This window comes from Rattus norvegicus, chromosome Y, assembly GCF_021556685.1.
Source record: "Rattus norvegicus strain SHRSP/BbbUtx chromosome Y, alternate assembly SHRSP_T2T, whole genome shotgun sequence".
Classification (NCBI taxonomy): domain Eukaryota; kingdom Metazoa; phylum Chordata; class Mammalia; order Rodentia; family Muridae; genus Rattus; species Rattus norvegicus.
The window spans coordinates 41,905,242-41,977,330 of NC_141555.1; the positions used below are offsets into that span (position 1 = coordinate 41,905,242).

The 72,089-nt window shown below is 38.1% G+C and overlaps 1 protein-coding gene across 5 annotated transcripts; it reads left to right on the top strand.

The window, feature by feature from the left end:
• Positions 1 to 13,938: 13,938 nt before the first annotated feature.
• LOC147998021 (uncharacterized) lies at positions 13,939 to 47,694 on the top strand. 5 transcript variants are annotated; one of them, XM_087601312.1, is made up of 4 exons: positions 13,939 to 14,121; positions 28,859 to 28,973; positions 41,305 to 41,419; positions 46,345 to 47,694. In XM_087601312.1, the coding sequence occupies exons 1-3, from the start codon at positions 13,988 to 13,990 to the stop codon at positions 41,392 to 41,394; spliced, it is 339 nt and encodes a 112-aa protein (XP_087457438.1). In that variant the 5' UTR covers positions 13,939 to 13,987; the 3' UTR covers positions 41,395 to 41,419; positions 46,345 to 47,694. The 5 variants fall into 5 exon arrangements, 4 of the variants coding, with proteins under 4 accessions (XP_087457438.1, XP_087457439.1, XP_087457441.1 ...); XM_087601313.1 differs by lacking the exon at positions 46,345 to 47,694 and adding an exon at positions 44,046 to 44,410; XM_087601315.1 differs by lacking the exon at positions 41,305 to 41,419.
• The last annotated feature ends 24,395 nt before the right edge of the window (positions 47,695 to 72,089 follow it).

The following is a 72,089-nucleotide window of genomic DNA, read 5'->3' on the forward strand; positions in this document are numbered from 1 at the left end:
ACAGAAAGTTCCTTGGTCTTCTACATGAGAGTGACACCCTCACATAGCCCTCTGATCTACTTGATAAACAGAAAATTTAGATGGGCAATGAAAAGTATGGTGACCAAAAACCAAGTTAGGGAGAAAGAAGACTGTTTTCCACAATGTTGCAGGCTTTGGGGATAGGTAGACATTACATAACCGTCTTTTTATTCATAGCAGGAATAGTCAAAATTATTAATAAAGGCAGAAATTTTAACGACATATTTATTCTGGCTAATTTACATTCCCATATTTCATCTCTGAAACATCATATAACCTCTTTCAGGTTCTTCTTGAAATTCTTTGAAGAAGTCAAACTGGTATGTGTTTATCTGTTCACATTCATAAAGCATGGCTGATGCTCTAGTTATGGACAGATGGCACAACCGTCAAAAGACAAACTGACTTTCTTGCCAAAAAAATAAATCTTCACCTTCATGGAGGCAGTTATGTTCTTAGGTGCAGAAGTTTAAAATCCCATGAGAATGCTTCCTACAGCTACCATTTCCTGTATATTGTAATATCCTAGGAAATGGCTTTTCTCTTTGCATTTTGTTTAAAGTGTTAAGATCTACAAGAAAGTTTTGACTGTGTGTACTATTTGGAGATGTTGTCTTTCTTCTTTCCTATAGATGGATTCTGGGTTGTAGATTCTCATGCATTTTCTCATCCATCTCTCACAGTAAGGGCTGAAAATGAGATGAGTCTTCATCAGGAATAAAGGAAAGAAGACAGGTAAGATAATTGATGACTCCCTGATGTGTTTATCCCCTCTGAGTCTGACATGACTGTTGTCATCAACCTGTATATCTAAATTTAACTTTGAAACATAGTACACTCACACGAGTTTAAGCCTTTGTACTTTTCATTGTGTAAATACTTCCAATAAAGGGAGCTTTAAAATTTATGGTTGTGTGATGTGTGTAACTCATTTAATAGATCCTCTTGTATAACATAAAAGAATATGTAAATGTTTTTCCTTCATGTTGAAAGTAATAAAACAGTGTCTCTTCTAAAAATATATGTAGTAATTTTGACATCTATGAAATTAAATATGTTTATATCTTGCCTAAACATCCACCAGAATTACTTATGAAATACTTCCTATACTTACTCAGTGTTTTTTCCTAAATATTGACTTTAAAATGGATTTAGCAGAATAGATATTGAGGAGGATGGAGGGAGGGAGGAAACTGAATGGGAGGGGAGGGAGGGACGGGAGTAGACTTTGGAAGAATTAGGTATAGGGAAAGCAGGGAAAAGAGAATGGAAATCACAAGTGTGGGGTGAGCATCTCTAGGAAGTTACAGAGACCTGGGAAAGGCAAGGCTCCAGGGTGTCTATTGGGTGACTCTAGCAATGGTGATACAGATCCTTAATTGGCCACTTCTGTAGCCAGGCATGACTTCCAGTGATGTGACAAGGACAAAAATTAATCCACAAAACATTCAATCTAAAATGAATACAGCAGACATGGAAGGAATGTCCAATGAATGGTTAGCACAGATTGAGACTTAACCCATGGGTAAGCACCAAACTTTGACACTAGTAAATATACAGCATCATGCTTGCAGACATAATCTAGCATAACTGTTCTCTCAGTGACTCCACCCAACAGCTGAGAGAAACAAGTGTAAATATTCACCACCAAACATTAGCGGGAGCTTGGAGAGTCTTTTGAGAAAAAAAAAAAAACTGGTGAAGAATTGAGGCCCAGATGATATGAGGGACTCCACAGGAAGACCAATAGTGTCAACTCAAGGGGACTCTCGGGATCTGCCAAAGATTGAACAACCAATCAGAGAGTGAACATGGACTGAACCTGAGCCCCCAGGACATAGGTAGCAAATGTGTCCCTTTGTCTTTTTACAGGTGCCCCCAGCAATGTGTGTTGACATCCCATGAAGATGGAGCACCGATTTTGGGATATAAAGTGAGTAAATATAGAAATGAATTTTAAAGAAGCACATATCCCATCTATAGGTAACATGTTTTGGGAATACCCCAATTCTATTTTTTCGGTACCCGCATGAAGACAAAGCCTGTGGAGTGCCTATATCCTTAGAAGTCATTCTTTACTAACATTTTGATCTGCATGGTCCTTACTACATGTAAGTAGACTCAGAACAATGAGTCCGAGGATAATATAATTATTGTCTTTCTGTTTAGGTGATTCATGCCTAAAACATTACTGTAGTTTTAGTGTCATGGTAATTTTTTTTAAATGTAATTTTTTTTGTTTCATTATACTCATAAAGACTCAAGATTCTAATTTCATGTTATTTTATTTTTTTCTTGAATAGCAACCTGAATCTAATTATTGGACACTAGCTGACTTTTATATTTTTATTCTGTCACTTGTAAACCCACTTCAATTACTGTATAATGTGTGCATGCATACGTGTGTGTGTTCATGCGTGTGTGTGTGTGCATCTGTGTGTGTGCATGAGTGTGAGTGTTTGTGAGTGTGTGTGCTTATCTGAAACTATAATATTGATGTTGAGAATCACCTGGCTGAAATTCTTTTCCCCCACCCTTTAGAAATCAAAAAGTGGAGGAAAGACTACTCCTGTTCCAAAATCATAGACCCTGGGTGAATAGAACTGAAATATGGAATGTCCAAATGATACACAAAGCAGAGATTAACAATTTACTATCCTGTTAACTACTTAGCAGTTCCAGTCCAATGCAATTATTTTCATGTACTGAGGAATATGGAATTGTAGCATAACGAACTCTGATCAATTACAAACAATTTTTGGAAGAATTCCAAATAGCTAAGAATGGGTACAATGTATTTTCAAAAACCCTGAGACATTAGCGTGGTTTTAACTCTACCCAGATCAAAACGTTTAAGTACTGGACTGATCTACTAAAGTAATTTAGTAGCAAGCATACTTTACAATTGTTTGCAATTAAACATGGTGTTGAATAAAGAGAACACGCTAAAACAACGTTATGTTTCTTAAATTTCAAGACAGAAAGAAAGAGCACAGTGTTTTTCTTTGCTTTCTTTCACAGATTTTGCACTTTATTGAAAGAGCACTTTGGGATCCTTATTTGCATATTTATTATCAGAATTTTCTTTGGACCCAGAGTTCTTCTCAGTGCTGCCTTCATTTCTTGGTTCTTAAGTTATAGATGATGGGGTTCAGCAGGGTTCTCACTGTGGTATGGAAGATGACCAAGAATTTATCAACTCCTTGTGGGTGATTAGATTTGGGCTTCAAGTAGTTTTCTCCCAACCCTACAATGCAACCTATTCCCCGTGAAACAATGGCCAAATGGACACATACCTCACGACTCATTTGGGTTACAAAGTGAAGTGGGGCCATACAGTGGCCAAAAGCCATGACTGTCAATAGGCAGCACTCAGTTATACCAAAAAGTGTGAAGAAAAACATCTGTGTGTCACAACCCTCCTGAGAGATTCCTCATATCTAACTTACGAGGCTCTCCATATCTTGGGTATGACAGAGCCAGTATAACCAATTTCCTGGATATATAAGTTCACCAGAACGAAGTACATGGGGGTATGTACAGATGCACTAGTGTAGATAGCAAAGGCTATGAGAGAAGAATGAGGGTGAAGAGGAGGAAGCATTCTCCGGGAACCTCAAAGTTCTTGGCAATTGCAAAGCATTTGACAGACAAACCCTTTTCCTGCCACAAAGAGCAATTTACAGAATTGACACTCATCTCCTGGAAGACAGAGCAGTAAGCCATTAGAAGGATTCTTGCAGAAGAGAGATATTGATTTTTTAACACTTTTAGACACTCAGTTACATCAGAGTCAAAGTCTTTCTCTGAGGTCACAAAAATCAAAGCTTAGAAGTGATTTATTCTCACAGATTTTCATATCTAATACTTTTTCTCTTAACACCAGGGAATTTTCCAAAGTGTGCTAAGCATTGAGCTAAGTGTCCAAATATTTACAAAGATGGTGCAAACTTGTAGTCCTGGCACTAATGAAGCTCAGGCAGAAGATTAACCATGGGTCTGAGTTTAGTTTCACATGCTGCATAAGCAATCATTCAAATTAAGGGAAAGAAAACCTTGACTATATCTCAATTTTTTACTCATTCTTATCATTAACTAGTTATCAATGTTATGCAGAAAAACAGATCATCCCAGTAATTTCTATGCGTTTGTGTTGCCACAGGTATAGTCACTCCAACCAACCTGTCTGTGTGTTTTGCCCCGATTATTCTCTGATTCCTATTATGAATATTCAAACCCACACAATAAAGTTATCGTTTTTCAAGACTCATTATTTTTGAAGATTAAGTAAAATCAAATAATCATTTGATTAATAAACAAATACTGGTTTTAATACATAGAATTAAAGGCAAGGCACATCTCAATGTCTGCATCATAATGAGGTCATCAGAGAAGCTTTTTAAGATGTGTAAATGAGCTATGAAAGTGAAGAAAGATCAACCAAACAACACCAAACCCCTTCATTCCACAACCTTCAATATGACAGCTGGTATTTCTAACATAATAGTTCCTGTCTCTTTATAGAACATGTTCTCTTAGCAGTTTATCACTGCATAGGCATAAATTTTCTGTTTTTTTTTAATATTGTTCATGATATTCTCTAAATCGGACTATTGATTTAAATAAATAAAAAGGAATAAAAGACATATTGTCTTCAAATGTAGTCCACGCTAACCTGAAATTCCTAATTTCTCTCCCGCAGTATCATGAATGTGAGTATTCTAAGAGCAAGACATGGTGCCTGGTTTGATAATAATTCCTTCCTATTCTTTCATCTCAACATCTTAGAATTCCACCAAACTACATGTATTTCTATACATATAGTATCTATACATTTCATTCCTCTTTGCTCACTTTTGCATATGGCATCTGCTGTGTGCATGCTTGGTTCCTGACATAGAAAACTGTTCAGTTCCAGCACAAACTTGTCTGTTTTCAGATATCATCCTTCTCTTCTGTGTATAGTTGCACTCTGTTTTTCACAATGTAACTGATAATGTAGCTGTTAGCACTGTGGTGGTGACTACTTTTCATCTTGTTCACAATGTTGCCTTATATGGAGACTGAGTATGGCTGCAAAGTTCTTATCATTATGTTTACCATCCTTACCAATCTCTGAGCTCTGGTGTAATGAGAAGCTCCAGTGTTTAGCTTACTTTGGTTCCTTGGGGATTCTGCCTGTCCCTTCCCATTATATCTTCTGAAGTTCACTCTCATGTCCCTCAAAATAATGTGGCAAAGTCATTTTTCTCCCAGTCTGATAACTTTTCCCTTCAAATGAGATGTCCTTTCCTGTTTTGTGGAGTGTATATGTCTTTGTTGAAGTTTGGGTTTTCTTGCAAAAAGATAAACCACTTTTTCTTGACAAGAATAGGGTAGGAGGGCTTGGGAATTTAGCTCAGTTGTAGAGCACTTGCCTAGCAAGGGCTAGGCCCTGGGTTCGATCCCCAGCTCCGAAAAAAAAAAGAAAAGAAAAAAAAAAGAGTAGAGTAGGTGATATCACCAGCCTCTTAGGCTCTCTCTCTATTCGCTTGATATAATGAAATGTCAGAGGTATGTGAGTAGGTCAGCACATGGTTGATCCACAAATCAAATGTTGGTTTCAGTATTTCCAAATTGTAAATAAATAAACATGTTACCTATGTTCATAAATACCCTTTAAGACACACACCTACATACACACACACACACACACACTTGTATGCCACATACACATGTGTGCCTATATATTCATGCAGAGAGAGAGACACAGAGAAACACAATAGAAAAAGAGCACTTAGATTTGTACATGAATGAAAATGTTAGTATATACAACAATGAAAAATAACAGTATTTGTTTACATCCTGCTTCATCATTTGGTCACTTATAAACACGGCTAAGAAAAAAATGTAATACCCATGAGTTTGCTTCTGTGTGAATAAGTTAATTTCCCAAATCACTTAAGTTGATTGGGTGTGGAATGCTTGTCTGCTACATGGTGCATGAGCATGTGTGAAAGTCTAACCACAAAATACTTTACTCCAGGACAATTTGGTCAAGGAAGAAATAAAGAAAGAAATTAAAGACTTCTTAGAACTTAATGAAAATGAAGATAAAACATTCCCAAACATATGTGACACAATGAAAGCAGAGATAAGAGAAAAACTTATATCTCTGAGTGTTTGCGAAAAGAAACAGGAGAGAGTATATGTCAGGATGTTGATAGCACATGTAAAAGCTCTAGAATAAAAAGAAATAAGTAAACCCAAGAGTGGTGGAAAGAAGGAAAATATCAAACTCAGAGCTGATTTCAACAAAGTAGAAATGAAAAGGACAATACAAAGAATCAACAAAACCAGGAGCTTTTTCTTTGGGAAAAACAATAAGATAGATAAACCCCTAGCAATACTAACCAGAAGTCAAAGAGACTGTACCCAAATTAACAAAATCAGAAATGAAAAAGGAGACATAACAACAGAATCTGAAAATAATAAAAAAAAATAATCAGATTCTACTATAAAATCCTATATTCAACAAAACTGCAAAATCTGGAGGATATGAATAATTTCGTAGACAGATACCAGGAAGCAAGGTTAAATCAGGAAGAAATAAACTGTCTAAACAACCCTATAACTCCTAAAGAAATAAAAACAGATATTAAAATTTCCCAACCAAACTGAGCCCAGGTCGAGATGGGTTTATTGCAGAATTCTATCAGACCTTCTTAGAAGACCTCATACTAAAATTATGGAAACTATTCCACAAAATTGAAACAACTGGTGCACTACCACATTCCTTATATGAATCCACAATTACTCTTATACCTAAAAAAAACAAAGACTAAGAACATAAAGAGAAATTCAGAAAAAATTCCCGTATGAATATTGATGAAAAAATACTCAATAAAATTCTTGCAAACCGAATCTAAGAACACATCTAAAAATTACTACATAATGATCAAGTAGACTTGAACACAGGCATGAACCAGGAGCCTTCCTCTCCTCAATTGATAAAATGGCTGAGAATGAAAAAAATGAAATCACAAACTGCACAATAGTCCCAAATAATATAAAATATCTTGGTGTAAGTTTAACCAAGCAAGTGAATGATCTGTATGACAAGAAGTTCAAGTATCTGAAGAAAGAAATTGAGGAAGATCTCAGATGATGGAAGGATTGTTCAATAAGAAAATTCATAATCCATCATGTAAACAAACTCAAAGATAAGGAGCACAAGGTCATTTCATTAGATGGTGAGAAAGCATTTGACAAACTACAACAACCCGTGTGGATAAAAGTCCTGGAAATATCATGAATTGAAGGCTCATCTCAAAACATAATGTAAGAAATATACAGCAAACATGTAGCTAACATCAAACTAAATGGAAAGAAACTTGAAGCAATCCCACTAAAATCAGGGACTAGACAAGGCTGGCCAACTCTCTCCCTACTTATTCAAAACAGGACTCCATGTCATAGCCAGAGAAACCAGACAGCAAAAGGGGGTCAAAGTGATACAAATTGGAAGGTAAGATACCAAAATATCTCTATTGGCAGATGATATGATAGTATATACTTAAGTGACCCCAAAAGTTCCACCAGAATCTTCTTAACCTGATAAATAACTTCAGCAAAGTGTCAGGGTATAAAATTAACTCAAACATACCAGGAGCCTTCCTCTCCTCAATTGATAAAATGGCTGAGAATGAAAAAAATGAAATCACAAACTGCACAATAGTCCCAAATAATATAAAATATCTTGGTGTAAGTTTAACCAAGCAAGTGAATGATCTGTATGACAAGAAGTTCAAGTATCTGAAGAAAGAAATTGAGGAAGATCTCAGATGATAGAAGGATATTCCATGCTCATGGATTGACAGGATTAATATAGTAAAGATGACCATTTTCCCAAAAGCAATCTACACATTCAATGCAATATCCATCAAAATTCCTACTGACTTCTTTAATAAAGATAGAAATAGCAATTTGCAAATTCATTTGGAATAAGAAAAAGCCAGGATAGCTAAAACTATCCTCAACAATAAAAGAACTTCTGGGGGAATCATTGCCCCTTAACTCAAGCAGTATTACAGAGCAATAGTGATAAAAACTGCATGGTATTGGTACAGAGATAGGTGGATAGACCAGTGGAATAGAATTGAAGACCCAGAAATGAACCCACACACCTATCATTTGATATTTGGCAAAGGAGATAAAACCATCCAAAGGATGAAACATAGCATTTTCCAAAAATAGTGCTGATTCAACTGGAAGTCGGCATGTAGAAGAATGCAAACTATACCGTTTTTATGACCATGTACTAAGGTAAAGTGCAAGTGAATCAAGGACCTACATATCAAACCAGATACCCTGAAACAAATAGAAGAAAAGTTCAGAAAGAGTCTTGAACACATGGACACTGTAGAAAATTTCCTGAAAAAAACACCAATGACTTATCCTTTAAGAACAAGAATTGACAAATAGGTCCTCATAAAACAGCAAAGTTCCTTAAGGCAAAAGAAACCATCATTTGGAAAAAACTGTAACCAACAGATTGGGAAAAGATTTTTACCAATCCTATATCTGATAGTAGGTAATATCCAAAATTTACAAAGAACTTAAGAAGTTAGACTCTCGAAAGCAAAAATACCCTATTAAAAATGGGGTACAGTGTTACAAAACATTCTCAGCTGAAGGTTATCAAATGGGCAAACAACACCTAAATAAATGTCCAACATCCTTAGTCATCAGGGATATTGAAATCAAAACAAACCTGAAATCCACCTCACCCCAGTCAGAATGGCTAAGATATAAATCTCAGGTCACAGCAGATGCTGACGAGGATGTGGAAAGAAAGGAATACTCCTCCATTGTTGGTGGGATTGTATACTTGTACAACCCTTCATAAAATCAGACTGAAGATTCCTCAGAAAATTGGACAATCCATGAGCCGAGGACCCAGCTATACCTCTCTTGGGCATATACCTAAAAGATGGTCCAACATACAACTGAGAAATATATTTGCCTTTGTTCATAGCAGCCTTATTTAAAATAGTTAGAAGCTGGAAAGAACCCAGATGCCCTTCAACAGAGGAATGGATACAGAAATGTGGTACATCTACAAAATGGAATATTACTCAGCTTTAAAAACAATGACTTCATGAAATTCTAGCCATATAGAAGGAACTAGAAAATATCATTCTGTGTGAGGTTACTCAATCAAAGCAAAACACACTGGATGTGCATTCATCGATAAGCAGATATTAGCCAAAAAGCTTGAATTACCCATTATGCCATACACAGACCACCTGAAGCTCAAGAAGGATGACCAAAATGCAGATGCTTCATTCTTTCTTTAAAAGGGGAACCAAAATACCGATGGGAGGGTATAAGGAGGCAAAGTTTATAACAGCGACTGAAGGACCTGCCATTCAGAGCTTGGCTCACATGTAGACCAGACATGTACAGACACCAAAACTAGATAAGATGGATGAAGCTAAGAAGTGCAGGCTGACGATGAGTGGATATTGATCCCTCCTGAGAGACAAAGCCAGAATATGTCAAATACAGAGGCAAATGCAAACAGCAAACCACTGAACCGAGAACCTGAACCCTGTTGGAGGAATTAGAGAAGGGATTGAAAGAGCTGAAGGGATTTGGAACCCCATAATAATAACATTGCCAACCAAACAGAGCTTCCAGGGACGAAACAACAACAGAAAGACTATACATGGATAGACTGATGGTTCCAACTGCATATGTAGCAAAGGATGGCCTTGCTGGGAAAAATGTAATGAGAAACTCTTGTTTCTATGAAGGTTGGACCCCAAGTGTAGGGGAATGTGGAGAGGTGTGGGGAGGCCATGGGTGGAGATGTGAACTCCCTTACAGAAGAGTAGGGGGAAGGGTTAAGGGGCTTATGGCCTGAAAACCTGGACAGGGAATAACATTCGAAATGTAAACAGGAAATCTCCAACAATTAGAGAGAGAGAGAGAGAGAGAGAGAGAGACAGAGACAGAGACAGAGACAGAGACAGAGACAGACAGAGACAGAGAGAGAGAACAAGAAGAAGGAGAGGGAGGAGGAGGAGGAGGAGGAGGAAGAGGAGGAGGAGGTGAAACAGAAAGAGAACTAAAAGTCCATTCTTCTCCATTCCCTCTCTTCATCAGCTGTTGTTGAGGCAGTTGTGTTAGTGAGTTGTTATAAGTGTAATTTCTGCTGTTAATTTGAGACACCATCTCATAGTAAATTTTAGTCTCTTACAACCTTCTTGCCTCCTCTTCTGTAATGTTCCTCTGCCTTGAATCAAGTGACATTTTGTAGAAACAGCCATTGAGACTAGGCTTGGAATTTCTATCCTGCATTTTGAATGGCTGGGTGATTTACTGTGATGTTTGTTACACAGACTGTAATTAATTCTGTATATAAGGCACATGGCTTTGATTGTTGTTAGGTATGATACTGGCTTAAGTAAGTAAGGGACTGTATATACTCCCCCATAGTCACAGCTGCAATAGCCTTATATATGTGGCCAAATTACCAGTACCATCCATGTTCATTGAACAGGACTTAAGCAAAATTATAGAGCTGTTGGCTATCACCAAGCTATTTATGCCATTGCACTGCCCTTATGGTTATTCTGCCATGTTGATCATTGTGTTTTACAGGCATGATGTGAACAATCCCTTGAAAGTGACAAAACTGATGATTGTAATAACAGGTTATACTAGAAATTCAACCTGTGCCTGGCACTTTTTCCTGTAAAAGAATATTGACTTTATGATAGGCAGGAGAATGTAAAAGTTAAATTTAGTCTTAACTAAAAAAAGGAAATTACAATTTTCCTGATATACCATGTTTAATTAATTGAAGCAAAATAAAATCTATTTACTTGATGTTGGGTAAATATCATTTAACAATATAATCCTAACTCCTTTTAAGTGATTAAAAGTTACAGATAGTTGTTAGCTGGGATACTGTGTAAAATTGGCATCAGGATTGTGACAATGAAATATTCTCTGTTTTATGCAAATGCCTAGTAATAATGAACAAAATTATGTATCAAGTTTCATAATTTAGGTAATTAATTGCATGTATTCAATTGTATCTAAGATAATTTAATATTATCTAGGTATCAAATGCATAATAATTATGATTAAATTATTGATTAAATATTAAAATAGCATACTAGCGTTACCAAGTAGACATGAAAAATAAAATATATTAGAATAATCAAAAATATTTATTAAAAGCCAAATGATGAAAACATTGTATATATAAAGAGAGCCTGTAGCTATATGTCACCTTGAAGTGTTAGAGTGTGTTGCAGTGAGAGGGTTGAGCAGATATAATTTCATACCATGAAAAACCAATTACCTAAATTTGATACCTACATATATGTTTGCAAGATTTCTATATTCACTTCATGACCAGAACACATAAAAGCTTACACCAAATATTAAAAATGAGACTAATGAGAACAATAATAATAAGAAAAAGAAAAAAAAACAAAACTCTAGGAACATTTTAAAGAAATAATGTATTGGCCTTAAAATAGGAAAATCAACACATTTTTTTAGTACATTGACTATTCAAAGAAATCTAAAAGGCTTTTACTTCATTCTATATGAAAGCAAAAACACATGAGATGGATTGTGTAAAGAAAGAGAGACCTGCAAACTGTAAAATTAATATAGTCATTGCAGAAGAAAGAAACAAATACTTACCCAAGGTTCGATATGTAAAAATTTGAAAGATTTACTTTGAAAGATAATATTAATATATTTAATCCAACACATCTTACTATGATAAAGGAAAGAAAACTGGAAAAATTAATGCCTCAATGTAGTCTCTGCACCTAGAATGTGGGAAGATATCTCAAATTCAAGATACCCTGAAATACATGAGAAAATGATAAATAGGTTGATTTTATTATGGAATAAGTGCTGTAGCATTAGCGTAGTGGTTAAGAGCACTTACTGCTCTTTAGAGCAAACACGTTCACTTTCCAACATCAATGAAGCCACTTGCAACCAGCTGTAAAAGCAGCTCCAGGGGGTCTGACATCTTCTGGTCTCCCCAGGTGCCTGTGTTCATGTGCACAAATCTATACATAGACATTCACACATAACTGATCATTAAAATAAAAAAAGATTCATGAATGTATTTTCTGCACAAATTATGAATAGTAAGCCTTCTACATATGCAAACACAATTGATGCAAAGTAATAAGAATGGAGAAAATCGCAGATAGTATGAAGAGTAAATTAAGGATTAATGCTTACACAGTTCAGTAATCAAAAACGCTAAACTTCACAATTGAATTACAATGTAGATGTTAGGAAGTAACTTGCATTTGAATTTAAGAGTGAAACTATTTTAAAAATTATTTTATTTATTTACACTCCTGCCATTGTGCCATGTCCCCTCCCACAGTTCCTCATCCCATTCCACCTCTTCCTTCCCTGACTCGAGGAGGATGCTCCCCAGACCCTGCCAGGCACCATAATCCCTGGGGCCTCAAATCACTCAAGGATTAACAAGACGAGGCAGTCCTCTGCTATACATGTGTCAGGGACTCCGATCATCTTATGTGTCCAGCCTGGTTGGTGGCTCAGGGTCTGGGAGATCTCCGCGGTCCGGATTAGTTGCGACTGCTAGTCTTCCTTTAGAAGTTGCCCTCCCCTTCAACTTCTTCAATCCTTCCCCTAATTAAAAAACTGACAGAAGTCAGAGACTGATACCTTTTTAAAATATATGTATCATTTAATTTTGAATGGCATAGTATGGGTTCTCATATAAAATTGATGGCAACATATATTTATTATAGTCTTCTGAGATGGAAATTTGTCAGTATTTATAAAAGTATTACATTACTTAACAGCCTTGACATCACTCCAACAATGTGTTTTGTAATTTATAAAAAAAAAAATAATGTAAATAATCACCATTGAGTACAGTGCCTGAGTCAGTGTCCATGCTGATTTTCTGTAGTGAACTTTAGTTAATGAAAAAAAAATAATCTGAATGGCACAATTAGATGATTATTTAAACAAAGTATGAGTATATTACCATTTTTTAAATGCATGATATTCCATGAAGAAATTTCCCATGGACATGGATTCAAGATATATTGTTAATTGAAAAACAAATGGCAGAATAATGCAGTATGTAATTAAACTTCAAAAACAGAAGATTTATATATATTCTAAAATTTTGTCAATGTTGAGTAAACCTGCTACAAGAGCAGGGGAGGCAGGAGAAAAAACACTGGCAATTCTATGGTAATTTGAGCTACACAATGAAACCCAATTTTTAAAACAAATAGAGCAGACTTGAGAGAATATCTCCCAAACTTTCTTGTTGGTTACATTTAGAAGTTTTAAGAAAGCAAGTTATTCTTTGACAATTCCATACATGCACAACCCATATATGTAAGCCCTCTACCCTCTTAATCTCCTATCCTCCCCACCCAACATGCTCTCTTTGGACTGAACCCTGATAGCACGTGCATATCTTTATATTTTGCTTCATGAACCATGGTTTAATCTGAGCCATTTCAGTGAACATGGGCATGAAGCTATACATTTAACCCAAGTAAGACATCGGTGGCTACATCATTTTCTATTCTCCAGCACTGTTTTTAGTTACTTTGAATAGGCAGGATCTGTAGAGGGCCGCAATAACATGCGCGACCATTAGATGGCGCTGGCTTCCACTGCGCCCCACGTGGAAGGCCAAGTCAGTCAAGATGGCGCCAGCCTTCCCTGCGCCAGCTGGCCCCCCTATCAGGAAGTTAACTATGCGCATGTGCAAGAGTGCCTTCCTGCCAGGTCTTTGCCCATTCCGGGGCGTGCCTGATGAGATCATGAGTAAACAACCAATCAGGCGTTGATGCGTGCCCGAGGGTTAAATAGGCGCGCCTGACTGGCGCGCAGGGCTTCTCCATGAGATAGGAATAAAGTATCACTCATAGCAAGAATTTCTATGTCTCGCGTGCTTCTTGCCGGCGGAAAGTCACGCGCGGGACATTTGGTGCCGAGAAACCCGGGACAAAAACATCGCCGGCGCTACGAGAGGCCTCCGTTTCACGGAAGAAATTCAGAAGCTATGGAATACAGGTAAAAAACTCTGAGAGACCATGGCTAGCCTTGATCTGCTCCAACTCAGTCCCCTGCCGGACGCGGCAGGTGCCGCTGTGGTTGCTCTGGCAACCCTCGGGCTTTTTCTATTGACCTTTGAGTTTCTAGCTACCGCCAAACGGCGTCAGAGGTCGCGTGGGAACTGCCCAGCTGTAACAGCAAAGCGGAGAGCGTTGGGGGCAGGGAGAGACAGTCAGTCAGAAACAGAGGATAGTGAAAAGTTGCAACGAGGAAAGGATCCTGATCGATCTCAAGCACCAGGCCCCCCTGCGGTCTTACCACCGCCAGGGGTGAAAAATTGGGGAAAGAATGCCCCGGGTGAGAAGGGAGGAGGTAAAAGGAACACAGTATTTTGGGAGAAAAACTTTGTCTTAGTGCTTATGAAAGGTGTAATTAAGCTCCCGCGCCGGCTCTGGGGATGCTGCGGCATCCGGGTGCTGACGCGACAGCTTTACAGAGTCATACTGATCAGATTTGATAGAGGCAGACCGCCTGAAAATTTATTCAGGAGAATCAAACAAAAGGACATCTCAGTCCCCGTGCACAGCCTGATAGAGTTAATGTAATTGGGTTGTGAGTAAAAATACTCCGGGCTGTGTTTCACTTCCATACCATTGGCGAATGTCGGTCATACTGTTCAGATATCTCTCAGTTTCTTACAGAATTGGGTTTCAACACGTTGGTGGACTAGTCCAGGAATTGAGACAATCCATCGCCCATATCAGCTCCACTCGATGGATAGTCGCTGTGAACACCATCTGGCTTTTTCCCCTCTTTGTCTATTGTTTGTCTCTGGTGCACCAGGCTGTCCATGTCTGTCAGTTTATGTCTGTGGTTTTTGTTTCTCGTTGCTTAAATGTTTTATGTTTCGTGGTCAAAAGAAAAAAAATGGTAAAAAACTTTATCTGCTGGTCGTGCACACCTTGACTTGGTTTTAACTCGTTTCAAAAAGGAACAAATGAATAAAAAACAGTTTCAATCAGGTTTTTGAAGCCCTGTGCCTAGAGCCAGGTGTCTAGATTAGCTGGAGAAGCTGACCAGAAGCTAAGCGTCTACACGAGCTGATCTTAAAAGCGCCAACAGCTTCTTCATACAAGAGTTGATAGCTGTTTCTCTTAAAAAAAAATCCCTGACTTATTACTTGACTCAACAGGTGACAAGGTGCTTCTCCTAAAATCATAACAAAAGGGTAAAAATGGTGTTTGGTCTAAATATTAAAGATAGGTGTAGCCATTTCAATTTTGTTTCTTATTGGTTTTATATGTATAAATATGCTCTACTTGCCTTGGTTGTGGACTATTGGCTTTCAAGTTATTGGATATGGTTAAAAGGGTATAATATTGGTAACAGAAAGTTGACATAAAGCTAGTAATCTGGATGGAGTCATTTTAGATAGCATGTGACATGGGCCAACCTAGGGAAACAGGTCTAAATTGAGGTAATGTTTTTATGGAATTCTTATGCTAGAAACCAGGCTTCTAAAAGAATTTAGGACATTGTCCCTGGTTGAGGTATTGGAGGCCACACCTTTGTGAGTCCAAATGTAAGAATTGACAGTCAAACTTTGTAACATAATAGATAGACCTGTGGTGCCTTGGAGACTAGATTGTTTGTTGGAGGTTGAGTTTTGCTTTCCAAAGCTGTGGCTTGCCCAGAAGTTATCTGTATTTTAATGCTAATTCCACTGCCCCAAAAACAGCTGCCTAATAAGTTTTACTTTCCAAAGTTGTGGCTTTTGCAGAAGTTATCTGTATTTTAATGTTAATTTCCACTGCCGGGAGAACAGCTGCCTAGTCACGTACTCAGAATTCAGGTGACCTTGTGGCTGTGTTCTGGTGTTACAAAGAGAACTTAAAGATTGTGATTTAGGATTGCCAGTGTTACATTGACTAACTCAAACTTATTTTTAATTAAGGAAAAATCAAACAGGTAGAGATTGTTACAGGATTTATAAGGATTGATGAGGTTTTAGAACTTGTGAGAGCATTACAGCCAGTTTCCTTACTCCAACTGCCATTTCAAGACAGATTTAGAGGATTGATTTTATACAATTTGTTTTCGTCATAACAATTGTGAGTTTTCATTTCGTGAGCTTGCTTATAGTTTCAGAGAGCCCATAAAGTGATATCATTAAGAATGGTTAACAGCCTCATATTAGGTAATTTTGTTGCTTCTTCAGTGTAAGAAGTTAGAACTTAAATCTTTCTATGTATATGGAAATGTTTACTACAAACCTTTGCTCTCAAAATGAGCTTTAATATTTGGGGAGTAGCTGTTACCCTACTCCAGAAAAGAATATTTGAAGCTAATTTTAAGCTTCTAAAGATATGTTAATTGGCTAAGTACCTCACCTTACCAGAGGACTTAGGTCTTTGTTATGCACATTGTAGATAAAGCTTCAGCTGTGTTAGTACAGAGTTGTGGACTAGAGTCATGGAAGTATTTTAAATAGAAACCTGGTAAAACATATCTTATTCCAAACAACAATTAATTGGTTACTACTAAATACTGATATTTGGCCTATCACATATACAAATTTTTCAGACAAAATTGATAATTTTATTCTTTACATGTTTTTGTATTTCCTGTATATTTGTACGTACAACCCATAGGAAATGCGCTTACTGTATTTATAGGTGGTTCATCTAATGAAAAGGCTACATGTATGATTGGATCACTTGTTTATTCTCTTGAGTTTCTGTTGCTTCAGCACAGATTATTAGATTACGTCCTGTAGCCACTGTTTTTAAATCAAGCTTTCTATTCATATACTGATAGCCAATGTGTGGCTTGTGGTTTACAATTGATTTCAATTACTTAATGCTTTATTAGAGACAGGTTTTCTACTTGAAATCAGTGAGTGACGATTTCAATGTGAATTGTCTGACAACTCATTGTCCTTTCAGTGCTCTGGCTCAGACAACTAAACAAAACCATAGACCCTGCTCTTTAAAAATGGTAATAGAGTTGATAACACACCCTCACGAAAAGAGGAAGACTCCATTTGTTTACTTTCAACTCCCAGCCTCACCCTGCCAGCTCAGAGATTTCTAGTAAGACTAAATCTGGACAATATTTACAAGATTTGACATTTCTAATTAATGCTTATGTTTAGGTAAATAAAGTTTGTGAGGTGCTAGAAAAATGGCTTAGTGGTTAAGAGCACTATATACTGTTCCTTTATAGGACATTTAAAAACTCAAACTGGATTTTCTGGGCTCCTTAACAAGGGAGGACAAGATTCCAGACAGATTATAGGCCTTACATAGGAACAATTAGTCAAAAAATCTCATTCTTTATATATTCAATACAATTATGCTAGAGACAATAATTTGGTATACAAGTCAATTTATAAATACAAGTGCTCAGTGTCCTCAACTTAATCCTCGAGGACTTACCTTAATAAATAATATCTTTACTATATCTTTATAAATAAAAGGGGGGAGTTATCCCTGTATGCTAAATAATGCTCCTTTTATTTCAATTTTAAAATATTTCAATTTTAAAAATTTGGATGCCAAAGTTTATGGCACCCTACAACTAGGCATACTTCTGCCTAGGTGAAATAGAGAGATCCACTTATTGACATGTTCCTGTCCAGATATTTTATATGGGGAAGAGGGAATGTTTGTGTTTTTTCTACAGGATGCTACAGGAGTGTGCCAGCTGCCTGAGTGTCTGGTGAGACATGCTGATCCTGGGAGCATGAAGATTCAGCTCTCGTGGTTCGGGTCCCTGGAGTCATTCCTCTGCCCTGAGAGGAAGATAGAAGATTTCCCTTCATCCTTTGTCATCACAGAGACTTTGCCGTTGCTGCAGTCAGTGTTACCGCCACGTGTTCCCGTCCCATTGTGGCCTACGCTCAGACTCTGTACACTGCTGTTTCCTGGAGAAGACTGAACTCTAGCTGTTACCCCTGTCCTTTCATTTCCCTGGTGACTTTTGCTGCCTTAACTGGTAACTGGTGTTGTCATTTTACAGACTATAGCTTCACAGAAAGCTACCTGTGTAAAGCTACAGTGACTGGAGACCTCTGTCCTGGTTATACAGATCTCAGAAATGGTTCCATTGTCTGCTGGTTGTTCCAGAGAAAAATGACTGATCCTGAACTGTCCTGGAAAAGACCTTGACACTTTCGCTGCTATTGTAGCAGCCATTACTGCCGCAGACATTGTGTCTGCAGTGTCTGGAGTTATCCTCCCCCAATCTATTGTTAGACAAGTACAGTGGGTAAACTTTCTGGAGTAGTTACTAACAATTGGAAATTCTAAATTTCATTATAGGAGTGGCTTGACCACGGCCCTTGGTGGCAACAGCTGAGGAGGACCATATGAGGTGCCCACTACTTATCGGGAGTGGCTCTGTCTGATGCAGCCCTATGCTGTGGATCAGTGTTCATACTATGGTTGGTTTACAAACTCAGATCTCAACAGTAACATGACAAGGCCGTTATCACTCAAGCACTTGCAGCCATTTGAACAAAGGGCCTCACCTGGAATTTGGTTATCTTGTTCAGGATTTACTCTGTATTTGAGTTCCCTGCTCCTGCACCCCATGGACCTGTGGGTCCATTGCACTGGGAGGAGAGGGATACTCTCTGTATCTGAGTTCTCTGCTCCTGCACCCCATGGATCTGTGGATCCATTGCACTGGGATTGAGAGAGACTCAGTGATTTCCTTTGATCAGCCCTTGCACATCGCTGAGGTTTCCTCATTGCACGCGATAGGGTGATCATTTCTGCTATAAAATTATAATTATAAGGGTGAGATGTAGAGGGCCGCAATAACATGCGCGACCATTAGATGGCGCTGGCTTCCACTGCGCCCCACGTGGAAGGCCAAGTCAGTCAAGATGGCGCCAGCCTTCCCTGCGCCAGCTGGCCCCCCTATCAGGAAGTTAACTATGCGCATGTGCAAGAGTGCCTTCCTGCCAGGTCTTTGCCCATTCCGGGGCGTGCCTGATGAGATCATGAGTAAACAACCAATCAGGCGTTGATGCGTGCCCGAGGGTTAAATAGGCGCGCCTGACTGGCGCGCAGGGCTTCTCCATGAGATAGGAATAAAGTATCACTCATAGCAAGAATTTCTATGTCTCGCGTGCTTCTTGCCAGCGGAAAGTCACGCGCGGGACAAGGATCAATATTATATAGGGTCTTTTCAGATAGATTGTGACTTCTTGAGTGTCACAACTGCATGATGCTCAGAAGGCAGCACCCCACAGATCTCCTTTCCTATTAATTTGCCCTTGAAAGAAGCCAAGCCCTGAACATCACCTAATTTCTAAACCAGAAGTTATCTCCAATGGGTATTCATTTGAGAATGAAAACTTACATTTCTCCAAGGGAATCTCACTGTGTACACAAACTAATTTTAAGGGTACACTGCGTATAAAGCATTGAGGTAACTAAACATTATCTTTGGAGGATCCTTGTTTCATAATGGGTCAGGACTTTTTCTTCATAATTTCTTCTTCCTTTTGTTATTTGTTTATTTATTAATTGTTACTCTGTATGTTTTGTGTTTATATTTTTCCTGGTTTTATGTTTCCATGGAATCCCTGAGTGTGTGAATGGAAGTCTGGGTCTCTGTATCTGTATCTGATTCTTGTGGCTTTTTTTTTTGTCTCTTTTCCATCTGCTTGTTTTGTTCTACTAAATTCATTAACTTTTATGTTATTTTTATCACATGTTATTATTAAGAATTTTATTTTATTAGATGAATGCTTGTTTACTAGTGAGAGTCAGAAGGATTGTAGATACAGATGGCAGGAGTGGTATAGACAAAGGGGGAGAAATATTGGGATGTGGAACCATAATCCAAAAATATTTCATGAAAAAGTCTAATTTTAAGAAAAGAATTTGAAAAACAAACTTTCTAGGGCGTGTCTGCTCCCTTTTCTCAAAATCCTAACTGGTTTCATATCAAAACTTAATGAAAATGATTTAAACACTTCCCAACACATAGAAAGTGATTTGTTTACAGCCAATATGGAACTGCTACTATGGGAGTGAAGCTTCTGTAGAGTTGCAATAATGCAGTAGGAGAGTCTTTACATGCTTTAAGAGACATTAATCCATTGAAGTTCAGTGGGAGTTTCACATGATGGATGTTACAAGTTTTGAATGGGAAGTTATACATTTTCAATACTTCAGTTTTCATCAAACTCTTCAAGATCAAATTAAAATTTTATGGGATAAAATAATGGAGTAGTTGTGTTCCTTTGAAATTTTCATAATTAGTCCAAATAATACTAAAATACCATTAATAAATCAGAATATATTGTATCCTAAGCCCATATCATCATGACAATTAAGAAAGAGAAGTAGATGTGCATTATTGGATAAAAGATGTTTCTGGAGAGGCACTATAATATTTCTGGGACAATTTAATTTTGTTGGTAGATGGGTTAAATCAAAGTCTGATAAAGAAGGCCTTGCTGTAAAAGACCATTCTCTCACTAAGAGACTCTCAAACCCTGATGTATAAGGGCACTAGCATTTCAATCAATCATCTGAAGCAAGTTTGGCAATGTTTTTAAAACATTGAAGTGACTGTACAGGAGATATTGTTCATCAATATCTCTTCTTCACGCAGAATATTTCTCATTTCATTCTTTGGTTTAACAAAATTCCAAATTCAATTTCAGGTAAATTAGATGAGGATGGTGATGATGATGTTGATGATGGTGGTAGTGGTGGTGTTGTTGTTGGTGGTGGTGGTTGTGGTGGTGGTGAAGATGATGAAGAAGAAGTCAAAAACGATCTTTACAAAATAATCTATTGTAAGTGCTAGTTTGGGAAGAAAGAGCTGTAAGCTCATCAATAGCCCACAAAACACTAGAAGAGAAAGCAAATTTTGTCATGAGAAATTTATATCTATTCTCACAAGAAACCCTTATCATAACCATAGCAATGAATCAATTTAATTTTGTGAGGCAGCAAATTGCCTTTCAGAGTTTAGCTAAATAATATAAAGTGATCATGTACAGAGTGCAATCCCTGGCTGTCAGGACCAAAGCCCATGGATTTTAGAACTTGTTGTCCTAGGATTTTAAAACTGAATGACATAATTAATGGCAATGTGCAACCCTAAAATGCTTGCCGTATAAGTCACAAAGACCCCATACTAGATGCTGTGTATCAGGTTAGAACTTCTATATTCATATGTATTCACTGTTTCAAAGAGTAAAACGGTTGAGGTTAAGAACATTGCACTTGTCCGTTTGTATTTTAATCGCTAGTGTGCAGTTTGATTTTGGTGGATCAGTACACAGTGTTTCATTTTATCTTATTTGAACAGGTGATATAAGTTAACTGTACAGATTAATGAGCCTCAGTTTGATATTTCCATAATGCAGACAACATGCAGTGAACTAATGTAACTACGTTTTTTCACTGACTTTTCTGCAACTTACAAAAGTTAGGATACTCTTTTCTACTTTTAGGGAGAAAATGACTTCCATAGGATATAAAAATCCTTAATATATTTTCAGAACTTTTTTTATTATACTGGAATTTTTATTTCGTCTTCACAAATGTATACAATGTACCTTGATCACACCGATCCTTAACTTGGTTCTACTCTCTTTACACATTTCCTTTCCAGCTTCATGTTCTTTATATTTTCCTGTTTTATTTTCTTTATAATCGATTGGTTCACACAGTACTTCCTGCTGGGATCTTCCCTAATTCATTGTCTTAATTGTGTACAGGACTTGTGCATACGACTGTAGATGCAGTGAGTCCATAGTTCCAAAATCTGGGTCATGTCTAGATATCATGATTGCATCCTCTCGCTCCTCAAGTTCTGTCTACTCTTTTTCTGCAATGTTTCCGCATCCTTATGCTCAGCTTTCTTCTCACTGTCTTAGCACTTATATCTGTTACACAGATCTACAGTAATTGCTGCACAGTACACCTATACATTTCTCTGACCACAGCTCACAAAAGCAGTAATGTATGGACAAAAACCATAAGAATTGGAAGGCAGTTTGACAACATGGCCATTTAGCAAAACAGGAATAGTTGGATCCTCTCTATGGCAGTGTGAACCATCAGAAAACTGTGACCATGTTTATAACGTGACATCTGACTTTCCTTCTATAGAAGAGGCTTCACAGTCAAACAAACAGCAGTTGTCCACTTTCATAAGATTTAGATAATTGTCTTCACACTTCTGAATTTTCAACTGGCACAATGATATCTACTTTCATCAATATCCATGCCAATGATATAATTTTGCTTTTTTGATGGTTAAATAAATGGCTAGTGACTATATAAATTATTTTTCCAATTTTGTAACATGGATATTGTGAACAGTGAGAAGGTAAAGATATTCATGGAATTATAACTGGAATAGACAGATTCCTTCAGGTACATATTCCTTTAGTGGTACTATTGAATCACAAATAATTTCAGATTTATATTAATTTCTATAGTAGCTATATTAAATTTTAGATGCAACAAACAAATACCAGGGTTCTTTGTTCCAGCAACACTATACAAACAGTGTCTTTTGTATTTCTACTTCACCAACGATTTGTGGGCTTAGTATTTTTCATGTATTTTTTGATAATTACTGTGCCATTATTTTAAGCATTTATTAAATTTGTAGCATATTTAATTGCATTACTTTATTTCTGATGAATAAGGTATTTTGTGTCTTATACATATGTTCCATATGTCAGATAAAGAGCCAGTAATGTTTTGTTTTCTCCATCGTTATTAATTTGATATCTCTTAATGACTCTAAATTGTGCAGATGTACCATATATTCTGTATCCATTCCTCTGTTGAAGAGCATCTGGGTTCTTTCCAGCTTCTGGGTATTATAAATAAGGCTGCTATGAACATAGTGGAGCACGTGTCTTTGTTATATGTTTGGGCATCTTTTGGGTATATGCCCAAGCGAGGAGTAGCTGGGACTTCAGATTACTCAATGTCCAATTTTCTGAAGAACCTCCAGAATGATTTCCAGAATGGTTGTACAGTCAGCAATCCCACCAACAATGGAGGGGTGTTCCTCTTTCTCCACATCCTCACCAGCATGTGGACCGAGCTTGCTGTCACATGAGTTTTTGATGTTAGCCTTTCTGGCTGGTGTGAGGTGAAATCTCAAGGTTGTTTTGATTTGCATTTCCCTTATGACTATAGATGTTGAATATATCTTTATGTATTTCTCTGCCATTCGATATTCTTCACGTCTGAATTCTCTATTTTGCTCTAGACCTCATTTTTCAATAGGGTTATTTGTCTCCCTGCAGCCTAACTTCATGTGTTCTTTGTATATTTTGGATATAAGCTCTCTATCAGTTGTAGGATTGGTAAAGATCTTTTTCCAGTCTGGTGGTTGCCATTTTGTCCTAACAACAGTGTCCTCTGCCTTACATAAGCTTTGCTGTTTTATGAGATCGCATTTGTTGATTCTTGATCTTAGAATATGAGCCTTTGGTGTTTGGCTCAAGAAATTTTCTTCAGTGCCCATGTGTTTGTGATTTTGCCCTACTTTTTCTTCTATTAGTTTGAGTGTATCTGGTTTGAAGTGGAGGTCCTTGATCCAGTTGGATTTAAGCTTTGTACAGGGTAGTAAAAGGGGTGGATCTGCATTCTTCTACATATTGACCCAGAATTGAACCGGCACCACATGCTGAAAATGCTATCTTTTTCCCATTGGATGGTTTTGGCTCTTTTCAAAAAATTAAGTGACCCTAGGTGTATGGGTTCATTTCTGGGTCTTCAATTCTATTCCACTGGATTATTTTCCTGCCTCTGTCTCAATGCCATACAGTTTTTAACACTGTTGCTCTGTAATACTGCTTGAGTTCAGGGACAGTGATTCCCTTTTATTGTCCTTTTATTGTTGAGGACAGTTTTAGCTATTCTGAGTTTTTTGTTATTCCAGATGAATTTATGAATTGTTCTGTCTAACTCTATGAAGAATTGGATTGGAATTTTGATGGGGATTGGAAAGAATCTATAGATCGCTTTTGGTATAATGGCAATTTTTAGTGTATTAATCCTGCCAGTCCACGAGTATGCTAGATCTTTGCATCTTCTGGAATCTTCTTCAGTTTCTCCAGAGATTTGAGGTTCATCTCATACAGATATTTTACTTGCTTGATAAAGTAACCCCGAGATATTTTATATTATTTGTGTATATTGTAAATGGTGTCATATCCCTAGTTTCTTTCTCTGATTGTTTATCTTTTGTGCAGAGTTATTTTTTTACCCAGCCACTTTGCTGAAATTGTTTATCAGGCTTAGTAATTCTGTGGTGGTACTTTTGAGGTCACTAGGTATACTATCATATCATCTACAAACAGTGCTTTTTTGACTTCTTCCTTTTAATCTATATCCCTTTGACCTCCTTTCATTGTCTGCTTTCTCTGGGTAATACGTCTAGAACTATATTGAATAAATTGTGAGAGAGTGGGCAGCCTTGTCATGTCACTGAATTAGTGGGATTGCTTCATGTTTCTCACCATTTAGTTTAAAGTTATCTATGGGTTTGCTCCATATGTTTAGGAATGGTCCTTAAATTCCTATACTTTCCAGTACTTTTATCAGGAAGGTGTGTTGAATTTTGTCAAGTGCTTTATCAGCATCTAATGAAAGGATCATTGGGTTTTTATCTTTGAGCGTGATTATATAATGGATTATGTTGATGGTTTCTGTATACAAAACCATTCCTACATGCCTGGGATAAAACCTACTCGAACATGATATATGAGTATTTGGTATGTTCTGGGACTCGGTTTGCAAGACTTTTATCGAGTATTTTTTCATCGTTATTCATAAGGGAAATTGGTCTGAAGTTCTCTTTTTATGTTGGGTCTTTGTGTGGTTTAGTTATAAGAGAAATTGTGGCTTCATAAAAGGAATTAGGTAGTGCTCCATCTGTTTTAATTTTGAAGAATAGTTTGTAGAGTATTTGTATGAAATTTTCTATGAATTTTGGATAGATTTCTCCACTAAACCCATCTGATCGTGGATGTTTTTTGGTTGGGAGGCTTTTAATGAATGCTTGTATTTCTTTAGCAGTTATTGGCTGTTTAAATGGTTTTTCTGTTCCAGATTTAGATTTGGTACCTGGCATTCATCTAGTAAATTTTCCCTTTTCTCCAGATTTTCAAGTTTTGTTGAATATTGGCTTGTTTAGGATGATCTGATGACTTTTTAATTTGCCCTAATTCGGCTGTTGTGTCTCCCTTTCCATTTCTGATTTTGTTAGTTTGGACACACTCTGTGTGCCCTCTGGTTAGTCTGGCTATGGGTTAATATATCCTGTTGATTTTCTCAAAGAACCAGCTTTTGGTCCTCTTCATTCTTTGTATGGTCCCCTTTTTTCTACTTAGCTTATTTCAGCTCTGAGTTTGGTTATTTCCTGACTTCTACTACTCCTGCGCATATTTGTGACTTTTTGTTCTAGAGCTTTTAGGCGTACTGTCAAACTGCTGATGTATGCTCTCTTCTTTTTCTTTCTGTAGGCACTCAGAGTTATGGGTTTTCCTTTTACCACAGCTTTCATTGTGTACCAAAGGTTTGGGGATATTGTACCTTCATTTTCATTAAATTCTAAGAAGTCTTTAATTTCTTCCTTGACCAAGTTATCATTGAGTAGAGCATTGTTCAGCTTCCATGTATCTGTGGGTGTTCTTTCCTAATTGTTATTGAAGAACAGCCTTAGTCCATGGTGGTCTGATAGGATGCGTTGGATTATTACTTTCTGTATCCTATGAGGCTTGCGTTTTGACTGATTATATGATCATTGTTGGAGAAAGGGCCATGAGGTGGTGAGAAGAATGTATATCCTTTTGTTTTGGATAGAATGTTCTCTAAATATCTATTAAGTACATTTGGTTTATACCTTCTGTTAGTCTGTGTATGTCTCTGTTTAATTTCTCTTTCTGTAATCTGTCCAGTGGTGAGAATGGAGTGTTGAAATTTCGTACTCTTATTATTTGCCATGCCATGTGTTCTTTGAGCTTTAGTAAGATTTCTTTATGAATGTAGGTGTCCTTGTATTTGGAGCATAGATATTTATGATTTTGAGTTCATCTTGGTGTATTTCTCCTTTGATGAATATAAAGTGTCCTTACTAATGCTTTTTGATGACTTTTGCTTGAAAATCAATTTTATATTATATTAGAATGGCTACTCCAGCTTGCTTCTTCAGACCATTTGCTTGGAAAGTTTTTTTTTTCCAGCCTTTTATTCTGAGGTAGTGTCTGTCTTTGTCTTTGAAGTGTGTTTACTGTAGTACAAAATGCTGGGTCCTCATTACATATCCTGTGTGTCTTTTTAGTGGGGAATGAGTCCATTGATGTTGAGAGATATTAAGGAATAGTGATGGTCACTTTCTGTTATTTTAATAATTGGAGGTTAGTTTATGTTTGTGTGCTTCTCTTCTCTTTGTTTTGTTGTGAAAAGATTAATTTCTTGCTTTATCTATGATTTTACTTGCCTCCTTGTTTTGGGGTTTGCCCGTTAGTGTCCTTTGTAGGACTGGATATGTTGAAAGATATTGTGTAAATTAGGTTTTGTCATGAAATATCTTGGTTTCTATGTTAATTGAGTGTTTTACAGGATATAGTAGCCTGGGCTGGCATTTTTGTTCTCTTAGTGTCTATATGAAATCTGTCCAGGACATTCTGTTTTCATAGCCTCTGGTGATAATTCTGGTGTAATTCTGATAGGTTTGCCTTTATATGTTACTTGACCTTTTCCCTTACTGTTTTTAATATTTTTATTTGTTTTTCGGATTTGGTGTTTTGACTATTAAGTGATGGAAGGATATCCTTTTCTGATCCACTCTATTTGGAGTTCTGAAGGCTCTGTGTATGTTTATGGGCATCTCTTTCTTTGATTAGGGGAGATTCCTTCTAAAATTTTATGAAGATATTACTGTCCCTTGATGTTGGCAGTCTTCACTCAGTTCTATACCTGTTAAGCTTAGGTTTGATCTTCTCATTGTGTCCTGGATATCCTGTATGTTTTGGGCTAGCTGCTTTTCCGTTTTACATTATCTTTTACAGTTGTGTCAATGTTTTCTATGGAATCTTCTGCTCCTCAGATTATGTCTTCTATCTCTTTTATGCTGTTGGTGATTCTCACATCTGTGACTCCTGGTCTCTTTCTTAGGTTTTCCAATTTCAGGGTTGTCTTCCTTGTGCTTTCTTTATTGTTTCTATTTCCTTTTTTAACTCCAGGATGGTTGTGTTTATTCCTTCTTCTGTTTTGCTGTTTTTCCAGTAATTCTTTAAGGTACTTTTGCGTTCCCTCTTTCAGGGATTCTACTTGTTTAATTCTGTATTTTCTGTTGTCCTGTATTTTCTTAAGGGAGTTATTTATGTCCTTCTTAACATCCTCCATCGTCATGATAAAATGTGACCTTAAATCTAGAGGTTCCTTTTCTGGTGTGTTTAGATATACAGTGTTTGTTTTGATGGGAGAATTGGGTTCTGTTGAGCCCAAGTAGTCTTGATTTCTGTTGCTTGTGTTCCTGACTAGCCATCAGGTTGTCTCTGGAGTTAGCTTGTCTTGCTCTTTCTGACAGTGGCTTGACAATCCTGTAGGCTCATGTGTCAGGACTGCTGTAGAACTCTTTTCCTGTTTTCTTTTACCCAGTTATGGTAACAGAGTATTCTGCTCTCATGCATGTAGTTGCTCCTGTCCATTGACTTTCATCTGTCCCTGTGGGCGGGAACCAGAATGAAATTGTCATACTTCTCCTAGGTCCCTCTCTGGGGGAAGGGGGCACAGAAGGCACAAGGTGTTTTTCTCTTGAGTAAGGAATCTGGGCAGAGAGTAGTCTCCTCTGGTTTCCTAGGAGTGTCGGAATCTCTGAAAGTCTAGTTCCCCTACCCTCGCTATTTTTGTGTAGGGAGCTGTTTGACCAGATCTGTTCAGATCCAGGCACAGTCAGGAACATGGTGCTCCTGCACTTTGACTCTTCCTATATTCCTTTGTCCAGAGGCACTATGCAGTTTTGTCTTGGACCAGAGATGTGGGCAATTGTGGGCAGAAGTGCCAGTCTCTGTGCCTTGTACACTTGGTATTGTCCACAGTCCAGGGTGATCAGCTCTCTCTCCCAGAGCATCTAGGAGCAGGGAGCTCTAGGTCGAGAATAGAGAGGTTCAGGAGGCAGCTAGAAACTGATAGTGTCTGATCCCAGAGGAGTTCTGCCTTTGTGTGTCCTGAGTCCTCCAGCCAGGTCACATCCAGCAGAAAAGTTTGATTCACCTATTGTCTCAGGCCTGAAATCATTCCTTGGGCTTATTTTCACCTTTCCATGAGAGCTGCAACCAGAAATGTCTTGCCCCTAGTGCTCCTAGGTTCCCATGCACAGGAGGCCCAGATGGAGATAGGTGTTTTTTTCTTGAGTCAGAAATGTGAGCAGAGTTCTCAGCGGTTTCTGCCCCATTGATGGCTAAGACTTCCCCACCCCACACGAGGTTTTAGTGTAGGATGCTGTTTGGACCAGTTCAGATCCAGGTGCAGTTTGGACTGCAGGCATCCTGCAGCTTTACTGCTCCTATATTTATGTGTCCAGAGGCAATACGCAGTTTCCTCTTGGGGTAGGGATGTGGACACATATGGGCAGAAGTGGCAGTCGATCCTTCCCTGAAGTCTCAGTATTGCCCACTCTTCTGGGTGATCAGCTGTCTGTCCCACAGAGTTTTCAAAGGAGTTTCAAATGTTCATTCCCTATCCTACAGGTCTCCAGTCTGTCCAATTCTCCTCCAAAATGTGTTGGAGAAGACTGCTCTAGTCAAGGGGAGTTACAACATGCCCCATCAGAAGAATAGGGCTGCAAAACTTCTTCACTTAAAGGTAATCTCAGTGATTTCTCCTATTCCACAGATGGATTAGCTCCTGCCCCCTCTCCACACGAGACTTTAATACCGTTGTCAGCTGCCAAAGCAGGGCAAAGCGCTATGTCCACACACAAAGACAGCCAAAAGTGTCCCCCATCTCCAACAATGTTAAGTATGCAATCTGCTTCGTGAAAAATGAGTTTGACACCTGATTCTGCTGACAAAGGGGATTTCAGAACTTCCCTATTAAACCAAGAGGACCTTCAAAATCCTACACTATTAAAATGGGCTTAAATCATCACTTCTTGTTCTAGGGGGTTAAAATGCAGACAAAAATCCACAAATGAACCTCACAACACACATACCAGCCCAAGCAGAGACAGAACTTTCTGCATGTGCACCATTAAATCAAAGCCAATTGCCAGTTTCAGAAGGGGCTCTTGAGAGTTCTACACCCACAGAAGATGTGGTAGAAAATTCTGAGTCCACCCAAGGAACTCTTGTGCCTTCTGCACAGAAAAAATATGATCTAGCACACTAACCATCTCCCCCAGTTCTTCAAATGTCCCCATACAACAGAAAATTATCCAAATATCCTCTACAACAGAAAAGAACCATTCTGTCTTGTCATCAGCCCCAAAAGAGCCAAGTTTATCATAACACACAGGCAATGAGCCATGCAACTCCATATTTATACAATGTGCAGAGAAGAAAAAGTATCCCCTAACTCCTCAGGGTACTCTCGGTCGTTCTGTCCAGAAAGGAGAGTCTACAAAAATATCCACATATACGTCAGAGATGCTAGAATGTCCCAAAACTGAGCAGGTTTCTCTGAGTAGTACTCTAAATCATAGACTGTTGGACAAGAAACATCTACAAAAGCAGTTCTACCCACAGCCACAATTTTAAAAATGGCTTGTGGATGTGACACATGTACAAAAGATGTTCTAGGACATATTCCATCTGTAGAGAAGATTATGGATCCAACCATATGTGAACCAGGAGTGGGGGAACATGATATGCAAACACCAGTGTCTGTACCATCCTCAACATCTGAGGAAAGGGATTCCTTGGATTCCATTAGTGCAAAAGAATGCATACGACCTCTGCAAACTTCAGAGGAGGCGATAGGAACTTCCTTATCTCCTCAATATCAGCCATCTTCCCCAACTACAGAAGATGCTACACACTCTTCCAAATATGAACACTTCCATGTGATCTAAATCATCTAAAAATCAATCTGTCTCTTGCACTCTTCTGGGAAACATTTACCATCAGCCATACAAACCCCAGGACCATCACAATATGAAAAGGGCTATCTAAAAACTTTACCATCAGCCCAAAGGTCTTTAGGATGTTCAGCAACTCTCCAAGAACTCGGTGAACCTAGAGAACAAAAGAACTAATGCCATCTGCCCAGGGTGATTTGCCAGGAACCACGTATTTCTTCTTTTGTTTTATACCAAGACAGAAGGCCAGCTTCATTCTCCTCATCACTAATCTCTTCATCCTATTTGTTCACCCTCCCAAATGGCTCTTTATTCTGAATTAGAGGCCAATTAGTAAACCAGAGATATATGGAAGGACTATCTGGAGGAAGTTGCTGTCAAGACAACACTTGTGACATCATAGAAGAAACTAGGGCTCTCCATGATACAAGAGATTTTTCAGGCAGGACCTAATGATGTCACTGAGAACTGCCATGTCCTACCTGCTGAACAGCTTTTCTTACATTGACCAGTTTCAAGAGTGCCTTTTCCAGGAGAGTCTCTTGTGTCACAGTGGAAACCTTTTTGTACTCCTTCTCTCTAAATCTAGAGACTTCTCTTTTCTTCATTAGTGGTTACATGATCTGAATGGTGCAAGTTAGTCAGGGGCTCAGCATGGGTAGAAAAGATTTAGGAACATGGAGTATAGGGGATTCTTCGAGAAAATATTTATATTCACAAGTTCATTTCTGTGACATACAGTTCAATTTTCTAGGTTTTCTCTGTATCCCAACAGGCAGTATTTTCCCTATAGACCATTAATTCATTGAATATTGTATTACAAAAATGTGATCATGTTCTAGTTTTCTTCTCTTGCTTAGTGCTGAAAAAAACTGATACCCAATAATATATTAGAACAAATATTACATGGTACACCTAAAGCAAACAAATTACTCCCAAGGCCAGCGTAACTTCATGAGTAAGCAATTTGAATTTACAGAGAAATGGTTAAATATTGTATTATTTATCTTTAAAAGTACTCTTATAAGAATCTTTAGAGAAATAGAAATATAAACATCTGTATAAAAATGTCATTTCTGCTTTAAATGATCAGAATGGACATCTGTGATTGGCAATCCTTATTAAATCCTATCAGGAAGCTGAGGGTAAAATCTGGGTCATAAATCAGTCATCAACAGTCCAGCCTTTGTGACAGTCACACCATTAGCCTATGCCGCCATTGTTCTTGTTCCCTGACCTTAAAAGGTCCCAGCCTTTCCGAACTTCAAATTGTTCAATAAATTGTTTTTTACATCAGAGTAAGTAGGGAAAAGATCTTACCCAGCTTCACGAACAATTTTATTTTTCCAAATGCTTTTTAAGAGTGGTGGTCGTCGGGCTGGAGAGATGGCTCAGCGTTTAAGAGCACCCGACTACTCTTCCAGAGGTCCTTAGTTCAATTCCCAGCAAACACACAGGTGGCTCACAACCATCTGTAAAGAGATCTGATGCCCTCTTCTGGTGTATCTGAAGACAGCTACAGTGTACTTATATTTAATAAATGGATAAATCTTTAAAAAAAAAGAGTGGTGGTCGTCGCTGTCCATTCTACATTTCCTCGGGCAATGATAGAAGCACTGATCTGCCCCAGAGGCAATTGCTAAAAGACCTGGACCTATGTTATTCCAAATGCCAATGGCACTTCCTTCTGAGTGGTGGGAAGCTCCATGAGGATTTTCATACACTTCTTATATTAAGAGAGATATGAGTGCAATAACTGAGCGACACTCTGCATGAAGTCCTCATTGAGTTCATGATTTACCGAGGTCCAACGAGGCTGTGCTGAGGAGTGGGCCATACCCCAGGAGTCTAAAGCTCTGTGCCATTCCTCCTTCACAGGCCTTTGCCATACTCCATGTCAGAACCAAATTTGAACCATGCTTTTACTCTGGATAGAATTTCAAATACTATACTTAATAGGGAGAGTAGGCAGCCTTACATTTTCCTTGACATTAATGGAATCACTTTATATTTCTTTCCATTTAGGTTGATGTTGGGGACCGACTTGCTGTACTTTGCTTCTATTATGTTTCTGCATAGGACTGGTATCCTTGATCGCTCTCATGCTTTTAACATGAAGGGGGGTTGGAATATTTTTGCAAGCTTTTTCAGCATCTAATGAGATTATCATGTGATTTTTTTCTTTCAGTTTCATTATATAGTGGATAATATTGATGGATTTTCAGAAATTGAACCATCCCTGCCTCCCACTAGAAATTAATAATTGCACAGCATTACCTACAGAAGGGATCTCATATTCACATGCATACTCTAACAGCTCCCAAAAAAACAAAAACAAAAACAGGCAAACCAAAAATCCATGCACCCTACAGAACAGATCTAATACTCACAAACACATTCAAACATCCCGATCGAAAAAACAAAAACCAAAACACATGCAAGCAAAAAAAAACCACTGCTCCCGTAACATCAAAATAGCATGAAGTAAATATCACATCTCATTAATACCTTTAAGCGTAAATGGCCTTTACACAAAGCAAAAGGACACAGGCTAACACAATGGATTTAAAAACAGGATCCATCCTTCCGTTGCACTCAAGAAAGACAATCTAGCAACCGAGATAGACACAACTTCAGACTAAGGGGTTAAAAAAGGTTTTCCAAGCAAATGGACACAAGAAACAAGATGGTGTAGCCATCCTTACATCCAGCAAATCAGACTTTCAACCAAAAGCAATGAAAAGTGATGGGAAGGACACTTCATATGCATCAGAGGAAAAATCCACCAAAATGGCATCTCAATTCCGGATGTCTATATTCCAAAGACAAAAGCAGCAACATTGGTGAGAGAAATATTGCTGAAGCTTAAATATCACATCAAACCTCACATATTAATAGTGGAGAATATCACTCCCCCTCTCTCACAAAGGGCAGGCCATTGAGACAGAAATTTAAAAAAATAAATGATGTAACTTATACAGGGTTCAATTAAATTGACCTCACTGATATCTACAGAATAGTTCACACGAACACAAAACTACACACTCTCTTTTCAGTACCTCATGGAACCTTATCCTAAACTGACCATGTTCTCCCACTCTAAACAAGCCACAACAGATACAGAAAGACTGCGCTAACAATTGGATCTTCTTAGATTACCATGGATTAAAACTGGACTTCAAAAATAAGAAAAAGTATATAAACTCATTGAAATTCAGTAGCTCGCAACTGAAGAACCACCAGTCCTGAAAAGACATGAAAAAAAAAAGCATTCCTAGAATTAAATGAAAATGAAGGCACAGCTTCTCCAAACTTAAGGGACATAAGGAAAGCAGTGCTAATAGGAACAAGCATATGCAGCACAGGGTACTTTCATAAAGAAACCGGAGACCCCCCAAACTAGCAACCTCCCAGCACACCCTAAATCTCTATAATAAAAAGAAGCAAATACATATTAAAGGAGGAGACAGCAAGAAATGATCAGACTCGGGGTGAAAGTGATCCATCAGAAACAAAGAGAATACAAAGATCAACAAAAAGAAGAACTGGTTTTGTGGGAAAATCAACCAGACAGACAAACCCTTAGACAGATAATGTAATAGGTGGAGAGACAGCATTCAAATAACAAAGTCAGAAAAGTACAGGGAGTCGTATCAATGGACACTGATGAAAGTCACAGTATCGTTAAGTTCACTTCAAAAACCTGCTGTCTCCAAAATTAGAAACTCTGAATGGAGTGGATGATTGTGTAGACTGATTACACTGACCACAGGTAAATTCAGATTAGATAAACTATGTAAATACATCTACAACACCTAAAGAGACACAAACATTAATTAAGTTTCCCCACTGAAAGAGCCCGAGGGCCAGATTGTTTGAGTGAGGACTCCTACTAGATTTTGAAAGAATTCTCAGTCTACTCCAAAAAACAGAAACAGGAGGAAAATTGCCAAACTGATTCCATGACACAACTGTTGCCCTGACACCTAAATCCCAAACGACTCAACAAAGAAAGAATTTCAGACCAATTTCCCTTAAGAACATTGGTGGAAAAAATACTAGGTAAAATGCTCAAAAATAATATCCAAGGGCATATCAAAACCGCCATTCAGTGCCATCATATAGGCTTCCTCCTGAGGCTGCAAGAGTTGACCAATCTATGAAAACCCATCAAAGTGATCCACCATATAAGCAATCTGAACTGAAAAAAAAAATTCTACCCTCAGCATTTCCCATTATCTTGCGAGCTCCACTTGGAGTTAAATTTGTGGAAGTTACATATCATGCAATATATACATATATATATATATATATATATATATATATATATATATATATATATGTGTGTGTGTGTGTGTGTATACATATAAAAAATATTATAATAAATTAATATATTAAATTTTATGTACTAACATTATGATAATATATTAATATTCATATAGTATATTAACATTAAATTGTTATACATCAATATTATGATAATATATAATAAATATCAATATATCATATTAATATATTAAATTATATTGGTATAATAAATACAGATAAATTGTATTAACATATCAAATTATTATATATTAATATCATGATATAATATAATTAATATTAATATATTTTGTTAGTATATTAAATTATTATATAGTAATAATATTATACCTCTCTTACCCTCTTCTGCCTCTCTACCTATCCCAACCCTCAATCCTCCAGTATCAACTTTCCACTCTGGCTCCTGTCATAGTCTCTAGCATTTACTGAACAGTTAAAATGGACAAAAGGTTCATATGCGATCTCCTTAGTCCATGATAGAGGTCTAGTCAGGGGAAAACTCCTTTAAGGAAGCAGATAAATATCAGGATTCAAATAATATTTGCTGGCGGAAGATCAAATCCGAATAATGACTTTGGATATCTATTTAGTGGATTCTGAGAAAATGGGGAATATTCTTCTTAAAGACCCAGCTATACTGCTCTTGGCCTTATATCTGAAAAGACCTCTGCCATACAGCAGGACATGTGCTACATAAGGTTCCTAACTGCTTTCATAATAATGAGAAGGAAATAGAAATAACCCAGATGATCCTCAACCAAAGAATGGCTACAGAAAATGTGGTTCATTTACACTACGGAGTACTACGCAGCTATGAAAAATAAGGACATTGTGAAGATGCGGTGAAGTATATGGAATGAGAAAGTATTGTTCTGAATGAGGTAACTGAGACCCAAAATAAAATGTACATAGTCACTTAAAAGAGGGTAGAAGCCATAAAGTACAGAATTCATACACTATGATCTACGGAAACAAAGAGGTTAAACATGAAGACAGACCTAAGAAAATTCTTGATTTTCACTCAGAAGGAGGAATAAAATAATGAGAGGAGGCAGATGGAAGGAAAGGATTGGGTGACTGAGGGGATGTGACGGGAAATGAGATTTGAGAATCATTTCTTGGGAGAGACGAGCAAGAGGGACAGAGGGCCAAGAGAATAAAGAGAAATCAGTGACTGTCCAGGGTGGGTGATATATCTATGATTTGCCTGCAATCTGTGATGGGTGAGGCTACACCGGCATCCATGAGGGTGACTTTAGTTAAGATTCGTAGAAGTGGGGATACGGATACTGAAATGGTCACTTTCCGTAGCCACGGAAGACCTAAGGTGGAAGGATAAGGACAGAAACCCATCCCCAAAATTTTGACCCAGAAATTGCCCTCTGTGTAAGAAACACAGGGACAGAGATGGAAGAGGAAATGAGGGAATAGCGACAGGATAAGTGGCCGGATGTGATCCTTATTCTATGGGCAGACGGCAAACACTGACATTATTAATGGTACTTTCTTGGGTCTGCAGACAAGAGGGTAGCATTATTGTCCTCTGCACGGCCACACCGAGCAGCCGACTAACACAGAAACAGAGGCGCACGGCCAAATACCGGATGGAGCTCAGTGAGTCACAGTGAAGAGCTGAGGGAAGGACTGAGAGAGGCAGAGGAGCACAATGGTCCTCACCTGGGTTCACTAAGTCCGTTGCCTGTCTGTGGATCCTGTTCTTCTACCCAGGCTGCGTTTTCAGGACCTGGTGGGAGACGATGAATCTAGTCCTGCAGAGATTTGATGTGTTAGGGGAAGGGTTGCACCCAGAGGGGTCCTCCACTTTCTCAGAGAAGAAGGAGAGAGGATAGAAGGAGGGACTGAAAATGGTGGAAGCCTGGAGGAGTGTGGTGACAGGGGAGCATTCAGAATGTTACCTGATGAATAGGTACAACCATTCTGGCCAGGAAGGGACAGGGGAAATGACATTACAAGGACGGGGGGTGTGAGATTGAGGTGGGGCAAGTCATCATGGGGTGGGGTGGGGCATGACATCATTGGGTCGGGGACATCATATCATGGGGGCAGGATTTGACATCCTTGGTAGCGGTATGACATCATGAAGCTTAAGAGAAAATGGATGAAACTATAAAAACTAATGAAAAAAAAAAAAAAAACCGAGAGGGAACTGTGACCTAGAGACACAAACGTGGTGCGTGTTTACCAAAGGATGGTATCAGCTGTGATATAAATCTTATTCTATCTACAATCCACAAATGCATGAGGGCGACTGAGGAGTGCAGTGCAGAGAGAACCGGCCACAATTAGAGAACATACAGGTTAATGCAGAAACTCACTGAACTGCTTAATTCATGTCATCTAGAGGACCACCTTCCTGAGGATTTAATATGATGTAGAATGCAGAGTCTGAACCAGCAATCCCTTGAAATCGAGCAAGCAAGACCTCAGGGGTGGGGATGGGGCACATTAAGTGGAGTCGGTTTCTGAGGATGTCAAATGGAAATCCCTGAACAACAGACCGAGGCTGGGACAGAGATTAAAGAAGGTCAACCAAATGAGGCCTCCATCAATGTAAATGCACCCGAAAACCTCTTCCTGCTCTGAAAGATTTGTGTAGACCTTGTCCACCCTGAGTAAAATATATGCACACAGCCATCCCCAAATACCTTCTAAAAGAGCTGCGACACTGAATTCCTTGGAGGAACTCCTAACTCACTTGCAGGCAGACCAAGATTCTGCTGACCGACATGTTCCTGGGTCCACTTCATCCTTACACACCTGGTGTGCACCTGGACACTCTAAGAATCAGACCTCAGAGATGTGTGTATGTGTGTTTATGTCTGTCTGTGTGTGTGTTTGTGTGTGTGTGTGTGTGTGTGTGTGCATGTGTGTGGGTGTGTGGTGTGTGTGTGTGTTTGTGTGTGTGTGTGTGTGTGTTAGTCATGCATAAGCTAAACATCCTCACTCTAGTTCTCACCTCTCTCTGTGAAGCCTTGACAGCGTGAGTAATTTTTATGTGTGAGGTAATTTGATTTCATGGATACAATATCCCATGAAAAACACGGCTCAAAATTTATTTCCTTAGTCAATGATCCCTCCAGGGCATTATTCCATTATTATTATTATTATTATTATTATTATTATTATTATTCCAGGATTAATCCTTTATATTATTGTCTGCGTTGTTACCAGTGTGCTAAAGGTCAATGATTGCAGAAAGAAAGATTTTGGTTCATGGGGGTCCCATTGGATGGCCATGTTTTGTTCTTGGAACTGAAAGTTTTACTTACATGCTCCCAAGAGCAAATACATGCAAGGACAGAAAGTTCCTTGGTCTTCTACATGAGCGAGATACCCTCACGTAGTCCTCTGATCTACTTGAGAAACAGAGAATTTAGATGGGCAATGAAAAGGATGGTGACCAAAGAACCATATTAGGGAGAAATACGACAGTTTTCACAATGATTCAGGCTTTGGGGATTGGTAGACATTACACAACCGTGTTTTCATTCATAGCACGAATAGTCAGAATTATTAAATAACAGAGGGCAGAAAATTTTAACAACATATTTATTCCGACTAATTTAAATTCCCGTATTTGTCTCTGGAACATTATAAATTCTCTTTCAGGTTCTTCTTGAAATTATGAAGAAGTGAAAACTAGTATGTGTTTATCTGTCCTCATTAATTTTTTTATCTTTATTAATTTGAGTATTTCTTATTTATATTTTGACTGTCATTCCCCTTCCTGGTTTCCAGGCCAACATCACCCTAAAACCTCACCCTCCCCTTCCTTATGGGTGTTCCCCTCCCAACCCTCCCCCCATTGCCGCCCTCCCCCAACAGTCTAGTTCACTGGGGTTTCAGTCTTAGCAGGACCCAGGGCTTCCCCTTCCACTGGTGATCTTACTAGGACATTCATTGCTACCTATGTGGTCAGAGTCCAGGGTCAGTCCATGTATAGTCTTTAGGTAGTGGCTTAGTCCCTGGAAGCTCTGGTTGCTTGGCATTGTTGTACATATGGGGTCCCGAGCCCCTTCAAGTTCTTCCAGTATGTTCTCTGTTTCCTTCAGTGGTTTGCTACTGGCATTCGCCTACAAAATTGCTGTATTCTGGCTGTGTCTCTAAGGACAGATCTACATCTGGTTCCTGTTGGCATGCACCTCTTTGCTTCTTCCATCTTATCTAATTTGGTGGCTGTATATGCATGGGCCACATGTGGGGCAGGCTCTGAATGGACGTTCCTTCTGCCTCTGTTCTAATCTTTGCCTCCCGATTACCTCCCAAGGGTATTCTTGTTCCCCTTTTAAAGAAGGAGTGAGTAATTTGCATTTTGGTCATCCTTCTTTAGTTTCATGTGTTCTGTGCATCTAGGGTAATTCAAGAATTTGGGCTAATAGACACTTATCAATGAGTGCATACCATGTGTGTTTTTCTGTGATTGGTTTACCTCACTCAGGATGATATTTTCCAGTCCATCCATTTGATTATGAACTTCATAAAGTCATTGTTTTTGATAGCTGAGTAATATTCCATTGTGTAGATGTACCACACTTTCTGCATCCATTCTTCTGTTGAAGAGCATTTGGATTCCTTCCAGCTTCTGGCTATTATTAATAAGGAATTCTGCACTAAACACATCTCGACCCAGACTCTTTTGGTTGGGAGACCTTTAATGACTGCTTCTATTTATTTAGGAGTTATAGGGTTGTTAAAATGGTTTATCTGTTCCTGATTTAACCTTGGAACTTGTTTTTCTGTCTAGGAAATTGTCCATTTTCTGCAGATTTTTAAGTTTTGTTGAATATAGGCTTTTGTAGTAAGATCTGATGATTTTTTGAATTTCCTCTGAATCTGTAGTTATGTCTCCCTTTTCATTTCTGATTTTGTTAATGTCGACACACTCTCTGTGTCCTCTCCTTAGTCTGCCCAAGGGATTATCTATCTTCTTGATTTTTTCAAAGAATCAACTTTTGGTTCTGTTGATTCTTTCTATGGTCGTATTTGATTCTACTTGGCTGATTTAACCTCTGAGTTTGATTATTTCTTGCCTTTCACTCTTCCTGGATGTATTTCCTTCTTTTTGTTCTAGACCTTTTAGGTGTCCTATCAAGATGCTGACATATGCTCTCTCCTGTTTCTTTCTGCAGGCATTCAGTGCTCTGTGTTTTCCTCTTAGCACAGCTTTCATTTTGTCCCATAAGTTTGGGTATGTTGTACCTTTATTTTCATTAAATTCTAAGAAGTCTTTAATTTCTTTCTTTATTTCTTCCTTGGTTAGGTTATCATTGAGTAGAGCATTGTTAACTTCCATGTACATGTGTACATTATTTCCATTTTGTCATTGAAGACCACCGTTATTCCGCGGTGGACTGATATGATGCATGTGATTATTTCTATCTTTCTGTATCGGTTGAGGCCTGTTTTATGACCAATTATATGGCCAATTTTGGGGAAAGTGCCATGAGAATAATGTATATCATTTTGCTTTAGGATAGAATCTTCTATAATTATCTGTAAAGTCCATTTGGTTCATAACTTCTCTTAGTCTGTCTATGTCTCTGTTTAATTTCAGTTTCCATGACCTGTCTATGGATGAGAGTGGGGCGTTGCAATCTCCTACTCTTATTATGTGAGGTGCAATGTGTGCTTTCACATTCAGTATGATTTCTTTTATGTATGTAGATGCCAGTTATGGGAACAGAGTATTCTGCTCTCAGGCATGTAGTTGCTCCTGTTCACTGACTTTCAGCTGTCCTTGTGGGTAGGAACTAGCAGAACCTGCACCTACTTCTCCTTGGTTCCTCTGTGGGGGGGGGGGGGGTGGTACAGATGGCACAAGTTGTTTTCCTGTTGAGTCAGGAATCTTGGCAGAGAATAGACTCCTCTGGATTCCCAGGAGTGTCTGTTCCTCTGAAGTTATAGTTTCCCCCACCCTCAGCATTTGGGTGCAGGGAGGTGTTTGATCAGTTAAGTTCAGATCTAGGCACAGTCTGGAACATGGTGGTCCTGCTGCTTTACTCTTCCTATATTCCTGTTTCCAGAGCACTATGCAGTTTGTCTAGGGCCAGAGATGTGGGCAATCGTGGGCAAAATTGTCCGTATCTCCTGCCCTGTAGTCTCAGTATAGCCTACACTCCTGGGTGATCTGTTCTCTCTCCCACAGCATCTAGGAGCAGGGAGTTCTGGGCCACGATCAGTGAGGATCAGGTGCAAACTAGAAACTGGAAGCGCTTGGTCCCAATGGAAATTCTGACTTTGCATGTTCTGAGTCCATCAGGCAGGACATTATGAGCAGAAAAGTTGGTTTCACCTCTGGTCTCAGGCCTGAAGTCACTCCTTCCCGGCCTGCTTTCCGCTTTCCATGAGAGCTGCAAGCAGAAATGTCCTGCCCCTACAGCTCCTAGGTCCCTATACACAGTAGTCCCAGATGGAGATAGGTGGTTTTTTCTTGTGTCAGGAATGTGAGCAGAGTTCTCAGGGATTTCTGCCCCTCTGATGGTCTAAGTCTTTCCCACCACACACAAGATTTGGGTGTAGGATGCATTTTGGACCAATTCAGATCCAGGTGCAGTTTGGACTGCAGGGCTCCTGCAGCTTGACTGCTCTTATATACATGTGTCCAGAGGCACTCTCTAGTTTACTCTTTGGCTAGGGATGTGGGCACAGGTGGGCAGAAGTGACAATCTCTGCTTCCCTGAGGTCTCAGTTTTGCTTACTCTTCTGTGTGATCAGCTCTCTGTCCCACAGAGTTTTCAAAGGAGTTTCAAATGTTCATTCCCTATCCTGCAGGTCTCCAATCTTTCCAATTCTCCTCCAAAGTGTGTTGGAGAAGACACCTCTGTTCAAGTGGAGGTTCAACAGGCCACATCAGACAAATAGGAATGCAAAACTTCTTCTCTTAAAGGTAATCTCAGTGATTTCTCCTATTACACAAATGAATTAAGTCCAGACCCCTCTCCACAAGAGACTTTAATACCTTAGCCAGCTGCCAAAGCTTGACAGAGAGCTATGTCCACACACAAAGTCTGTCATAGATGTCCCCCATCTTCACCAAAGTGCCTTATGCAATCTGCCATCTCCACCACAGTGCGTTATGAAATCTGCCATCTCCACCACAGTGCATTATGCAATCTGCTTCGTGAAAAATGAGTTTGACACCTGATTCTGCTGACAAAGGGGATTTCAGAACTTCCCTATAAAACCAAGAGGACCTTCACAGACCTGCACTATTTAAAATGGGCTTAAATCACCACTTATGTTCCAAGGGTGACAAAATACAGTCACGAATCCCCAAGTGAACCTCAAAACACACATACCAGCCCAAGCAGAGACAAAACTTTCTCAATGTACACCATTAAATCTCGGACCACTGCCAGTTTCAGAAGGGGTTCTTGAGAGTTCCACAGCCATGCAAGATGTGGAAGAAAATACTGAGTTCACCCAAGGGACTCTTGTGCATTCTGCACATAAAAATGTTGTCTAGCACCCTCACCATCTCCCCCAGTAATTCCAATGTTCCTATACAACAGACAATTATTCAAATATCCTCTACCACTGAAAAGGACCCTCCTGACTTGTCATCAGACCCAAAAGAGCCCAATTTCTCACAACACGCAGTCAATGAGCCATGCAGACTCCATATTAATACAATGCACACAGAAGATAAAACATCCCCTACCTCCTCACGGGACTCTAGTTCATTCTGTCCTGAAAGGAGAGTCTCAAAAATTTTCCACATATACATCAGAGATGCTAGAATTTCCCAAAACTGAACAGGATTCAATGAATAGTACTTTATCTCATAAGAAGACGGATGCTAGAATTTCCCAAAACTGAACAGGATTCTATGAATAGTACTCTATCTCATAAGAAGACTGTGGGAAAACAAACATCTACAAAAGGAGTTCTACCCACAGCCACATCTTTAGAAATGTCTTGTGGATATGACACATGTACAAAAGACGTTTTAGGACATACTCTATTTGTAGAGAAGATTATGGATCCAACCATATGTGAACGAGGAGTGGGAGAACATGATATGCAAACACCAGTGTCTGTAGCATCCTCTACATCTAATGAAACAGACTCTTTGGATTCCATTTTTGCAAAAGAATGCATATGACCTCCACAAACTTCACAGGAGGCTATGGGAACTTCCTTATCTCCTCAATATCAACAAACTTCCCCAAATACAGAATATGCTACACACTCTTCCAAATATGCACAAATGGTTGCCAGTCTTTCTTTATACCCACAAGCAGACCCAGAACTTCTGACAAATTCCTTAAAGGCTCTGGATTTTACTTCATCTTCTGAAGGGGCCTTGGAACCTGTTTTGCCTATCAAGCAGCTTAGGGAACCTGACACTTCTACATGAAAGTCTGTTTCCACTTCTCCATTAGAAGAAATTTTTCATTGAATTTCCACAATTACACAACAATATCTAGAAACATCCTTATCTGCTCACGAGGCTCTGAGAACTCTCACATATATCCATGATGCTCTAGGAGAGGTCACATCTTCAGAGGTAGCTCTAATACCTAACCCCCATTCTGATGTCACAGTCAGGATATCCACACATATACACAGTACATTAAGACCTTCCTCATCTGAGAAGGATATCTTAGGATCTACTGCATCTGAACAGCATGCTTACAACTATCCCCAGCTCCCCAAGTAGATTTATTTCACATGTCCACTCTGGGGAGAAATAGTCGACATTTTCCCTCTACCAAAACGTACCACAGGCACACAGTTTCTATAAACAAAGGTTTAAGATTTGATCCTTCTGATGGAGTCTTGAGAAGTTTGTCCTATAAGGAAGACAGTTTCAACCTTCCCCCTTTTGCCAAAAGGGATCATGTGCTGCCAAAGAGTACCAAAAGCTACAACTCCTCCTCAGGTGTGTTCCACACATTGTACATCTGTCCAAAAAGCCATAGAATTTGCCAAAAATGACAAAGGAAATGTGGAAAGTTGCCAATCCTTACAAGGGCATGATGGACATTCCATATTGACCCAAGATGCTCAAGTAACTCCTCCTTCTACCAAAAGGACATGTTCACCGTCTGCCCCAGTGTTTCAGGTAATTTCTTAACCCGTCTCTAAGGGCTCCAGAAAATCTTCTCCATTCTCAAAGTGATTTGTCATTGTGCAAATTAATTTTCAAAAATATATATTTTTTTATATTTGCAAAGGTTTGAGGGAAAGCACGCATCAAAAAAAAATCATTTAGACCTTGTGCCATTACCTCAAGTATATCAGAACAATTCCACATCTTCTAAAGCATCTAAAAATCAATCTGTTTCTAGCACTCTTCCTGTGAAACATTTACCATCAGCCATACAATCCCCAGGATCATCGATATCTAAAAAAGGTGTATCTAGAAACTTTACCATCTGTCCAAAGGTCTTTAGGATATTCAGCAACTTCTCCATGAGCTCGGTTAACCCATAGAGCAAAAGAACAAAAGCCATCTGCACAGGGTGTTTTTCCAACAAACACATATTTCTTCTTTTCTTTTATACCAGGACAGAAGACCAGCTTCCTTCTCCCGGGTTGGAGCCCGGCGTCAGTCCATGTGTAGTCTTTGGGTAGTGGTTTAGTTCCTGGAAGCTCTGGTTGTTTGGCATTGTTGTTCATATGGGGTCTTGAACCCCTTCAAGCTCTTTCAGTCCTTACTCTGGTTCCTTCAACGGGGGTCCCGTTCTCAGTTCAGTGGTTTGCTGCGGGCATTCGCCAATGTAATTGTTGTATTTTTGCTGTGTCTCTCAGTGGAGATATGCTGAAGGAGGCACAGGCAGGAGGATCACGTGTTCTAGGCTCGCCTCTGCTACACATCAACCATTTTATAATTGCTCTTTATATGAGATAATAAAATGATATGTTTTCCACCAATAAATTATCTACTAACAGTTTGTTCCATTGAAACTTTAGACAAGAAAAACAAAATTGTTACAAAGTGCTAGTTCTAATCAGACCTAAAACTGAAAGCTGTTTATGTGACAGGCAGCAGAGGAAGAACACTTATGGAAGTCAAAGCAGAGTTGTAGAAGACTTCATGCAGGGAAGTGCTTCATGCAATTGTAAACAAAAAGTGTAAAAGACCTGAACTTTCATATTGAGTGAAAGTTGTTGAAGAATATTTACAAGTGATTATGAGTGGACTACATAAGCCTGTTTATTTTCAAATCCATGGTAAACACTAGAAAAATGGCATCAAATAGTAATAGGGCAGAAAAGGAAATTAAATTAAAAGTTGGTACAGGTTACCATATGGATGTTGTTATTTTGAACATGCTGAAGGTAAGTGGATGATTTAATGTGATGAATGACTCAGATATACTAACAATATTGCTTGACCCTATAGTGAAATTACACAGAGTGAGAACACTAACAAAAACCTGTGACAGAAATCTGTTCAGGTATGGCTATATTCTTTAATATTCTTTTGAAAACACATGCTCAACTATGTTCATAGCAGCCTTATTATACCAGGAGCTAGAAGGAACCCTAATGGCATTCATGAGAGGAATGGATAAAGAAATGTAGTTCATCTACACAATGGTGTACTATTCTGGTATCAAAAGTAATGATTTCAAGAAATTCATAGACAAAAGGATTGAACTAGAAAATATAATACTAACTGAGGTAACACAATCACAGAAAATCATACATTGTATGAAATCACCTAAAATAGATATTGCCACAAAAGTTCAAATTACCGAATATGCAGACTACAGACCAATTGAAGCCCAAGAAGAACATCGAAAATGTGCATGCTTCACCCATTTTTAAAAGGGGGAACAAAAATATTTATGAATTTAGATCAGAAACTGAAGAAATCCCATTCTGAGCATTAAATCCTCATAGAAAAAAAAAATATATATATATATATATATATATATATATATATATATATATATAATGCGCCACGAAAACCAGATAAGATTGAAGAAGCTAAGAAGTGCATGTTTCCAGGAACCAGTTATAGGTGTTTCCTGAGAGACACAGCTAGAATCTGTCAAATACATAAGTGAATGCTAGTGGCAAACCAGTGAACTGAAAACGAAACTCTTGTTGGTAGATTTTGAGAAAGGAGTACAAGAGCTGTAGGGGCTTCCAACCCTATAAGAACAACAATGCCAATGAACCAGAGCATTCTGGTACTAGACCAATATTCAAAGACTGTACATGGACAGACCTATGGCTCCAACTGCATATGAAGCAGAGGATGGCCTTGTTGGGAACCAATGGAAGGAGAAGTTCCTGGTAGAACATAGGTTTAACTCTCAGTTCAAGAGAATATCAAGGTGCACTATGGGAGGTTATAGAAGAGGGGTAGGGGACAGTTAGGGTTCTTATGGACAGGAAACTGGGAAATATAATAAAAGTTGAAATGCAAATATAGAAATATCCAATTAAAAAGCAATAAAATTTGCTAATTTTTTTTAAAAAATGAAAGAAATTAAAGAAAAGAAATCTGTCAGCTAATTATACACATTGACTCAGAAATCTAAAGGGTCACTGTCAGGGAATGGTAATCAGAGTAATCCTAGTGGAAAGACTAAGATGGTGAAGTCTCAACTAGAAACACTTCTCTCTCCCAGATGTCAGTGTCAGACACAAACTGCACTATAGGAATCCAAATCATGGAGGAGTTTACACTGAGCTGTGGACACAATACTTGTCTTTGCCTTCCTCCTTAGCACCTTTTCCTTCAGGGCAAAAATAGTAAAAGCCATGAGCTCTCAGGAAAACAACTGTGCCCATTCTAACCCCTGGTTTTTTGGAATAAAGAAATTAATGATTTAACTCTCTGTCTTTCAGGAACCATTACAACGAGGGAAGTCCAGATGCTTCTAATAGTATGACATCTCCCAATTCCCATATGTGGAATGCTCAGATCAAGGCTATCTCTTCAGTGGAACCACTCAACCCCTACCCAGAAATCAATCAGTATTCCCAAGGGCCATGTATTTCTTCCTTTTTTATACCAAGACAGAAGGCCAGCTTCTTCTCCCCATCCCTGATATCTTCATCCTCTTTGTTCTCCCTCCCAAATGGCTGTTTACTATAAATTACAGATCAATTAGTATACTCTAGAGGTACTGAAGGAATATCCGAGGTGCAGTTGAAGACACGATAACACTTGTGACATCACAGAAGGAGCTAGGGCTCTCCAGGAGACAAGAGATTTTTCATGGAGGGCCTAATGATGATGTTACTGAGGACTGCCATGGCCCACCTGTTGAACAGCTTTCCTTACATTGACCAGATTCAAGGGTGCATGTTCCAGGAGTGTCTCCTGTTACACAGTGGAAACCTTTATGTACTCCATCTCTCTACAGCTAGAGACATCATTTGCTTCCTTAGTGGTTACATGCTCTGAATGGAGAAAGTTAGTCAGGACTTGGCATGGGTAGAAATGTTCTAGGAACGTGGAGTGGATGAGATTCTTCTGGATAATATTTTTTCCAATGGACCATTCCTGTGATATATGATTCAATTTCTTAGGTTTTCTCTGTTTCCCAAAGGCTAGTGTTTTCACTTCAGATCTTTAATTGAGTGATTATTTTATTACGTTTTCTTATTGTACATTCCTTATATGGGACTTTATATATATTCCTGAATATGTATTCAAAAATTCTGTTTTCCAATTCAAGTTTTTGCAATGATTTTGGCAACAAAGGGGGCACAGCTATGGAGTGAACAGAACAGTGAAAATATTGTGTACCTACTTCAAATGATAAACTCCAAAATCCTTATTTTATACAACAATTACCAGACATCAGTATAGCAAAGATGTGGGTTTGTTCTTTGCATTTCATTTCAAGATCTACGAGAAAGTTTTGATTGCATATATTCTTTAGAGATGTTGTCTTTTATCTTTTCTATCAATGTATTCTGTGATGTAGACACTCAGGAATTTTCTGATCCATCCCTCACAGCAGGGGCTGCAAATGAGATGAGTCTTCATCAGGAATAAAGGAAAGAAGACAGGTAAGTTAATAGAGAACTCCCTGATGTATTTTTCTCCTGTGAAACTGTGATTATTGTTATCGTCAACCTGTATATATAAACTTTAACTTTACAACAAACTACACTCACATGAGTTTAAACCTTTGTACTTTTCATTGTGTAAATATTTGCAATAAAGAGAGCTTTAAAAGTAATAAAGTTGTGCGATGTGTGTAACAATTTTAACAGATTGCCTTGTATAACTTAATAGTATATATAAATGGTATTCCTTCATGTTGAATGTAATTGAGACAGTGTCTCTACTAACAATATATGTAGTAATTTTGAGGCCTATAATATTTAATATGTTCGTATCTTTCCTAAACACAACCACAATTACTTATGAAATACTTCCTATACTTACTCAGAGTTTTTTTCCTATATATTGACTTTAAAATGCATTTAGCAGAATAGATATTGAGGAAGATGGAGGGAGTGAGGAATCTGAATGGGAGGAGAGGAGGAGAAGGGAGTGGGTAGGTGGAATTAAGTATAGTGGGTTTGGAAGAATTAGGTATAGTGAAACCAGGGAAAAGGGAATGGAAATCAAAAGTGTGGGGTTCACATCTCTAGGAAGTGCCAGAGACCTGGGAAAGGTGAATCTCCAGGGTGTCTATTGGGGTGACTCTAGCAGTGGGGATAAAGATCCTTAATTGGCCACTTCTGTAGCCAGGCATGACTCCCAATTATGTGACAAGGACAAAAATCCACCCACAAAACCTTCTATCTAAAATCAACACAGCCTACAAGACCTTCAGAGACAAAGATAGATAGAGCAGACATGGAAGGAATGTCCAACCAATTGTTAGCACAGATTCAGACCTACCCCAAGTGCAAGCACTGATCCTAGACACTAGTAAAGATACTCTATCATGCTTGCAGACAGAAACCTAGCCTAACTGTCCTCTGAATGACTCTACCCAACAGCTGAGAGAAACAAGTGTAATAATTCACCACCAAACATTAGCTGGAGCTTGGGGTGTCTTTAAAAAAAACAAGTGAAGAATTGAGGCCCAGATGATATGAGGGACTCCACAGGCAGACCAGTAGAGTCAACTCACGGTGACTCTTGGTGTTTGCCAAATAGAGAACTTGGACTGAACCTGAGCCCCCAGGATATAGGTAGGAAATGTGTAGCTTTGTCTTTTTACGGATTCCCCCGACAATAGGTATTGGCCTACCCTGAAGATGGAGCACCGATATTTGGATGTAAAGTGAGTTAATAAATAAATGAATTTTAAAGACACAGGTGTCCAATCTATCGACATCATGTTTTGGGAAATCCCAATTCTAGTTGTTCAATACCCATATGAAGACAAAGCCTGTGGAGTGCCTATGCCCTTAGAAGCCATAATCCTTTTCATTCTTTTCTTCAATCAGAGTCCCCAAGCTCCACCCGTGGTTTGGATGGTTGATGTCTTCCTCTGTCTGAGTTAGCATCTTAGTGGAGTCTCCAAGAGGGCAGTCATGCTAGATTCCTTTCTGCAAGCAAAACAGAGTGTCATTAACAGTGTCAGTGATTGGTGTTCATCCATGGAGTGGTTCTCAATCTGCACTAACCATTGGCTAATCATTCCACTCTCTCTGCTCTATGCACTGCCCTTTCATTTCTAGTGGTAAGAATAAATTTTGGATCAAAAGTTGGTGTCTCTATCAATCCACTGGGTTGCTCTATGGTTATAGGAGATGGCTTCTTCAGGTCCTTATCACTGAGACTCTGATTCTCAGCTAAGGAAACACCCATTGATTCATGGGCATCTCTTACCCAAGCACTCTGCCTATTTTTGGATATGACCTCCACCTCCTCACCCCTATCCATCTAGCCAGCTGTATCTGGCCTCAGAAGCAGAGGGGGTGATCACAGAGAGTAGATATGCAAGGTGAGGAAATACCCATGGGGTCCCCTCCTGCTCAGAGGAGAAAGGACTGGGGGATGGATTGTGAGAGGGGTGAACTGGAGGGAGGCAGTGTGTAGCATTTAAAGTGAATAAACAAACAAATAACTAGGAAAATTACTAAGTCTACTTGAAGGTAAGAAGCAAATGTGTGTGTGTGTGTGTGTGTGTGTGTGTGTGTGTAACTAAGTAAACTTGAAAGTAAGAAGCAGTTCTGTGTGTGTGATTTAATAAGTAAGTAAACTTGAAGGTAAGAGCAGTTGTGCATGTGTCTGTGTGTGTGTGTGAGTGTGTGTGTGTGTGTGAGTGTGTGTGTCTGTGTGAATATACATATATATATATATATATATATATATTCATACACATTTACATATACATATTCATATATATTTACATATACATATATATATATATATATATATATATATATATATATATATATATATATATGAAGGAAAGAAGCAGGTGGGTGTGTTTTTAACATTAAATTATCACATTTGATGCAAATCAAAACAACCCTGAGATTTCACCTCACACCAGTGAGAATGGCTAAGATCAAAAACTCAGGGGACAACAGATGCTGGCGAGGATGTGGAGGAAGAGGAACACTCCTCCATTGTTGGTGGGATTGCAAACTGGTACAACCATTCTGGAAATGAGTCTGGAGGATCCTAAGAAAATTGGGTATTGAACTGCCTGAGGATCCAGCTATACCTTTCTTGGGCATATACCCAAAAGATGCCCCAATATATAAAAAAGACACGTGCTCCCCTATGTTCTTTGCAGCCTTATTTATAATAGCCAGAAGCTGGAAAGAACCCAGATGCCCTTCAACAGAGGAATGGATACAGAAAATGTGGTACATCTACACAATGGAATATTACTCAGCTATCAAAAACAACGGCTTTATGAAATTCGTAGGCAAATGGTTGGAACTGGAAAATATCATCCTGAGTGAGCTAACCCAATCACAGTGCATACATGGTATGCACTCATTGATAAGTGGCTATTAGCCCAAATGCTTGAATTACCCTAGATTCCTAGAACAAATGAAACTCAAGACGGATGATCAAAATGTGAATGCTTCACTCCTTCTCTAAAAGGGGAACAAGAATACCCTTGGCAGGGAAGAGAGAGGCAAAGATTAAAACAGAGACTGAAGTAATACCCATTCAGAGCCTGCCCCACATGTGGCCCATACATATACAGCCACCCAATTAGACAAGATGGATGAAGCAAAGAAGTGCAGACTGACAGGAGCCGGATGTAGATCGCTCCTGAGAGACACAGCCAGAATACAGCAAATACAGAGGCGAATGCCAGCAGCAAACCACTGAACTGAGAATAGGTCCCCTATTGAAGGAATCAGAGAAAGAACTGGAAGAGCTTGAAGGGGCTCGAGACCCCATATGAACAACAATGTCAAGCAACCAGAGCTTCCAGGGACTAAGCCACTACCTAAAGTCTATACATGGACTGACCCTGGACTCTGACCCCATAGGTAGCAATGAATATCCTAGTAAGAGCACCAGTGGAAGGGGAAGCCCTGGGTCCTGCTAAGACTGAACCCGTAGTGAACTAGACTGGTGGGGGGAGGGCAGCAATGGGGGGAGGGTTGGGAGGGGAACACCCATAAGGAAGGGGAGGGGGGAGGGGGATGTTTGCCCGGAAACCGGGAAAGGGAATAACACTCGAAATGTATATAAGAAATACTCAAGTTAATAAAAAAAAAGATATTGTAAAAAAAAAATATCACATTTGAGAAAACAGTGGTCTATGCAGAAGACAGGACAGCTTAGGCACTATATTTACATAAATAAGGCGTTTGCTGAAGATGAAGAAATGATTTCGTGATTAATAGCATTATCTGTTCTTCCAGAGTACCCAGGGCTGATCCCCAGCTCCCGAGTAACAGCTCACAAATGGCTGTAATTTCAGCATCACGGAATCTCATACCCTCTTCCACCTCCTGGACACTAGGCATGGATGTGTTGCACACGTGAACAAGCAGGGAAACCTCTTACATATTTACAACAAAAGTATAAAAACAGAAGAGCAGTTCCTGGTTGACATAATTTGATTTTCGTGAATATTCATAGTGATGATCACAGTGAAATAAACACTTTATTGATCTATAATGCAGTCAAAGTCACTAAAAGTTAATGATGACATGAGTCACATAAAATCTATTTATTTAAAAAATTGCAATAAATATTTGCAGGAATGAAATTAAAATTTTATTGATATACATATTTATAAACATTAATATTCTCATATAGAGCTGAAAATAATACTTTCCACATATTTGTTTGGCTTTTATAAATATTGCAGTTTGTGGTTGAGTTTGTTGTTGGTTTTTGTAGGAGTTCATTTCCAGGTATTAGCACATAAACTCTATAAACTCATACAGAATACACTACAGGAACGTAGGCCCTCCTGTGTTGAATCCAGGAAAGTTGCTATCTGTTTTCCTTCTTGTCTGATCAATTTTCTCTACGTACATTACAAGGATATTTTTGTTGTTGGATCCTTCCATTTTTGTCAAGCTGATAGCAGATAGCTGATAACTGGAGAATATTTAATTTTTGAAGAGCATTTTTGAATCTATTTCCTGATGTCTGCACTATCAATGTGGTAGATTTTCAACTGCATGGCCAAATGAACAACTATTCAGGGACTAAACATGCCTTATATCTACTATTGTTTTGACTTTTTGAAACAAGAAAGCAGAAAGGGGTAAGGGACTCGGTGGGGTAAAACAAAAAGGAGGACAACATTTGAGACATAAATAAATTAATAAAATAAATAAATAAATACAAAAAATAAAGCAGAATTCAAACTATACAGGAAATCAGATTTAATTGATAAGAAACAGTATGGTTTTATATTGTAACCTAATTCCTGATTTTTATATACTTTAATCAATCTAATGACTAATTCTCAAATAATCTAAAAATTGAAAAAAATGTTAAAAGTAACACAGTAGGTGGACCAAATCATAACAACAAAGTTTCTAAAACTGTACACCTTCTATACCCGTATCCAATCCAGAAATCCAGTTGACATTTAGTTATTGCATATCTTACGTCATTCTGTTCTGTGATAATTCATTACTATTTTTATCTTCTGTGACCACACATTTGAAGATAAATAATTACTTTGCTGGAATATGTCTAAGTTTGGATGTGCCCATTGGATTTTCTCTTTTATATTGAGATTGTACGAACTTGACCCAGATACCAAAAAGTGTTTCTTGCTTTGCGTAACGCAGTTAAACATTAGGAGGATGCCTGTCATCGTAACAACACACAATCATGGAGCAAAGAAATTATTTTAATTTATTTTCCTTTTGTAGTTAAAATGTTTTAATGTATTTTTCTTTTGTATTTCCTATTAAAATAATAGAAGTTATAAGAGAATCACCTAAAGCCTATGGAAAGTCTGTGTGTCTCTTTAAATCTTTAGGCTTTCTTTTCAGCATCTCGGTCATTATTTTACTAACATTTTGACTTGAATGGTCCTTACTGCATGTAAATGGACTAAGAAAAATGAGTCTGAGAAGAATATAATTATTGTCTTTCTGTTTGGGTGACTCATGCCTAAAACATTACTGTAGTTTTAGTGTCATGGTAATTTTTATTTCTTCCATATTTTCAGCACACTAAAACGGAATAGTTTTTGGTTTCATTATACTCATAAAGACTCAAGATTCTAATTTTATTTTATTTTCTTGTTGAAAAGCAACCTGAATATAATTATCTGACACTAGCTGACTTTTATATTTGTATTCTGTCACTTGTAAATCCAGTTCAATTCCTGTATACTGTGTGCATGTATGTGTGTGTGTGTGTGTGTGTGTTTGTGTGTGAATGTGTGTTCCTGTCTGTGTGTATGTTTCTCTGTGTTTGTGTGTGTTTGTGTGTGTGTGTGTGTGTGTGTTCATCTAAAACTATGATATTGATAGTGAGAATAAACTGGCTAAAATTCATTTCCACCGCCCTATTAGAAATCAAAAAGTGGAGGAAAGACTACTCCTGTTCCAAAATCATAGGACCAGAACTGAAGTATGGACTGACCAAATGGTACACAAAGCAGAGCCTAAACATTCACTGTCCTGAGAACTACTTAGGAGTTCCAGTCCAATACAATGAATTTACTTGTACTGAGGAATATGGAATTGTAGCATAACGAACTTTGATCATTTACAAACAAATTCTGGAAAATTTCCAAAGAGCTAAGAATGGATACAGAGAATTTTCAAGGCCCCTGAGACAATAGCATGTGGTTTAAACTCTGCCCAGATGAAAACGTTTAAGTACTGTACTAATCTACTAAAGTAATTTGGTAGTAATCATACTTTACAATTGTTTGCAATTAAGCATGACGGTGAAGAAAGAGAACACACAAAAATAAAGTTATATTTCTTAAAGTTTGTTTCAAGACAGCAAGAAAGAGCACAGTGGTTTTGTTTTCTCTCATTCACAGACTTTGCACCTTTTTGAAATAGCACTTTGGGATTCTTAATTACCTATCTATTATCAGAACTTTCTTCAGACCCAGAGTTCTTCTCAGTGCTGCCTTGACTTCTTTGTTCCTTAAGTTATAGATGGTGAGGTTCAGCATGGATATCACTGTGGTATGGAAGTTGACCAAGAATTTATCAACTCCTTGTGGGGGGTTAGATTTGGGCTTCAAGTAGTTTTGTCCAAAACTTACAAGGCAACCTATTTCCCATGAAACAATTGATAAATGGGGCATACACCTCTCAACTCACTTGGGTTGCATAGTGAAACAGCGACATACAGAGGCCAAAGGCCACGGTTGCTAATAGGCAGCACTCACTCATACCAAAAATTGTAAAAAAAAAAAAATCTGTGTGGTACATCCCTACTGAGAGATTTCACAGATCTCACTTACAAGGCTCTCCATATCTTCGGTATAATAGAGTCAGTGTAACCAATTTCCAGGATACATAAGTTCGCCAGAAAGAAGTTCATGGGGGTGTGTAGAGATGGACTAGTGTAGATAGCAAAGGCTATGAGACCAGAGTGAGGATGAACAGGAGGAAACATTCTCCAGGAACCTCAAAGTTCTGGCAATTCCAAAACATTTGACAGACAAGCCCTTTTTTGCCACAAAGAGCAATTGACACAATTGACACTCATCTCCTGGAAGACAGAGCTGTAAGCCATTAGAAGGATTCTTGCAGATGAGAGATATTAATTTTTTAAGACTTTTAGACACTCAGTTATATCAGAGTCAAAATCTTTCTCTGTAGTCACAAAAATCAAAGTTTAGAAGTGATTTATTCTCACAGATTTTCATATCTAATACTTTCTCTCTTAACACAATGGGATTTTCCAAAGTGTGCTAAGCATTGAGCCAAGAGTCCAAATATTTACAAAGATGGTGCAAACTTGTAGTCTTGGCACTAATGAAGCTCAGGCAGAAGGTTTACCATGGGTCTGAGTTCAGTTTCACATGCTATATATGCAATCATTCAAATTAAGGAAAGGAAAACCTTGACTGTATCTAAATTTTTTACTCATTCTTATCATTAACGAGTCATCAATGTTATGCAGAAAAACAGATCAACCTACTCATTTCTAAGCTTTTGTGTTGCCACATGTATAGTCTCTCCAACCACCCTGTTGTGTGTTTTTGGCCCAGATTATTCTCTGATTGCTTTTATGAATATTCAAACCCAAACAATAAAGGTATCATTTCCTCAAGACTCATCATTTTTGAAGATAAAGTAAAATAAAATTATCATTTGATAAATGAATGACTACTGGTTTTAAAAAATAGAATTAAAGGCAAGGCACATCTCGATATTCGCACAGAAACGAGGTCATCAGAGAAGCTTTTTAAGATGTGTAAGGTGAGACATGAAAGTGAAGAAGGATCAACCAAACAACACCATAACCATTCATGCCACAACATTCAATATGACAGCTGGTATTTGTAACTTAATAGTTCCTGTTTCGTTATAGGACTTTTTTTTTAGCAGTATCAATGTGTAGGCATTAAATTTCTGTTTTCGTATTAATGTTCATGATATTCTATCAATCAGACTATTTATTTAAATAAAGAAAAAAGAATAAAAGATGTAGTGTATTGATATGTAGTCAAGGCTAACATAAAATTCCTAATTTCTCTCAGTCAGTCTCTTGAATGTGCGTATTCGAAGAGCAAGACATGGTGCCTGGCCTGATAGAAATTCCTTCTTTTAATTTCATCTCAACATCTTAGAATTCCACCAAACTACCTGTATTTCTGTACACATAGTGTTCATAGAGTTCATTCCTCTTTGCTCACTTTTGCATATGGAACATGCTGTGTGCTTGCTTTGTTACTTACATGGAAAACTGTTCAGTTCCAGCACAAACTTGTCTGTTTTGAAATATCATCCTTCTCTTCTGTCTATAGTTACACTCTGTTTTTCACAATGTAACTGCTAAAGTAGCTGTTAGCACTGTGGTGCTGACTCCTTCTCATCTTGTTCACATTGTTGCCTTATATGGAGACTTAGTATGAACTGCAAAGTTCTTATTATGTTTACCATCCTTACCAATATCTGTGCTCTCGTTTAATGAGAAACTCCAGTGTTTAGCTTACTTTGGTTCCTTGGTGATTCTGCCTGTCCCTTCCCATTATATGTTCTGAAGTTCAGTCTCATGTCCCTCAAATATTGGAATGTGACAAAGTCATTTTTCTCCCAGTCTGATAACTTTTCCCTTCAAATGAGATGTCCTTTCATGTTTCGTGGAATTTATATGTCTTTGATGAAATTTGGGTTTTGTTGCCAAAAGATACACCAATTTTTCCTGACAAGAGAAGCAGAGGAGATAACACCAGCCTCTTAGGCTCTCTCTCTATTCACTTGATATAATGAAATGTCAGAGGTATTTGAGTAGATCAGCACAAGGTTGATCCACAAATCAAATGTGGGTATCAGTATTTCCAAATTTTAAATAAAAAATCATGATACCTATGTTCATAAATTCCATATAAGACACACACCCACAAGCACAGACACACACACACACACACACACACACACACACACACACACACACACACTTGTATGCCTATATATTCATGCACAGACAAAGAAACAGAGAAACACAATAGAAAAAGAGCACTTATAGATTGTACATGAATTAAAATGTTAGTATATACAACAATGAAGAATAACAGTATTTGTTAACATCCTGCTTCACCATTAGGTCCCTTATAAACACAGATAAGAAAAAATGTATTACCCATGGTTTGCTTCTGTGTGAATAATTTAATTTCCCAAATCACTTAAGTTGATCAGGTGTGGAATGCTTGTCAGCTACATGGGTCATGAGTGTGTATGCATGTCTACCCACAAATATTTTAGATTTACCTTTGTGTACACTCTATTTTAGGGAATTTCTCACCATAATACATAATTTTCATTTATATTCACTAATTTATCACTAGATTAATTTTCTATTTGGATTAATGAAAAACACAGCTCCCAAACAGCGAGAAAAACAAAAAAAGAAAAACAATACATGGTTTTCTCATGGGGGCCGGGGACATATTTAGGTATAATAGCTTATTAGATCTATTAGAATAGATCTGATCCATTCATCCAAAAGTTATAAAAATCTATGTGTAGAGAACATAGTGATGACTTAAAGCTCTGACAATTATGAAGCAGGAGTGCTGTTGAACATACTTGACCATTCAGTGGATTCTGCTCTGGTAGAAAAATGCTGGGATGCATAGGATTTTATTGTGATGCCTTTCACACTTATTTTGATGTACTGTAAATATGTCTCCAAATTAAATTAAAACAAACAAACAAAACCATAAAAACAACCTTCCCAAGCCAACACAGAAAATGACTACAATTATAATTTGAAATATTTTTAAAGCAACTTCTTTTTCATTAGTAGTTTCTGTATTTTTATAGGTAGCTCTCTAGTTAGAAAGTGAGGCCTTGCCTCTCGCAGTTAAATTTCCAGAATATTAACTCAAGAACCAAAATGTTATATTTACATTTGAATGTGTGCAATAAAATTGATTAACGAGAAATCCTGAGGTTTCATAAAAGAAACATTACTAAAGCTAAAAGCACACATTGCACGTCACATGATAATAGTAGGAGATTTCAACACCCCACCCTCATCACTGGAGAGATCTTGGAAACAGAAAGTAAACAGAGATGTATAGAGAGTAATAGAAGTTATGAACCAAATGGATTTAACCGATATTTATAGAACATTCCATCCTAAAAATTAAGGATATACATTCTTCTCATAACCTCTGGGAACCTTTTTCAAAATTGACCATTTAATCGGTCTGTCAACAGACTTTAACAGATACAGGAAGATAGAAATAATCCCATGCATTCTATCAGATCACCACTCACTAAGACTGGTCTTCAACAATAGCAATAATGACAGAAAGCATACGTATACATGGAATTTGAACAATGCTTTACTCAATGACAACTTGGTCAAGGAAGAAATAAAGAAAGAAATTAAAGACTTCTTAGTACTTAATGAAAATGAAGACACAACAGTCCGAAACATATGTGACACAATGAAAGCAGAGCTAAGAGGAAAACTTATACCTCTGAGTGCTTGCAAAAAAAAAAAAAAATAGGAGAGAGCATTATGTCAGGAGCTTGATAATATATTAAAAAAGCTCTAGAACAAAAAGAACTAATTAAACACAAGGGAGGTAGAAATCAGCAAATTATCAAACTCAGAGCTGAAATCAATGAAGTATAAATGAAAAGGACGATACAAATAATCAACAAAGCCAGGAGCTGTTTCGTTGACAAAAAAACATATAATAGATAAACTCTAAGCCAAACTTACCAGAGTTCAAACAGACTGTATCCAAATTAACAAAAAAAAAAAAGGGGGAAAAGTGAGACATAACAACGGAATCTGAAAAAATTAAAAAAAAAAAACCATCATTTTCTACTATAAAAGCCTATATTCAAAAAAACTGCAAAATCTGAAGGAAATGGACAATTTTGTATACAGATACCAGGTAGCAAAGTTAAATCAGGAACAAATAAACTATCTAAACAACACCATAATTCCTAAAGAAATAGAGGCAGATATTAAAATTCTAGAAAACAAACAGAGCCCAGGTCGAGAAGGGTTCAGTGCACAATTCTACCACACCTTCTTAGAAGACCTCATATAATATTATGCAAACTATTCCTCAAAATTGAAACAGATGTCGCACTACCGCATTCCTTATATGAATCCACAATTACTCTTATACCTAACCCACACAAAAACTCAGCACTGAAAGAGAACTTCAGAACAATTTCCTTTATGAATATTGAAGAAAAAAATACTCAATAAAATTTTTGCAAACCAAATCTAAGAACACATCAAAAAATCATCCATCATGATCAAGTAGACCTGAACCCAGGGATGAAAGGATGGTTTAATGTAGGAAAATTCATAAATGTAATCCATTATGTAAACAAACTCAAAGATAAGGAGCACATGGTCATTTCATTAGAATGTGAGAAAGCATTTGACAAAATACAACAACCGTTTTGGATAAAAGTCCTGGAAAAATCACGAATCGAAGGCTCATATCAAAACATAGTGTGAGAAATATACAGCAAAACTGTAGGTAACATCAAACTAAATGGAACAAAACTTGAAGCAATCTCACTAAAATCAGGCACTAGACAAAGCTGCCCAACTCTCTCCCCACTTATTCAAAACAGGACTCAATGTCATAATCAGAGAAACCACACAGCAATAGGGAGTCAACGGGATACAAATTGGAAGGGAAAATATCAAAATATCACTATTTGCAGATGATATGATAGTAGATACTTAAGTGACCCCAAAAGATCCACCAGAGAACTTCTTAACCTGATAAATAACTTCTGCCAATGTCAGGGTAAAAATTAGCTCAAACATACCAGGAGCCTTCCTCTTCTCACTGGATAAACAGGCTGAGAAAGAAAATAATGAAATCACACACTTCTTAATAGTCCCAAATAATATAAAATACCTTAGTGTGAGTTTAACCAAGTAAGTGAATGATGTGTATGACAAGAAGTTCAAGTTTCTGAAGAAAGAATTTGAGGAATATCTCAGAAGATAGAAAGAGCTTCCATGCTCATGGATTGACAGGATTAATATAGTAAAGATGACCATTTTGCCAAAAGCAATGTACACATTCAATACAATCTCCATCAAAACTCCTACTCAATTCTTTAATTGAGATAGAAAGATCAATTTGCAAATTCATTCGGAATAAGAAAAAGCCAGGATAGCTAAAGCTATCCTCAACAATAAAAGAACTTCTCGGGGAATCATCACCCCTGAACTCAAGCAGTATTACAGAGCAATAGTGATAAAAACTGCAAGGTATTGGTAAGGAGACAGATGGATAGACCAGTGGAATAGAATTGAAGACCCAGAAATGAACCCACACATTTATCCTTTGATATTTGGTAAAGGAGATAAAACTATCCAAAGGAAGAAACATAGCATTTTCCAAAAATAGTGCTGGTTCAACAGGAAGTCAGCATGTAGAAGAATGCAAATTATCCGATTTTTATTACCATGTACAAAGCTTAAGTCCAAATGAATCAAGGACCTACACATCAAACCAGATACACTCAAACTAATAGAAGAATAGGTGGGGAAGAATCTTGAACACATGGGCACCGGAGAAAATTTCCTGAGCAAAAGACCAATGACTTATGCTCTAAGATCAAGAATTGACAAATAGGACCTCATAAAACAGCAAAGCTTCTGTAATTCAACAGACACCGTCATTTGGACAAAGCTGCAAGAAATAGATTGGGAAAAGATTTTTACTAATCCTATATCTAATAGTGGGTATTATCCAAAATATACAAAGAACGTAGGAAGTTAGAGTATAGAAAGCAAAAATACCCTTTTAAAAATTGGGTTTAGAGAGTTACAAAACATTCTCAGCTGAAGGTTATCAAATGTCCACAAAACATAAATAAATAAATGTTCAACATCATTAGTCATCGGGAAAATTCAAATGAAAACAAATCTGAGATTCCACCTCACTGCAGTCAGAATGGCTAAGATATAAATCTCAGGTGACAGCAGATGCAGGCGAGGATGTGGAGAAAGAGGAACACTCCAACATTTTTGGTTGGATTGCAGACTAGTACAACCCTTTTGAAGGTTCCTCAGAAAATTGGACATTCCATGACCTGAGGACCCAGCTATACCTCTCTTGGGCATATACCCAAAAGATACATACAACTGTCCAACATACAACAGTGAACTATATTTGACTATGTTCAAATCAGCCTTATTTAAAATAGCCAGAAGCTGCAAAGAACCCAGATGCCATTCAACTGTGGAATGGATACAGAAATGTGTTACAACTATACTGTAGAATATTACTCAGCTATGAAACAATGACTTCATGAAATTCATAGGCAAATGGAGTGAACTATATAATAACATCCTGAGTGAGGTTACTCAATCACAGTAAAACACACTTAGTATGAATTCATTGATAAATAGATATTATCCAAAAATCTTGAATTACCCATCATGCAATACACAGACCACATGAAACTCAAGAAGAATGACCAAATGCAGATGCTTTACCCCTTCTTTAAAAGAGGAACCAAAATACCCATGGAAGGGGATAAGGAGGCATAGTTTATAACAGAGACTGAAGGACCTGCCCTCCAGTGCCTGTCCCACATGTAGCCCATCCATATATAGACACCAAAACTAGATAAGATGGATGAAGCTAAGAAGTGCAGGCAGACAATAACTGGATATTGATCCCTCCTGAGAGTCATAGCCAGAATATGTCAAATACAGAGGCAAAGGCCATCAGCAAACCACTGAACCAAGAATCAGACACCAGTTGGAGGAATTAGGGAAAGGATTGCAAGAGCTGAAGGGATTTGCAACCCCATAATAATAACAAGGTCAACCACCCAGAGCGTCCAGGGACCAAACCACAACAGAAAGACAATACATGGACTGACCCATGGTTCCAACTGCATGTAGCAAAGGATGGTCTTGATGAGAAAAAATGGAATGAGAAACAAATTTTTCTGACAAGGTTGGACCCCCAGTGTAGGGGAATGTGGGGAGGTGTGGTGAGGCCGTGGGTGGAGATGTGAACTCCCTTATAGAAGGTAGGGGGGAAGGGTTAAGGGCTTACGAATTGTAAACCTGGAAAAGGGAATAACATTCGAAATGAAAACAGGAAATATTCAACAATGATAGAGGAGGGGAGAGGGAGAGAAGGAGGAGGAGGAGGAGGAGGAAGGAGGAGGAGGAGGAGGAGGAAGGAGGAGGAGGAGGAGGAGGAGGAGGAGGAGGAGGAGGAGGAGAAGAAGAAGAAGAAGAAGAAGAAGAAGAAGAAGAAGAAGAAGAAGAAGAAGAAGAAGAAGAAGAAGAAGAAGAAGAAGAAGAAGGAATAGAAACAGAAAGAAAACTAAACTTCCATTCTTCCCCATTCCGTGTCTTCCTCAGCTGTTGTTTAGGCAGTCATGTTATTGAGACGTTATAAGTGTAATTTCTGGTGTTACTTGGATACACCATTTCATAGTAAACTCTAATCTCTTACAATCTTCTTGCCAACTCTTCTGTAATGTTCCTTAGTCTTGAATCAAGTGATATTTTGTAGATAGAACCATTGAGACTGGACGTGAAATTTCTAACCTGCATTTTAAATGGCTGGGATTTTTACTGTGATCTTTATTGCAGAGACTGTAATTAATTCTGTATATAAGGACACATGGCTTTCATTTTTGTTAGGAATGATACTGACTTAAGTAAGTAAGAGGCTGTACATTCTTTCCCATAACCACAGCTTCAAAAGTCTTATATACGTGTCTAAATTACCAGTACCATCCATGTTCATTGAACAGTAGTTAAGCAAATTTAGAGAGCTGTTGGATATCACCGAGCTATTTATGCCACTGCACTGCCCTTATGATTTCCTGCCATGTTAATCATTGTGTTTTACTGGCATGATGTGAACAATCGCTTGATACTGACAAGACTGATGATTGTAATTACAGCTTATACTAGAAATTCGAACTTTGCCTGGCACATCTACCTGTATAAGAATATTGACTTTCTGATAGGTAGGAGGATTTAAAAGTTAAATTTAGTCTTAACCAAAAAAAAAGAAATTAAAATTTTCCTGCTATAGCACATTTAATTAATTGAAGCAAAATAATATCTATTTACTTGATGTTGGGTAAATATCATTTAACAATATAATACTAACTCCTTTTAAGTGATTAAAAGTCACAGATAGTTGGTAGCTGTCATACTGTGTAAAATTGCCATCAGGATTGTGACAAAGAAATATTTTCTGTTTTATGCATATGCATAGTATTAATGAACAAAATTATGTACCAAGCTTCATGCTTTTGGTAACTAATTGCATGTATTAAATTGTATCTAAGATAATTTCATATAAGCTAGGTATCAAATGCATAATAATTAAGATTTCATTTTAAATAAATATTAAAATAATCATATTAGAGGTGCCAATTGGACATGAAAATTAAAATATTTTAGAATAATCAAAAATATTTATCAAAAGCCAAATGATGAAAACATTGTATATATAAAAGAAGCCTGGAGCTATATGTCACCTTAAAGTGTTATAGTGAGTTCCAGTGAGGTGGTTTAGCAGATAATATTTCATTCCATGAAAAACCAAGAACCTAAATTTGATACCTACACATATATGTTTGGAAGACTTATATATTCACTACATGACCAGAACACATAAAAGCTTAACAGAATATTAATTATGAGACTAATGAGAACAATAATAATAAGAAAGGAAATAAATAAAAAATATAGGAACATTTTAAAGAAGTAATGTATTGGCCTTAAAATAGGAAATTCAACACATTTACTTAGTCCATTAACTATTCGAAGTAAAACTAAAAGGCTTTTCCTTCATTCTATATGAAAGCAAAAACACATGAGATGGATTGTGTAAAGAAAGAGAGAACTGCAAACTATAAAATTAATATAATCATTGCAGAGGAAAGACACTGACACTGACCCAAGGTTCTAAAAATAAATATTTGGAGGATTTACTGCATAATATTAACATTTAATCCAACACATCTTATGATGATAAAGAAAAGAAAGCAGGAAAATTAATGCTTAAATGCAGTAATAGCACCTAAAGGTTGGCAAGATTTCTCAAGTTCAAACATACCCTGAAATAAATGAGAAAATTAAAACAGGTTGATTTTATTATGGGATAAGTATTGTAGTATTAGCTTAGTGGTTAAGAGCACTTGCTGCTCTTAAGAGCAAACACGTTCAGTTTCCAACATCCATGAAGCCATTTGAAACCAGCTGTAAAAGCAGCTCAAGGGGATCTGACATCTTCTGGTCTCCCCAGGTGCCTGTGTTCATGTGCACAAATCTATACATAGATGATCACACATAAAATAAAATAAAATAAAATGATTCATTAATGTATTTTCTGCACAAATTATAAATAGTAAGCCTTCTACATATGCAAACACAATTGATGCAATGTAATAAGAAAGGAGACAATTCACAAATATTATGAAGAGAAAATGAAAGATTAATGCTTACACAGTTCAGTAAGCATAAAACACTAAATTTCACAACTGAATGGCAATGTAGATATTAAAAAGAATTTAGCATTTGAATTTATGAGTGAAACTATTTTATAAATTATTTTATTTATTTATATTCCTTCCATTGTACACTCTCCTGGTCCCCTCCCTCAGTTCCTCATCCCATTCCAATTATTCCTTCCCTGAATCCAAGAGGATGTTGCTCAGATCCTGCCAGGCACCATAATCGCTGTGGCCTCAAGTCTCTCAAGGATTATCCCAGGCCAGGCAGTCATCTGTTATACATGTGTCAGGGCATCAAACCAGCTTGTGTATGCTGCCTGGTTGGTGGTTCAGTGTCTGGGAGATATCAGCGGTCTGGATTAGTTGAGACTGCTGGTCTTCCTATAGAGGTTGCCCTCTGCTTCAACTAAGTCATTCCTTCCCCTAATTCAACAACTGACAAAAGTTAGAGACTGATACCATTTTAAAATATGTCTCATTTAATTTTGAGACATATTTAATTAATGTATACTATGGGTTCTTTCATATAAAATTGATGGCAATCTGTATTTATTTTCGTCTTCTGAGATGGAAATTTGGCAGGTTTTATACAAGTATTAAATTACTTAACTGTCTTGACATCATTCCTACAACGTGTTTTGTAATTTATACAAAATATATTGTAAATAATCACCACTGAGTACAGTGCCAGAGTCAGTGTTCATGATTTTCTGATTTTCTGTTGCAAACTTTAGTTAATGAAAATGAATATAGTCTGAATGTCACCATTAGGTTCTTATTTAAACAAAGAATATTCTACCATTTATTAAATGTATGATATTCCATGGAAAATTCCCCATGCACATGTATTCAAGATATATTGTAAAATGAAAAACAAATGACAGAATATTGCATTATGTAAGCAAACTTCATAAACCGAAGACTTACACATATTCTATAATTTTGTCAATGTAGAGTAAACCTCATACAAGAGCCTGGGAGGCAGTAGACAGAACACTGGGTGATCTAGGTCAATTTGAGCTACACAATGAGACCCAAATTTAAAAACAAATATATCAGATTTGAAAGAATGTCTGTCAAAGTGTTCTTAGTGGTTACATTTGGAAGTTTTAAGAAAGCAAGTTTTCTTTGACAATTCCATACATGCACAACACATGATTGGAAGCTCTCTACACTCCCAATCTCCTATCTGCCCCAATCAATATACCCTCTTTAGACCCAATCCCCATAGCACGTCCATGCTTTTTTTGTTTTTGCTTCATGACCCCCTGTATTTAAACTGAGCCTCTTCTTTGAACATGGGCATGATGCTATACATGTAACAACTGGTAAGGCGAGCCGTGGCTACATCATTTTCTATTCTCCAGCACTGTGCTTAGTTCCTTTGAATAGGCAGGGTCAATATTATATAGAGTCTGTTCCGATAGATGTAAATATTATGAGTTCCTGAGTGCCACAACTATATCATATTCAGAGGACAGCATCTCACAGATCTCCTTACCTATTAATTAGCCCTTGAAAGAAGTCAAGACCTGCATATCACCTTATCTCTAAACTGGAATTTATCTCAAAAGGATAATCATTTTAAAATGAAAACTTAGTTTTCTCCAAGGGAATCTCACTGGGTACACAAACTAATTTTAAGGATAGACTGCGTATAAAGCACTAAGGGAACTGAACATCATTTTTGGAGGATCCTTGTCTCATAATGGGTCAGGACTTTTTCATCAGAATGTCTGTTTCCTTTTGTTATTTGTTTATTTATCTATTAATTTTTACTCTGTATGTTTTGTGTATATATTTTTCCCTTGTTTTATGTTTCCATGGAATTCCTGAGTGTGTGAATGGAAGTCTGGGTCTCTGTGTCTGTATCTGATTCCTGTAGTCTGAGTTGGCTCTTTTCTATCTGCTTGTTCTGTTCAACTCCAGTTCATTAACTTTCATTTTATTTTTATCCCTTAGATGACTGTTTGTTTTCTACTGAGAGTCAGAAGAATGTAGATACAGATGACAGGAGAGGTATAGAAGAAGGGGGGGGGGGTGGATAGAAGTAAGGGAAATCATAATTCAAATATATTGCATGAAAAAGTCTAATTTTAAGAAAAGAATTTTAAAAACATACTTTCTAGGTCCTGTCTGCCCCATTTCTCAAAGTCCTTACTAGTTTCATATCAAAAGTTAATGAACATATGTAAAACACTTTGCAAGGCACAGAAAATTATTTGTTTACAGTCAATCTGGAACTGCCACTATGGGAGTGAAGGTTCTGTAGAGTTGCAATATTGCAGAGGAGAGTCTTTAAATGCTTTCAGAGACATCAAACCACTGAAATTCAGTGGCCATTTCACATGATGGATGTTACAAGTTTTGAATTGGAAGATATACATTTTCGATACTTCAGTTTTCATGAAACTCTTCAAGATCAAATTAAAAGTTGTATGGGATACAATCATGGAATAGGTATGTTCCTTTGAATTTTTCAAAATTAACCCAAATAATACTAAAATGGCATTAATAAATCAGAATATACTGTATCCTAAGCCCATATCAACATGACAATTAAGAAATGGAAGTAGATGTGAATCATTGGATAAAAGCTGTTTCTGGAGAGGCACTATTTTATTTCTGGGATGTCCCGCACGCGACTTCCCGCCGGCAAGAAACACGCGGGTATAGAAATCCTTACTGTGACAAAACTTTATTATTGTCTTAAAAGAGGAAGGGCCCACCGCTCCAACATGGCGCGCTTACATACACCCTAGTGCGGCGCAATCACACCTGATTGGTTGTTTACCCATGATCTCATAAGGCACGCCCCGGAGTGGGCAAAGACCTGGCACAAAGGCACTCTTGCACATTCACACAGTTAACTTCCTGAAAGTGAGCCGGCTGGTGCGGCGAAGACTGGTGCCATCTTGTAATGGCGGAGGCTATCCTGGCCTTCCATGTGAGGCACAGTGGAATCCAGCGCCATCTAGTGGTAGCGAATGTTATTGCGGCTCTCTACATCCCACCCTTAGAATTTATATAATTTTATAGCAGTCATGATCACCCTATTGCATGCAATGAGGAAGCCTCAGCGTTGTGGAAGGGCTGATCAAAGGATCAATGAGTCTCTCTCATCCCAGTGCAATGGATCCACAGATCCATGGGGTGCAGGAGCAGAGAACTCAGATACAGAGAGAGTCCCTCTCCTCCCAGTGCAATAGATCCACAGATCCATGGGGTGCAGGAGCAGAGAACGCAAATACAGAGAGAGTCCTGAGCAAGATAACCAAATTCCAGGGAAGGCCACTTGTGCAATGGCCACAAGTGCTTGAGTGATAAGTGCCTTGTCAGGTTTCTTTTGAGTTCGGACTTTGTAAACCAACCAAGTATGAACACTGATCCACAGCATAGGGCTGCACCAGACAGAGCCACTCCCGATAAGTAGTGGGCACCTCATTTGGTCCTCCTCAGCCACTCCTATAATAAAATTTAGAATTCCCAATTGTTAGTAACTACTCCAGAAAGTTCACCCACTGTACTTGTCCAACAGTAGATTGGGGGAGGATAACTCCAGACACTGCAGCAGTAATGGCTGCTACAATATCAGCGAAAGTGTCAAGGTCTTTTCCAGGACGTTTCAGGATCAGTCATTTTTCTCTGGAACAACCAGCAGACAATGAAACCATTTCTGAGATCTGTATAACCAGGACAGAGTTCCCCAGTCCACTGTAGCTGTATGCAGGTAGCATTCCTGTAAAGATACAGTCTGTAAAATGACCAGTTAAGGCAGCAAGAGTCACCAGGGAAATGAAGAGGGGCAGGAACGGCTGGAGTCCAGTCTTCCCAGCAAGCAGCAGTGTACAGAGGGTCAGAGAGCAGGCCATAGTGGGACGGGACACACGCAGCGGTAACACTGACTGCAGCAATGGCAAAATCTCTGTTATGACAAAGGATGAAGGGGAATCTTCTATCTTCCTCTCCGGGCAGAGGAATGACTCCAGGGACCCGAACCAGGAGAGCTGAATCTTTATGCAACCAGGATCAGGAAGCCTCAGCAACCAATCAGGCAGCTGGCACACTCTTGTGGGATCCTGTAGAAAAAGCACAAACATTCCCTCTTCCCCATATAAAATATCTAGACAGGATCATGTCAATAAGTGGACCTCTCTATTTCACCTCGGCAGAAGTATGCCTAGTTGTAGGATGCCATAAACTTTGAAATCCAAAATTTTAAAAGTGAAATAAAAGGAGCATTATTTAGCATACAGGGATAACTCCCCCTTTTTATTTATTAAGATATAGTAAAGATATTATTTATTAAGGTAAGTCATCGAGGATTAAATTGAGGACACTGAGCACTTGTATTTCTGAATTGACTTGTATACCAAATTAGTGTCTCCAGCGTTATTGTTTTGGATATATAAAGAATGAGATTTTTTGACTAATTGTTCCTATGTAAGGACTACAATCTGTCTGGTATCTTGTCCTCCCTTGCTAAAGAGCCCAGTCAATCCAGTTTGAGGTCTTAAATGTCCTATAAAGTAACAGTACATAGTGCTCTTAACAACTAATCCATTTCTCTAGCACCTCACAAACTTTATTTACCTAAACATAAGCAATAATTAGAAATGTCGAATATTGTAAATATCGTCTAGATTCAGTCTTACTAGAAATCCCTGAGCAGGCAGGGTGGGGCTGGGAATTGAAAGTAAGCAAATTTAGTCTTCCTCTTTTCGAGAGGGTGTGTTATCATCTCCATTACCATTTTCAAAGAGCTGCGTCTATATTTTGTTTAGGTGTCTGAGTCAGAGCACTGAAAGGACAGTGAGTTGTCAGACAATTTACACTGAAATCACTCACTGATTTTAAGTAGAAAACCTGTCTCTAATAAAGCATTAAGTAATTGAAATCAATTGTAAACCACAAGCCACCCATTGGCTATCAGTATGTGAATTGAGAGCTTGATTTAAAAACAGTGGCTAAACTGCGGAATTTAATAATCTGTGTTGAAGCAATAGAAACTCAAGAGAATAAACAAGTGATCCAATCATACATGTAGCCTTTTCATTAGATGAACCACCTATATACAGTAAGCGCATTTCCTATGGGTTGTATGCACAAATATACAGGAAGTACAAAAGCATGTAAAGAGTAAAATTATCAATTTTGTCTGGAAAAAATTGTATATGTAATAGGCCAAATATCAGTATTTTGTAATAACCAATTAACTGTTGTTTGGAATAAGATATGTTTTACCAGGTTTCTTTTCAAAATACTTCTATGACTCCAGTCCACAACTCTGTACTAACACAGCTGAATCTTTATCTCCAATGTGTATAACAAAGACCTAAGTCCTCTGGTAGGGTGAGGTACTTAGCCAATTATCATATCCTTATAAGCTTAAAATTAGCTTCAAATATTCTTATCTGGAGTAGTGTAATTGCTACTCCCCAAATATTAAAGCTCATTTTGAGAGCAAAGCTTTGTAGTAAAAATTTCCATATACATTGAAAGATTTAAGTTCTAACTTCTTACACTGAAGAAGCAACAAAATTACATAATATAAGGCTATTAGCCACTTTTAATGATATCACTCTATGGGCTCTCTAAAACTGTAAGCAAGCTCACGAAATGAAAACTCAAAATCAATCCTCTAAATCTCTCTTGAAATGGCAGTCGGAGTAAGTAAACTGGCTGTAATGTTCTAATAAGTTCCAAAACCTCATCAATCCTTCGTAAATCTTGTAGCAATCTCTAGCTGTTTGATTTTTCCTTAATTAAAAATAAGTTGAGTTAGTCAATGTAACACTGGCAATCGTAAATCACAATCTTTAAGTTCTCTTTGTAACACCGGACCACAACCACAAGGTCACCAGAGTTCTGAGTACGTGACTAGGCAGCTGTCCTTAGGGCAGTGGAAATTAGCATCAAAATACAGATACATAGTTTGACTGCCAATTCTTATATATGAACGCACGATGGTGCGGTCTCCAATACCTCAACAAAGATACAATGTCCTAAATTCTTTTAGAAGCCTGGTTTCTAGGATAAGTATTCCATAAAAATATTATTTCAATTTAGACCTGTTTCCCTAGGTTGGCCCATGTCACATGTTATCTAGAATGACTTCATCCAGATTACCAGCTTTATGTCAACCTTCTGTTACCAATATTATACCTTTTTAACCATATCCAATAACTTGAAAGCCAATATTCCATAACCAAGGCAAGTAGAGCATATTTATACATTTAAAACCGATGAGAAACAAAATTGAAGTGGCTACACAGCTCTTTAATATTTAGACCAAACACCATTTTTACCTTTTTAGCTATGATTTCAAGAGAAGCACCTTGTCACCTGTTGAGTCCAATAATAAGTCAGGGATCTCTCTAAGAGAAACAGCTGTCAACACTTGTATCTAAGAAGCTGAGAAGCTGTTGGCACCTTTAAGATCAGCTCATGTAGACGCTTAGCCTCTGGGCAGCTTCTCCAGCTAATCTAGACACCAGGCTCCAGGCACAGGGCTCCAAAGACCTGATTGAAACTGTTTTTTATTCATTTGTTCCCTTTTGAAATAAGTTAAAACCAAGTCAATGTGTGAACGACCGGCAGATAAAGTTTTTACCATTTTTTCTTTTGAACATGAAACATAAAACAATTAAACACGAGAAATAAAAAACACAGACATACACTGACAGACATGGGGACATCCTGGTGCACCAGAGACAAACAAGAGACAAAGAGGGAAAAGACCAGATGGTGTTCACGGTGACTATCCACTCGAGTGGAGGCGATATGGGCAATGGATTGTCTCAATTCCTGGACTAGTCCACCAATGTGTTGAAACCCAATTCCTGTAAGATACTGAGATATATTATCTGAGCAGCACGACTGACATTCGCCAATGGTATGGAAGTGAAACATAGCCCTGAATATATTTACTCACAACCCAATTACATTAACTCCATCAGGCTGTGCACGGGCACTGAGATGTCCTTTTGTTTGATTCTCCTGAATAAATTTTCAGGCGGTCTGCTTCTATCAAATCTGATCAGTATGACTCGGTAAAGCTGTCGTGTCAGCGCAGGGACGCCGCGGCGTCCCCAAAGCCAGCGCCAGAGCTTAAACACACTTCTAACAGGTGCAAAGACAATAATTTTCCCCCAAAATGCTGTGTTCCTTTTATCTCCTCCCTTCTCCTCACTCGGGGCGTTCTTTCCCCAATCTTTTGCTTCCGAATTGGAAGGTCCTGGTGCTTGAGGTCAGTCAGGATCCTTTTCTCGTTGCAACCTTTCACTACCCTCTGTTTCTGACACTCTGCCGCCTCGCCCTTCCCCCAACACTCTCCGCTTTGCTGTTACAGCTGGGAAATTCTCACGCTACCGTTGGGCAGTAACTAGAAACTCAAAAGTCAATAGAAACAACCAGAGGGCTGCCAGAGAACCATAGCGGCTCCTGCCGGGTCCAGCAGAGCACTGAGCTGGAACAGATCAAGGCTAAACATAGTCTCTCAGAGTCTTACCCCCACTCACAGCTTCTGGACTTCTTCCTTGAAACGGAGGCTCCTCTTGGCACCAGCGATGATGTAGCTTTTTTTGTCCTGGGTTCTCGGCACCAAATGTCCCTCACGCGACTTAACGCCGACAAGAAACACGCGGGTATAGAAATCCTTACTGTGGGTTGGGGATTTAGCTCAGTGGTAGAGCGCTTGCCTAGGAAGCGCAAGGCCCTGGGTTCGGTCCCCAGCTCCGAAAAAAAGAACCAGAAAAAAAAAAAAGAAAGAAATCCTTACTGTGACCAACTTTATTATAATTTTAAAAGAGGAAGAGGTTGCCACGCCAACATGGCACTCTTATATACACCCTAGTGCGGCACATACACACCTAATTGGTTGTTTACCCATGATCTCATAAGGAACGCCCCAGAGTGGGCAGAGACCTGGCACAACGGCACTCTTGCACATGCGCACAGTTAACTTCCTGAGAGGGAGCCAGCTGGCGTGGCAAAGGCTGGTGCCATCTTGTAATGGTGGAGGCTTATCCTGGCCT

Coding starts and splice junctions, on each gene's coding strand:
- LOC147998021 (XM_087601312.1), top strand. CDS start 13,988: ATGTCTCGCGTGCTTCTTGCCGGCGGAAAGTCACGCGCGGGACATTTG. Junction 14,122..28,858: donor TCAGAAGCTATGGAATACAG/GTAAAAAACTCT, acceptor CCTATCCTACAG/GTCTCCAGTCTGTCCAATTC. Junction 28,974..41,304: donor CAAAACTTCTTCACTTAAAG/GTAATCTCAGTG, acceptor CCTATCCTGCAG/GTCTCCAATCTTTCCAATTC.